This window comes from Lytechinus pictus, chromosome 17, assembly GCF_037042905.1.
Source record: "Lytechinus pictus isolate F3 Inbred chromosome 17, Lp3.0, whole genome shotgun sequence".
Lineage (NCBI taxonomy): Eukaryota > Metazoa > Echinodermata > Echinoidea > Temnopleuroida > Toxopneustidae > Lytechinus > Lytechinus pictus.
Genome location: NC_087261.1, coordinates 9,879,203 through 9,930,474, shown reverse-complemented (window position 1 = coordinate 9,930,474; position 51,272 = coordinate 9,879,203). Strand labels below are relative to the sequence as shown.

Here is a 51,272-nt window from a genome sequence, read left to right as displayed (position 1 = left end):
TATAAACTTTATATAACCTCATTCATGAAATATCAATCAATCAAGGTCATCAAGTATTGATTTTTCTTTTTTCTAGGAAAAATAGTCACCTCTCAGCCATTTGAAAGGAATTAATTCACCTATACAATTCTTGTTTCATAGATTTGTAACTTATTATAATATAAGATCTAGCCTATATATAGACCAAGTAAATGTACGCATGAAAATGCTATCTTTGGGCTGTGGCCTACATTAAAAGATATTACATGCATAAACAGAACAGTCATCTGAAATTTCAGTAATAAAAATCATTAATACACAAAACTCAGACTGTAAAGCTATAAGCATATACACTGCAATAAAACTAATACAGTTCTTCATGAAGTATATACACCATTAAAATCATTCTATACACAGCCAGGGAAGGTGTAAGGGACCGTCTCAAAAAAGCAAGTCAATCCTTGCAAATATATTGTGTACATACAGGTATATGTAAACATAAATTTTGCACTGTCATAATGAAAGTAGATTTATTTACTGATAAAATGTAAATGAAACATCAATTTTGTATTTCCACTCCTGCTTTTTGTTATGAAATCTTTAATTCAGAAACCTTTATTGATTGCTGTAGTCCACAGAGGCCTAATTCAGGATGCTTAACTTCCAAAATGATTTTAATGATCTGTATAATAGTAGCCTAATGTAGAAAATAATTGCATAAGTTATAACCATTTGGTTTTAGTTAACTTTTCATCGCAAATACTACATGCACTCATTGAAATGTGCAAGATTAAAAATGTTGGTATTAGTAAGCCAATCTCTGCACTCGTGATCTGTTAACATGCTGCATGCCCTTTGAATTTACTGTACCAGCAATGTATATAAATGTAATTTATCTAATGACATCAGAAGTGCACCATCGTTAAATTGCTTTAAGACAAAACTTAAGAAAAAACATACGTCCAGTCTTTAGATTGAGTGATTTGCTTAGTTTCAGTGTGGGATGATTTGTTTGACAATTAAAAATTAACTGTTTCATTTGATATAATGCTGATAAAGTTACCGTTTTTTTTTTTTCCCCCCGTTATGTTTTTCCCCTTTGTTATGTACTTTACTTTGTAAGTTTGTATAGAGGTTTTTTAAGTATTTCTTTACTTTCACAAGCTTTGCTTACTGTTGCTTCCTCCATTGTGTTGTATTTGAGCTTTCACATTTGGAAATTAATGTTGAATTGAATAGATGTTTTTTCTGCAAAATTGCACAAGTAGCACTGCAGTACATACATGTATCAGGCCAAAAAAAAAAAAAAATCATTATACACACTACATATGTACTGTATGTTGCTCAACTACGTATGAGGTAGATTAACTCTTTGCACGCTGAATTAATTCTGGGGGAATAATAATGACAATTGATTCAAGATTTCCATATTGCAACATTGATATTTATTATTGTTATAGATGTTATCCAAGAACTATTGCCTTTTATAAGCTTACCTAATTTGAAGGTAGGGGAGAAAACTAATTATTACGATGGTTGAATTCAATTGTACGAATGTGCAAGATTGCAACATCAGCGCAAAAAAGGGTTAAAAGTGATTAATTGGATCTAAAATCCAATGAATATTAAAGTAGCATTTTGAATATACATGTATGCAATATGGGTGTAAAAAAATATTCAATTTAGTAATTGCTGAACAACAGCTATTTCATAATTTCTACTAAAAATTGTAAATGGGGTCGACACTAATTACATAAAATCCTTGAAACTATAGACACCATGCTTTTCAGTTGCATTCACTGTAAAGATAGATTAAATTCATGCATTCATGCATTAACTGTTTTCTATACGATGAACAATGTGAGTGTGCATATAAAGAAAACATTGCAAATGAACGATGTCGTAAGAAGGGACGGGATCGTGTGGTAACCTGTAAGATATGATAGTCTTTATAATAATAATAATAATTAGAAGAAAAAAAAACAAAGAAAGAAGGAGAGGAACGATTTTAAAGGACACGTCGAAGAAAAGAAAGAAAATAATAGTTGGCCTAAAACGAGTTGGCGGTAATAGTCAAATATGACTGGTCGCCATTAATTTCCAACAAACAACGAACAATACCCTACATGTGGCTGGAACAGAATTGAAAGTTTGATAAACACTCAAACCGGTTTTTAAAAAAAAAACCAAAGAGACATAAAAAGTTGTCTGTACAGGTAAAGGGGGCACGGAACAGTTTTGAAAGTGGGGGGGGGGCGGCTTAGCAAAAAGTGGGGGTCTTCCATGCAAAAAATTGTCATATTTAGTTTTTGTACGCAGTTTTGGAAAAAAGTGGTGGGGGATGCTCTCCTTGATCCCCCCAGTTCCGCGGCCCCTGAGGTGGCCCTTGTAAAAAAGTACTGCGATTACCGCGGTACTACTGCGGTACTACCACAGTACTACTGCGGTACAATTGAAGTACTTGTAGTACCGCGGTACTACCGCGGTACTACCGTGGTACTTATGCAGTAGTACCGCAGTACAATTGAAGTACTTGTAGAACCGTGGTACTATCGTGGTACTACCGTTGTACTTATGCAGTAGTACCGCAGTACAATTGAAGTACTTGTAGAACCGTGGTACTATCGTGGTACTACCGTGGTACTTCCGTGGTACTTATGCAGTAGTACCGCAGTACAATTGAAGTACTTGTAGAACCGTGGTACTATCGTGGTACTACCGTGGTACTCTTGCAATAGTACCGCGGTACAATTGAAGTACTTGTAGAACCGTGGTACTATCGTGGTACTACCGTGGTACTACCGTGGTACTCCTAATCACTAAATATGGCTCAGAATATGCTTATTATCTGTATCAACATCCATTTTTACTAAATAAACTGGTTTTTAACATTACAAATTGTGATAGCCAACAAATTCCTCATGTATTTCTTGGTTTTTAATTTCTTATGTATTTGTTTGATATTATATTTTTTTTGTTTTTCTTTTTATGGAAAAAATATTGAACATTATTCAAGAACTTTTAGCCCCAAATCAAATGATTGCAGTGATGAAAAAGAAAAATAATGAGGGTTTTGACTATTCTTTGAAAAAAAAAACAATTCCCACAGGATTTGTACACAAATTTATATAGGCTAATTAATCTTTACATGCAATATGGACATTGAACAGTAAAATCATGCGATGTAATATGTACGCGATTGTTTGACAATCGTGATCACCTGAAGGACGCATGCGCGTATCTCGAAAAATCACGTGACGCGCGTGCACCTTTTTTATTGGATCGTAGAAAGGCGCGCGCGATCGTCTATTTTTCATTCAAGATCTCAGCTTCACTATGCCGCCACCAGCTTCAGACGAGTTCTTCTGTCTTTTTTAATTTGAAAGCGATGACAGCGTCGAAATTGGACCATTTTCTTGGATATTAGACACGGACAAGGATGTGGATCCTGAAAGCTATGTCGATCAAGCTGTTGAAGTTATGTGGGTCAGTGGCAGCAAAACGGAGAAGTATCGAGCAACAGTGTTGGCTGTAAATAGTAAGTCCGTACGGTGTACCCATGCAACTCAGTCCCATGCATCATGCATGCATTACTATACGATAATTGTGGTCATACATATTTACAATGACGTACATGTCAACGAATAATGTCAAAAATACATATTCTCTGCATAAAATCAAATTGAAAATTATATGATCGGCTGCACAATCTCATAATGAACACATCTGATGTCATACAATATTTAAGTCTAAAGAATTTAACGTAGGCCTACATATTTTTCTTCAAGTTCAAATCGACTTTCAAATAGGCCTAGATCTAAACCTTCCAAAAAGAAACTGCGTCTGCGAAGCCGAAGACAAACGTGTGCATGGCCATGGGAATGTAAGTTGTAACATTATTGTTGACATGCTCACTCACTGCCACCATTCCTAATCCTATATATTCTTGTCATATGTGTAAAACACCTTGTGTATGTTAGTAGATCTACTTGTGACTCATTAACCCGTGACAAGGACGAGAGCTATTTAAAGCCTAAAGGCTATAAAGGCCAAATTGATCATTGTTTTCCTCTACAAATTGGCAACTCGTATTTGTCGTAAATTTTGTTGGCCATTATTCGTTAAAATATCACTACCATCCCACAAATATGCGGGGCTTAGCCTTAGGCACTGATGGGTTAACAGTCAATTGACATGGTCCATTTAGCCAGGCGGCTTCAAAGAGAGTGAAAATCATTTACTAACGTAAGGTCACTCTCATATGAAGCCAGGGCTGGCTAGGTATACTTTTGTGTGTACCACCAAAAAACCTGAAACTTTCGCCCCCGAGATTTCTACTTTCTTTCTAATAGATCTAGCCTTAAATCATGTACATGGGATAAAACTTCATTTCCGACATTTCTACGCTCTCGTTGTTATTTTTGAACAAGAATTCATCAAAAAAATGAGAGAAATATTGTGTAAAGACGGAAGAGACTTGCCCGATGTTTACGCCGCCATCTTGTTTCCTATTGTTCTTCGCCAACGTTACAGACGCGTGCGTCGGGTAACGTTGGGGAAGAACAATAGAAAACAAGATGGCGGCGTAAACATCGGGCAAGTCTCTTCCGTCTTTACACAATATTTCTCTCATTTTTTTGATGAATTCTTGTTCAAAAATAACAACGAGAGCGTAGAAATGTCGGAAATGAAGTTTTATCCCATGTACATGATTTAGGGCTAGATCTATTAGAAAGAAAGTAGAAATCTCGGGGGCAAAAGTTTCAGGTTTTTTGGTGGTACACACGAAAGTATACCTAGCCAGCCCTGGCTTCATATGAGAGTGACCTTACGTTAGTAAATGATTTTCACTCTCTTTGAAGCCGCCTGGCTAGGTCCATTGACTTGTACCACTACCAGTATTACAGTCAATGTACTATTAATTAGATCTATATTGATTCAAATTGTTATTTTGGTAAAAAAAGGTCTACAATTGCACACCCCCCTGGCATTTCAACAAATATTTGGCCGATTGAAATTTGCACAAATTGATGCTCTAACTAATAATGATTGATATGTGACAAAAATTTCAAAGAAATTCGAAGGCGGGAACTCACGATATCGCCTTATCGGTGTCAACATGGCAATGGCTGCGATTGCGATGCCGATGGAGAGTAGTTGTGTTGCCTCCGATCGTACAACCAATTGTGATGGATCACAAACAATTATAACGCTGTGAGTGTGAAAACATTAACAAGACTTTTTACATTTTTTTCTGTTATTTTTTCCCTTATAATTTATATTCATAATGGAAAAAAGTTTATCACATGTTATGATCAGCGTTATTATTGTTTGGGATTGATCACAATTGGTTGTACGATCGGAGGCAACAACTACTCTCCATTGCGATCGCATTGGATGTCGATGCCGATATCGTAATGTATTAATCATTATTAGAGCATCAATTTGTGCAAATTTCATCTCAATCGGCCATACACTTTTGAAATGCCAGGGGGGTGTGCAATTGTAGACCTTTAGGCTTTACCGTTATTTTTGTTAACTGAATTTGACTTTGTATTTGAATGTTCTACTAGCTACTCTTCTATATTATAAACATTGTCTGTGATTTATGTTCTGATGTTCGTACATTGCCATGATGTTGGTATATTGCAGTGAGTGCGATGTAAACAGTGGCACTGACCACATGATCACGTAGTACTAGTAAATTTCCAAGACCAAGCCTCACATGCATTATCAACATGTCTGTTATTTAACTCCGGGCATCGCTAGCAGATTTTTTTTTTTTTTTTTTTTTTAATTATTTTAAAGCAGTTTTTCGCTGCGCATTACTCCCATTAGACATTTTTGGCTCCGGATCACTAGCGCTGTCGCGCTAGCGATCCCCGGAGTTACATGTCTGTTAACTCCGAGGATTGCCACGCTGCGCGTGGCGATCCGAATCCACTCAAAAGTGAACAAAAAAAGTTCACATTTGTGCAGCTGAATTCAGCTTTAAAATAATAAAATCATGCAATACTTAATTACCACCAAAATATGACGCAATATGCTAGCTTTGCTGTGCCTCCATAAAAGAATCGGATTTCCCCCTCCATTCGGCACAAATTCAGTCATTTAATGGCTTCCGAGACTTCCCTCCCGTGGCCAACTGCACAAATGTGAACTTTTTTAGTTTTTTGTTCACTTTTGAGTGGATTTGGATCGCCCCAGAGTTATGTCTGTATGTGTGGCGCTGACGAGCTGCATGAATGATGAGGTAGGTACTAGAAATTGACAATCTGACATAAACATGATTATGTGCATGATTATTTTTTAGAAGTGCCCTAGCCTGTTAAAAAAAATTTTCGGGGTCTCCCTGATATGTTAAAGCAATTATCATGATTATGGAGACATTTGAAAAGTGATTTTTGTATTAATTATTTCCATAAACCAAACCAAATGAGGAGTGGGAAAGCTCCAAGTGAGTTTGTTTGAAATTGTATAGTTAATTTTTTAATTTGTTTCAAAATTGTTTAAAGGATCCAAGGATAATCTCATCAGAAAAAGGAACAAGATGTGTGACGGGCAATCAATGGAGACTGATAAGGAAACTGGGAGAGGGAAGAGAAAGAAGAAACCAACACGCACATACATGTATTCATCTTCGGAGTTGGAGACGGATGATGAGGAGCCTCAACCAAAAGAAACAAAGGTGTGTGTACATGTGTCATATGATATCCCAACACTGGAAGTAATTTTTGATGACTGACAGATTAACAAAATCTTTCTATCCAGTTATCATTTACAAACTCATCAACAAACATAGTCAATAAATCCTTTACAGTTTACAGAAATAACATTGTTGGCTTTGTTTCAATATTATGCAGCTCAATCATATTTATAAACAAATGTTCTGGTTAAAATGTATAAGGAGGGATATTTGTTTTCAATTTGTAGAAACAGAATAACATGTTTTTGCTCTTTTTTTAAATTTCTTGGGTGCTTAATACAGATGGTTCTAAGCGTCTACATATTGCTAAATTTTTCTTCATGAAGTAACTGCAATCGCCAATGGTTGTGTAACTTGTGTGCCTAGACAATTCCCAAGATGCTAAACAGTACTATTTAAAAAAAATCATAAAATTGTTTTTACTTCTATCTTTTCCTTTTTCAGAAATCAAAATCAAAAATTTCACAGTGCAATGAGATGGCCAGGGATCTCAGGAAGCAAATGTTTGGTGCCAATGAAACGGTATGTGCAGCTATTTAAACACCTTGGAATTGCAACTTGCAAGCGTGATTAATCTAAGGTACCTGTTGATGCATAGTAAGCTATAAGTTTGTTCACATATGCAAAGTGTCCTAAAATCACTGTTATATGACAATTAACTAAATGCTCAGTCCTGGGCAAGTCCAAGATAACGCGCGTGTTACGTATGGGACATTTCAGAGGCTTTTATTTCCAGAAAAATGGTGTAAAGGAACTTTGATTGCATTGAATTTAACCATGGTGATTGATATCCAGGAGAAGTGTATTCATGTAAAAAATTGTGAGAAATGACCTTGACAATGAGATTTTAGAAGAGAAAATGTGTGCTGTTACGTATGGGACCAGAAGAAAAGAGATTTTTTAAATTTCTTTTTCAAGTTGAAATTGCTCAGAAAGTATTTCATTTAAAACCTTGAAACTCACTGTGATAAAAGTCACAGCACTCAAGTTTACCAAGGATAAATTTCATGTAAAAAGGCAGAAAGCTCTAAGTACAGGCTCTGATTAAAGACAGATATGACGTGTTACGTATGGGACATTTTTTCCCCTATTCGTTTAGTGTGTGGAAAGCGTATATTGGATTTTTGGTCTGGTTACCAAAGTGAAATAAGCTGTAATTAATCAGATTTGTTTGCAAATTGTCAGGAAAATGAAATTCCAATAAAATTTACAACCATAATCATATTTGATTATATTTTTCATTTTTATCTATTTTGTTTCATACGGGCATGCTGCTAATCAACCACTAACTGATTTGAACATGTATTTACTAGTGCTAATTATTATAGAAGTTTTGATGATATTTTTTTGTTTTTTTTATTTGGGGGTGGGGGCAATTTTTATACATTCACTGGGCTTTTAAGTTGTATAATTAAACTGTGTGAAAATGCCTTTTCTATTGTTCAAGAAGAACCACTTGAGTAATACCAGCTATAGATCTACAAACAAGTATGATCATTCTGTGCGAATATAATGAACCACCGTGCACCGTTCTTGGTATATATTAGTGTATTTTCCCTAAATATGAAATGCCATGAAACAGTTGCATGATTTCTAAAATGAAAGCATACACACCCTTGCTTTTATCAAATACATCTTTACTACCTGTAAATTTAATCTTGAACAGGGGGGCCACAATATGAAATAATACACAGTTAAAATTCTTGATGTTGTCACAGTTTCTAACAAAACTTTTCTGAAAGGCTATTTTTTATGGGCATCTTCTGCATCATCACATAATTTTTGTAAAATTTGTTCTTTTTTTTTTTTGTTATCCCTCTTCACTGTATTTATCTTACTCAGTAGCTACACTTTCCTCTGTAAAGATGTGAATTTCTTGATTGGTAGTAACTGGTGGAGGTAAAAAAAAAAAATCTGTCTCTGGTTCATTAGCAAAGCTGAACTTTGTTTTGCAAGACTTGTTTTCTTCCTCATGATTCCGAGGCTGACAGTAATGGCAACTGTCTGATTGTCATATATTTTCACCTTTCTTACAAATTAATAAATAAGAGGGTATTTTTTAATCAAATTATAGCATTCTTTCAATCTGAATCAGGTTCTTCTGGATGGCTTAATGTTGTTGCATTTCTTGAAGAACAAATGTGCTCCTTCATATTCAGATTGTTCTCAAATGAAGTGATGACTTCTGTATGGATTATGCTCTACCTAAATTAATATATTTTACACATTTCATGCTGATTTATTTTACCTACCTCTCCCCATTTAGAATGCAGCAGTCTAGTATTGCCTCAAGACAGTGGCTGCAAGATTGGGATGCATGCTGCAGGCTCATTGACCATTCATGTACTGAGAAACTATTGATGCCTGCTGCATGTACATTCGCATGCAATATATATGGGGATGTCCCATACGTAACACATTGTCACATACGTAACATTATTTCATTTGCTAATTAAAAATGGGTCTAATTGTTATTTCTTTTCTTTCTAACCAGTATCTAACTTCTTAACACAATAAATTAGAACTTCCCAGAATAGCACTGCAATAACTTTTACAAATTCAGAAATAAACTAAAAAAATGTCCTCAATTTGTTACGTATGGGACAATCGCTGATAGGACGCGACCTAATTTGCATAATTAATTGCGTCGTGCATAAATTTTCATACCAAATTAAAATAGATGATGAACCTCTTAGGTCCACATATTAATAAAATTTCAATTGTGTTCCTTTAAAGGTGTAGATCAGTAGTGGTTTAGGAACTCGAAATGTATTTGAAATCAGGTTAATGGGTATTTATATAAAGAAAACATCATTAAAGAACTATCGTGGAATTTTGGACACCTAATTTTACTTCTGTGTGATTTTATGAATGAAAAAAGGTTGATCTTGTATCCATCGAAGAGCGAAAATTCGTTCGTAAAATTCAAATATCAATACACACGGCCGTTATCGACTTTTGTACGTGGGCCACGTACAAAAGTAAATATCTGTTTTCTTTGATATTTCAGCCATTTCTGAACCGATTTTGATCAAATAAACGTGACATTTGTTTAAAATTAATGATCTTACTTCAGTATTTTTAGTTATTTTCATTCCAGCTCCCAAAATAGTTAAATGGTTCCAACGCCCTCTCGCCCACTACTGATCTTCCTCTTTAAATAATAATGATTTTTTATATTTGTCCCATACGTAACACAGCATTTCTAATTTATGCAAATTAAGTCACTGAAATTTGCATAAATTTGCATGATACAATTTATTCCTTCACAGAATTTTAAATTTCAACTATCATGCTTCAAAATGACACCAAACATTTCAATGTTGAGCAAAGATGAAATTTTGTCTTCTCAGGGGACCTTATCTTGGACTTGCCCTCCTATTGATTGCTACAATTTTAACACATTTGAATGAATCCTTTAAAATTTTCATTGAACATATTTAGCAAAGTAATTAAACATTATAAATGTACAAAGTCAATATATTTAGTTAGATAAGTATGCTAATTGCCATGTAAAATCTTACAAATCCTAATTCACAGTGAAACCTTGTTATTGGTCAAAATTAACTAAATCCTGTTATGACGAGGTAATTGCGCTGGTTCACATTCATAAACCATACTTTTTAACTAGTGTCCGATTTGTTATCATTCTGACAGAAAAAATCAAATGGACGTACGGCAACGGGAAGTGGAACAAGTGGTGAGATAATTGACCTGAAAAAGCAGTTGGAGAAATCAAGGAGAGAGACTGAGGATCTGCAGGTGAAGCTGACTAAGGAGAAGGCAGTTAGGGAAAAGATACAGCAACAGCTGTTGTTTTTGCAAGGTACAGTATTTCCTCCCATTATTTAGTATTCAAATGCTTGGACAATACCTCATAGTCATATACCTCACATATTCGTTAAACAAACCTTTAGTTTATGGTGCCCTTTTGAGCCCATTTAAATAATTCATGTTGAATAGTTGGTAAAAAAAAGTTGGAATGAGGGGACTTGTTCCATATGTTAACAACTCTGTATAAGCCTTCTGAACTTTGTGAAATTCATGGAGTGGCTTCTTTTTCTGAGGTATCCCAATCTCTCAAAGAAGTTTTCTACTTTTTTTTATCTGTGTCATGATCTTATGTTTGTATTAAATCTCCAGCTCTCTTCTCCATTCTAGAGTATTCAGCTTCGGTTTGGCAAATTTTTCTTCATATAATACCTTCATAGTTTTAAATAGTTCAATTTTTAGTGGTATGAATAAATATCTATGTTATTTTGTTTTTGTTCAAGGAGTGCCTAAATTCATCGAAACCTTTAAAGGGTTCATAGTGGATATGGAGGAGATGTCGAGACTCAAGGTATGTTGTGAATCTTAAGGGGTGGTCACACTGGACATGACTATACCCACGAATTTGCTGTATGCATGTGGTACGAACTAGTGCTCTATGTCTACTGTTCACATATTTGCCAATGCCATGAGAAAGCAGTAAGAATCCGATAACACTTCCATCAAGAATGGAGAAGAACCAGTACGATGTCTTGCGAACTCAGTATGATTGCAGTAAGAATGGTGGACAATACCTATGACATTCTTACTGCAATTGTACCAAGTGTGTAACCCTCGTACTGGTTCTTCTTTCTTGATGGAAGAGTATCGCATATTTACTGCTGTCTCACTGCATTCTTGTGGCATTCGCAAATATGCATACAGTATGCATTGAGCATATGTAGGTATGGTCGATACATGGCGAACTACGATCGTACAGGTTAATACCGCAGGCAAATGTGTACAGCATTTGTGGGTATAGTCATGACTGTGTGATCACTCCTTTAGGCAAAGCGATTCCAGGCCAGCGTGCATTTGTGTTTATGATGAATTACTCTGGATGGATCGTTATATTGTATAGGTCTATGAAAACTGAATCAGTGGGAATTAGTAACTATTTAGAAGTCATTTTTTAGAGGAGGAAACATGCATGCAAATCTCTTATGCTATTTGCTATTTTCTGTTTGCTTTTGTTTCCTTTGATTGCTTGACCTACTTTGCAGTAAAATCTTGGTAAATATTTGATGGTATGAAATATGGATTTTCGTTTTCATTGGCAGGCTGATCATGAAGAGATGCACTGTCCATCAGGAGGGTCATCTACATCATCCTCGCCCGCTCGTTCCTCGCCCGCTCGTTCCTCCACCCAGTCCTCCACCCAATCCTCGCCATCATCAGCACGACCACAGGTAATTACTTCATGTATAAATATTTTAGTTCGACTAAGTGGCCCAGATTCAAAAAGAAAATTTGTACATAACCATGATTAACATTGATTACTGCTCGTATACAAGATAACAATTTCTAATTATATGATGGTTCGAGCTTGCAAATCGGCAAAATATTTCAGAAACATTTATTTGTTGCATTAAGTGTGTACTGTCAATATTGTTAACAGTATTTAGTCCTCACCAGGCCAGGTTAGTCTATAGCCCGCACCCCCCCCCCCCACAAGAAATCTCGGCCCCTTATAACGAGGTGTTTGGGACCATCGATTTTACCTTGTCATAAGCGGTATCTCGTTATAAACGGCAGATTCAATAACACATATAGAAACACATTTACAATTGGGACCAAAGGATTCTCCTCGTTATAAGCGGTACAGGGAAACCCCGTTATAACGAACTCGCTTATAACGAGGGGAATCCTTTGGTCCCGATCGTAAATCTGTGTTTTATATGTATTATTAAATCTGCCGTTTATAACGAAGTACCGCTTAATATAACGAGGTAAATTTGATGGTCCCGACCACCTTGTTAAAACAGGGTTACCTGTACTTCATTATAAGCGAGCTCGTTATAACAGGGTTTCCCAATATCATGATCACTTCTGACAGATGTACCCGTCCATTATGTAATTTTTACTCAGATTACAAAGCTACCAGCATTTTTTGATTTGATAATATTTTCTTCATTCATTGTTCGTTTATAGTGGAAAATGTGTGCCATCATGGACATTACATATTTGGGCAAATTATGTAATGGATCCTGATGGTACACATTTTATGAAATAGCTGAACATTTGATGAGCCAAATGTTTGTAAACTTGTAGTGTATAAACTTGTTCATAGCTTTGTATTCAAAGTACAAGTTACATCCTTTAAATTGTGCGATAGCGGAAGCAGGATTTTTTATAGTTCGCAATCGAAGATCCATCTAGTTCATATTTGTAATGTCTTTGACTCTGGAATAGCCCGTATCAGCCTACTTATTATAAAAAGATATCACTGCCCAATCTATGCAGGGCTAGTGCTTAGCTTTTTATTTACAGGTGAACATAACACATTAAATATATTTGATCATAGACTTGTGTGTTGTAGAACCTAACAAGTTTGTGGCTAATACAGAGCTTCTTTCTTATTTCTAGTGGCCAAATAAAATTTCAAGTGGCCATTGGCACCCAAGTCGTGCTATGATTCTCATTTACCTACCTTGACTATAATCTTTTTTTTTTTTTTTTTTACGTGTTCCTTTGCAGGTCATGTCAAGTCAAAGTTCCCAGGAGTGTCATCATCGGAAATCCGCATCGTTATGCGGAACAAAGTTGGCAACGAAATTAAGTTGGCCAAACGTAGATCTCAACCGAAAGAGAACCAAGCCAAAGAAAACCAAGCCAAAGAATTAAACCAAGAACCACAAGATGAGACCGAATGAAGCACTTTGTCAAGATGACTAATTAATTAATAATGAGCTAAGTCTTGTTACTTACTAATTATCCCCTGTTCACTGTCCAGAGGAGGCAAATTTGCGCGACCTGCCACATTCTTCGCACCATTCAGTGACGAGGTCAGTAACATGGGCCTGCCGAACACTGCCAGCATCAGAGGACTTAACAAGCACATGCATATTCTGTTCCAAATATAATTTAGTATGATCATCATGATGCGACCTATCCGAGTATGCCATGTTTGGTACGTTTCTGGCACTTCTGAATCGCCCGTCGCTCCTGTGTATTTTTTTGGTTGATTGGAATATGTTTTAGACCACAGGCATTGCTATAATGCTTGCTACAGACCAACATTAAAAAAAATAATAATAATGTTTTAATAGGGGCCAGAATTATCCTTATCTGATATATTAAAGGTGCTCCTGCATCGTTTATCATACACACAGTGCCATCTTGCGCACAAACTAGCCTAGTTCAAAATGGCGATCTGTAGCGTAGCATCCCAACGCTTGATGATCTTTAACATTTCACCTGTTTCTAAAGCTATTTTGATAAAAAGCTCTTCATGGGCCATCACATCAATTCTAGGCATGTATTGTGTTTTCCGTCCAGCTGGTACTAATATATTAAATTTTATGTTTTGGCATGTGGATATCAAATGACAGTGCGCACGCATCAATCAGTGTTCTTTGTTGGCACCCTTCTAAACAAATAAGTGTCAAGAACTTTCTTGTTGAGTAAATTTTGATCTGATAAGGAAACAATTTGAGATTTTTTTGTGCAAAAAATGGCATTTATATATGATCTACGGATAAAAGCCCAAATTCACCTTGAAGAATGGAATCAAATCAGACTAACAAGAAACTACGTCTCTTGGAAGACATCAAAATTTATATGGGGAACCTAAATTGCCTCAAACATGCATTAAAATTTGAGACATTTGGTATTGTTAATCTGGTCTTTAAACAAAAGCGAATGGAATTAAAATTGCTTTTGTTATGATTTTGAATGACGGGAATATACCAAATTATTTCATGTTCCTGATTGTTCCGTACTCTATTTGCCAAAGATATTGCTGAAATGTATTCATTGTGTGCTGAAAAATAACTTTGATAATGTGTATGCGTTTGACGCCATTTATTTAAGTGGCAAATTTCCTCTCGTCCTTTAAAAACTTTGCCTTGTGCCAAATAACAAAGTATGCTCATGTAACATTTTAAAGGCATTGTCTTCTATATGTGTACACAATATATTTACCCTACTTATTTGTTGTGTAAGGTCACATTGATAAAGTGCTGTAACAAATATTGTTATATTATTGATAGATTATCTGTAGTAGTTATAAAAAAGTACTAAAGTAGAGATGTTAGATATCTTCATGTTTTTGTTGCAACTCAGTACAGATGTTTTTAACTACAGTTTTGAGATATTATTGATAGATTATCTGCTACAATTTCTACATATATGATTCATTTATTTATTTATGATTCATTATTTTAAATAATCATATTTTACTTCTATTTACTTACCTTGTCAAAGATTTTCTTTGCTCTTCATTACCTATAATATATATTTATGTTCAGTTTAATTCTCCACTCAATTCAATCTTTATTTGGAAATAAAGATTGAATTGACTGTATTATTCGTGTTAATTATATATTCAAAAAGCTGCATCACTTCGCCGTGATCCCTCGCATAGGCCTATAAAGTTGATTCTATCCTTTGGGTTTATGTCAGGTTTCTATAGCTTCTGACCATACGAGCATTGAAAGTTAAGGGGTTTATGGGACGAATTATCGACTAGGGCCGTCCATAGCTCAGTCGGTAGAGCACCGGGCTAGCAATCCGGAGGTCTCGGGTTCGAATCCCGATGGAACCCCATTTTCTTTGCTCTTTATTACCTATAATATATATTTATGGTCAGTTTAATTCTCCGCTCAATTCAATCTTTATTTGGAAATAAAGATTGAATTGACTGTATTATTCGTGTTACTTGTCAAAGATTGGAAGGAACTTGATTGATGTATGTTTTTGTTCCAACTTGGATACAAGTACGTGTTTTACAACTCAACAGTTCTTGAAAATTTTATAGACTTTATATGAAGCGTAATCTCAACTTGCCTTTACCATAAACATTGTGCTCGAACCTAAAACTCGTTAGTCATAGTAGTTATAAAAAAGTACTAAAGTAGAGATGTTAGATATCTACATGTTTTTGTTGCAACTCAGTAGAGATGTTTTTAACTACAGTTTTGAGATATTATTGATAGATTATCTGCTGCAATTTCTACATATATGATGCATGTGTTTAGTTTTAATGGATTTAAATAATCATGTTTTACTTCTATTTACTTACCTTGTCAAAGATTGGAAGATTTATGTTTTTGTTGCAACTTTGATACAAGTACGTGGACAGTGTTTTACAACTCAACAGTTCTTGGAAATTGTATAGACTTTTTATATGAAGCGTAATCTCAACTTGCCTTCACCACAAACATTGTGCGTGAACCTAAAACTCGTTAGTCATAGTTGTTATAAAAGTACTAAAGTAGAGATGTTAGATATCTTTGTTTTTGTTGCAACTCGAGTACAGATGATTTTCACTACAGTTTTTATCATGTAAAATATTAAGCATATAACTTTAACTTGCCTTTACTTCAACCAACCATTCAGCCATTGTGTGTGCTAAAACTTCAGGAATCCCGTTACCTCAACCAACCATTTAGCCATTGTGTGTGCCAAAACTTAGTCATGTTAGTAAGAAAGTACATGATTACAGATGTTAAAACATATATATATATATATATATATATATATATACATATCTCAAAATAAACTTTTTATAATATTAATACTTTTGTAATTTTCTTATTACTGTGATTAAGCTAAATGAAATTGTGATCGTTTTCATAAAGGTGTGCAAGTACCGCAGTAGCACCAGGGTAGTACCATGGTACAGGTACCACGGTACTATCGCAGTACAGGTTTACAGGTACAGTGCGGTATAGGTACCGCGGTACTACCGCAGTACAGGTACCGCGGTACTACCGCAGTACCTGTACTGCGGTACTACGCGGTACTACCGCAGTATAGGTACCGCGGTACTACCGCAGTACAGGTACTGCGGTACTACGGCAGTACTACTGCGGTACTACCGCAGTATAGGTACCGCGGTACTACCGCAGTACAGGTACTGCGGTACTACCGCAGTATAGGTACCGCGGTACTACTGCAGTACTACTGCGGTACTACCGCAGTATAGGTACCGCGGTACTACCGCAGTACAGGTACTGCGGTACTACCGCAGTACCTGTACTGCGGTACTACTGCAGTACTACCGCAGTACAGGTACTGCGGTACTACCGCGGTACTACCGCAGTAGTACCGACCAATTTACCACGAGTACTACCGCAGTACTTGTACTGCGGTAGTACTGCGGTACTTGTACCGCAGTACTACCGCAGTACTTTTTTACAAGGGGGTCTTAATGGGCTGGTAGTGTATAGGGCCTGCATGCATCGAAACCATTTGGAGACTGCATGCACAAGAAAGTGGTTTTTATGAACATGTTCCAGTTTCCCATAACCAACCTGTGGCCGTAACAGACAGGTGGCGTGCATGCCTGAAGCAAGTTTGAATATAGTGTTTGCAAATGCTATACTCGTGCAATTAATGCACACCTGGCCTAACAGAAGAACATCATGAAGGAATCAAAATGTTGAAAGACAGGCATACATGTAGGTATATGCATGTATTCTCTTGATGCAATACTGTACATCTGTACTACATATAAAGGCAACATAAATACAGGAAATGCCTTGGTAACGTACCTATACTATAGTATGTTTCTGCAAAGACATAGCTCGGTCTGCATATGAAAACTTGTACTCGAAGACCTACATGTACATGTACCGGCAGATGTAATTGACTAAATGTACAGAATTCAAAATTATCTTTTTCCAGATAACACATTATAATGGCTTCACTGAACACTTGATGTATGGCCTATAACACTAAATCAAGGTATTAAATTGGTTTTAGAAGCCATTGACAATAGTTTTTGTGGTTTGTTATGTTTAGATCAAAACAAACAATTTGTCGAGATCAAAATTTGTATCAGGCACCCTATATCAAAACCTATCTCTATCAAAATAAATTTTCATGCGAAATCATGAAATTAAATGAATAAAACATGTTTTTAATTCATATCCTTCACACCCTAAATGACCCTTGACCTTGATCATGTGACTTGAAACTCAGGCAAGATGATCTATGATACTTTATTACCCATCCTCTCTAGGTTACTATGACCTTTGAAAAATTTAACCTTGGTAAAGATTTACCCAAACATGGTCAAAGTTCAGTGACCCTAAGTCATGACCTTGGTCACGTACTAACCTGAAACACATGATAAATGATTAGAAAAAGCAAAGATGTATGACACACTGGTATCTCCCTTATTGAAAGGTATTCAGGTTGCTTAATTTGGAATACTTAATTTGGACTTTAATATGAGTTCGAGTCTGGAAATACTTAGAAAAAGAGAGAAAATTATTTTATTTCTTGAATAAAGTTGATTATTTTTATAACAATATATTCCTAGACCTCAGAAATGGTGGTTTAGGTGTCAAAATCATGATTCTAGGTTACTTAGAAGCTGAGATTTTGTCGAAAACCTTGTTTTTAGGCGGCCATTTTGAAAAATCCAAGATGGCGGCCATATAGCTAGGTCACAGTGCAAATGGAAACATTGTTATTCTGAATCCTCATACAATAACCTCTCCAAATATGTATAGTTTTCAATTTCTCCTAAAAAATCCAGCGAAAGCCCAAATATGAACATAGTAAGTGAACCTGACAATTCATACAATAATTACAAATAGGGACTATGAAAATCCTGAAATTTCAGCCAATTCCATGCTTACGTGGTTCAAAACGAAAAAAAAAAAAACTATACCCATATATTCTATTTTGATAAGACACCGTATCAAAATAAATTTTCATGCGAAATCAGGAAACAAATTGAATAAAACATATTTTTAATTCATCCTGTGTTAGGGGATACATACATGTATAGGCTGGAAGAGTGACATTCACTTTGGGGAAATCTATACATCCATTAAAAAAAAGTTTTAAGAAAGAGTGTTAAAATAAAAGAATAAATCTGTTTTGGACAATTGACCTATTAAATCTGAATAAAAGTGGCTCTCTAACACCTTTTGTACATGTACATACCATTAGCCTTCGATCAATCTGATTCAAAACCCAATCTATAATATCATAATTTTTCTTTCAATAGTAGATTATTTTTGCAACTCTATTAAAACCAATGATCCATTATCTTCTTACACATAATGTTAACAATCACAAACACTTAGGATCTCTGTATTGATCTAAATGGAATCTGAACTCAACTACAGTATTGACTTTGATTTGGTTATAATAAAGATGCTTCAATACCAGACATAGGTGTAATGCATTGTAAATGTCATGTAGCTACAGTACACCTGATATCACTGTACACAAAACATCCATCTGCAGTTCATGTACAGGTATAGGATTCATCGTGAATGTAGAAACACACCGCAACCTTCCAATTTCATACCAAGCCAGGAATTATTCCTTCTTTATACAAAGATAACATCCTATTTCATTGTGCATGCATGCTACATATGGACAAGTTAAACTGTTAACCTTTAGTATCTACTAGGAATTGATTGCACTTTGAATTGAATTGATTATCTTTTTATTTTGGTTCTTGAGTAACATGAAAATTTGCTTAAGCTTGGAATTTTGAATTTTCTATTGAAACATTATAAATGATCTTGGTATAAAAAACCACTGACACTGAATTAAATTGAATTGATTCTTTTTATTGGAATTTTTGATTTTCTATCGAAAGCTTATAAATCAGCTTAGTTACCGTAGTGCTTATAAAAAAAACTGACAAGAATATAATATCTATAGCCTAATTTCAATATAACATCATATATTTCTGGGAAAACCGTCAATGAAAAATAAAGTCAATAATACCATTGTGCCAGATGTTGTGCCTACTGCAAATAAAATATAAAAATAAAAAATAAAAGGTTATATCTATAAAGATCAGAAAGTTTTGATGATCACATCAGAATGAGACAAATGAATGCAGGTTCTTGTACCTGAAGAAATCAGGCAATACTATAGGATACTGTGAATTTTTCACCTCATCTGATTAAATAATTAATAATACAACGAGGTGAAACTATTGCTGAACCATTTGAATGTGTAAAAAATAAATTTCTAGTTTGCTATTCATGTCTATGTAGGCATGTGGGAATGTATGTATAGAGAACTCTGTATCTCTTAACATGTATAACACTTCATTGACTTTAACATGCCAGCAAGCCTGGCATCAAAAGCACTACTACCTCTCTAGTGACATTTAAAAATGGCAGTGAGAGCAAATTAAAGATTGAATTCTGCAGAATTCAAAGCAGAAATATCAGAAGACAATAGCATATGATTGGAAACTCTATTCAGTCATCCAATTTCAGATAAATGATATGTTAATGTCAATATTTTACATCTAGGCTTTAACAAATATTAGGAAGGGTTAGAAGTAAAGAAAAATCTATTCGCATATTAAAAACAGAGGGGCCGGCCTATAAAAAGCAAGTGAAAGCATTTAAACCAATGAATGAGTGGGGAGGGGGAGAAAACAAAAATTCTATCAAGGAGAACAATGAGAAATGAGAAATGCAAAAAAAAAATAATAAAAAGTGAGAAAAAAAGACAAAGGGAAGAAAAGTAATCAAAGTTGAAGAAAGAATAAATATAAAGATGAAAATAAAAATGAAATAATACTGAAAGTGGTTAACCCTATGTCGATAGCTAGAAGAAGTAGGAGGAGACAGAGAAAAAGGAGGAGGAGACAGAGAAAAAGAAGAAGAAGAAGAAGAAGAGAAGAAGAAGAAGGAGGAGGAGGAGACAGAGAAGAAGAAGGGATAAATTAAAGGAGTAGGAGAAAAAAGAAGGAGGAGGAGGAGGAGGGGAGGAGACAGAGAAGAAGGAGGAGAGAATATGAAGAAGGAGATGAAGAAGAAAAGGAATAAGAAGAAGAAGGAGGAGAAGAAGAAGAAGAAGAACAGAAGAAGAAGGAAACAAAGAAGAAAAAGAAGAAGAAGAAAAAGAAGAAGAAGAAAAAGACAGGAAAAAAAAGAAGAAGAGGAGGACGAGAATTAGAAGAGGAAGAAGAAGGAGGAGGAGATGGAGAAGAAGGAGGAAAATAAGGAGGAGGAGAGAATAAGAAGAAGGAGAAGAAGACACAGAAGGAGGATGAGAAGAAGAAGAAGGAGAAGGAGAAGAAGAAGAAGAAAAAGGAGGAGGGGAGGAGACAAAGAAGGAGGAGAGAAAAAGAAAAAGAAAAAAAAAGAAGAAGAGGAGAATAAGAAGGAGGAGGAGACCGAGAAGAAGGAGGAAAATAAGGAGGAGGAGGAGAGAATATGAAGAAGGAGAAGAAGAAGAAAAGGAATAAGAAGAAGAAGGAGGAGAAGAAGAAGAACAGAAGAAGAAGGAAAAGAAGAAGAAAAAGAAGAAGAAGAAAAAGACAGGAAAAAAAAGAAGAAGAGGACGAGAATTAGAAGAGGAAGAAGAAGGAGGAGGAGATGGAGAAGAAGGAGGAAAATAAGGAGGAGGAGAGAATAAGAAGAAGGAGAAGAAGACAAAGAAGGAGGATGAGAAGAAGAAGAAGGAGAAGAAGAAGAAGAAGGAGGAGGAGGGGAGGAGACAAAGAAGGAGGAGGAGAGAATAAGAAGAAGAAGAAAAGAAGGAGAAGAAGGAGAAGAAGAAGTCAAAGAAGAAGGAGGAGACAGAGAAGAAAAAGGAGGAGAAATTAAAGGAGTAGGAGAAAAAGAAGACAGCGGAGGAGGAGGAGAAGAAGGAGGCGGAGGAGGAGAAGGAGGAGGAGGGGAGGAGACGGAGAAGAAGGAGGAGAGAATAAGAAGAAGAAAAGAAGAAGGAGAAGAAGAAAAACAAGACGAAGAAGGAGGAGACAGAGAAGAAGAAGGGATAAATTAAAGGAGTAGGAGAAAAAGAAGACAGCGGAGGAGGAGGAGAAGAAGGAGGCGGAGGAGGAGAAGGAGGAGGAGGGGAGGAGACGGAGAAGAAGGAGGAGAGAATAAGAAGAAGAAAAGAAGAAGGAGAAGAAGAAAAACAAGACGAAGAAGGAGGAGACAGAGAAGAAGAAGGGATAAATTAAAGGAGTAGGAGAAAAAAGAAGGAGGAGGAGGAGGAGGGGAGGAGACAGAGAAGAAGGAGGAGAGAAGAAGAAGAAAAGAAGAAGAAGAAGAAAAGAAGAAGGAGAAGAAAAACAAGAAGGAGACAGAGAAGAAGAAGGGATAAATTAAAGGAGTAGGAGAAAAAGAAGGAGGAGGAGAAGGAGAAGAAGAAGAAGAAGAAGAAGGAGGAGGAGGAGGAGGGGAGGAGACAGAGAAGGAGGAGGAGAGAAGGAGGAGGAGAGAAGAAGAAGAAGAAGAAAAGAAGAAGAAGGAGAAGAAAAAGAAAAAGAAAAAGAAGAAAGGAAAAAAAGAAGAAGAAAAAGAGGAGGAGAAGAAGAAGAAGGAGACGGAGAAGAAGGAGGAAAATAATGCAAATAATGAAATGAATTGTAAATGTCATGTACAGTACTACAACAAGTAAACCTGATATCACTGTACACAAAACATCAATCTGCAGTTCATGTACAGATATAGGAATCATCGTGAATGTAGAAACACACCGCGACCTTCCAAATCATACCAAGCCAGGAATTATTCCTTCTTTATACAAAGATAACATCCTATTTCATTGTGCATGCATGCTACATGGACAAGTTAAACTGTTAAAGGACAAGTCCACCTAAAAAAAAGTAAATTTAAAAAAAAGGAGAAAAATCCAACAAGCAAAACACTGAAAATTTCATCAAAATCAGATGTAAAATAAGAAAGTTATGGCATTTTAAAGTTTCGCTTAATTTCACAAAACAGTTATATATGCACATCCTGGTCGGTATGCAAATTGGCAGACTGATGCCGTCACCCACTCACTATTTCTTTTGTATTTTATTATATGAAATATGAAATATTCTAATTTTCTCCTCCTTGTCAAGTGAAACTAAATTTTATTTCCCCCTGAACATGTGCAATTACCATTATTTTAACAGTTTATGCTCAAGTTAAGTTGGTCCTTATTGTCAAATCTGTAAAAATTGAAATATTGTATTATTCAAACAATAAAAAACAAAAGAAATAGTGAGTGACTTAAAAATGTCATAACTTTCTTATTTTACATCCGATTTCGATGAAATTTTCAGCGTTATGTTTGTTTGATTTTCTATATCCATTCAAATCAACAATTTTCTGGGGTGGATTTGACCTTTAACCTTTAGTATCTAATAGGAATTGATTGCACTTTGAATTGAATTAAATTAAATTGAAGTAGTAGAAGAAGAAGAGGAGGAGGATAAAAAAATATATAAATTTATAAAAATATATAATGGTTTAAATGTACCGGTACTCATTTTAGGAAAAACAAATTGCCTGCCCCCCAAAACAGATGAATAGACACCAAAAAGCAGAGAATAAGACCATAACGTACAGTACAAGATAGACCTGGAAATTTGACTGCAGACACAACTGTATTTTTCCAGTAGATGCGGTATAAAGGTATAAATAAAGAATTTGTGGCCAAAACTGTGATTTTGGGAAGTTTTGGCGGCCATTACGGCCCGGCACACTTTTTTATCGGACCCGAGACAAAAAATATTGTCATTTCATGTTGAGATAAGGTAGAAGGAACAAAAAAAAACTGTTGCCACAGCAAAACCAAAATTCACCCATTTATAGCCCACTCCTACTTGAAAAACAAAAATTTGAAGATGAAAAAGGAAAGACAAAAGACAGAAGACAAAATAAAAAAAGATAACAGAAAGAGGAAAGATGAAATAAGGATCGAAGGATGAAAGAGGTCAAGTCCAAGCAAAGGTCACCCTAGAAGACAAAATTTCATCTATAAAATTACTTTATAAAGTAATCTTTGGTGGGATAAGAAAGCCCAAATGTTGAATTTCAAAAAGTTCATTAAGAAAATTTTGATATTAGTCCTGTACAAAGTTATGCCAATTTGGGGCACCTAATTTGTATAATTGGTAAACTTAGCGTTATATATGGACAATTATAAAATGTCATAGAAAATAAAAACAAAACTTGAGATTTTAATCAAAGATGGAACATGAACCCACCAACATACTACTTTTGGGGAAAAATTGGTGGGTCATATAAGTTATATGCAAATTAGGTCACTGGTGGATCTGGGGGGGGGGGGCAGGGGGGGCACAGCCGGCCCGTGCCCCCCCCCCCCCCCCCCCACCTTTGAGAATCAAAATTAAAATTTTTAATGTGAAAATGCCGTTGAAATAGAAGTGTGCCCCCCCCCCCCTTTGAAAGTGAAAACCCTTCTTTTTTGGGGGGGTTTTCAAATTTGTCCTTGTATAAATGTGCCCCTCTGGCCCCTTTGGAAAATCCTGGATCCGCCCCTGAATTAGGTCTTGTCAAAGGATGAAATGTCCCACGCGTAACATTCTAAGCCTGAGGATGTTTCGTGAAGTTCTTTTTAAGAATACAATACTTGAGATTTTAATCAAAGATGGAACATGAACCCACCAACATAACTTCCAAGAGATGTTACATCTCTTGGAAGTTATACATTATTGAGTATGAAAATGTAACACAACAAAAATTTTCAAAAACAGGCCTATATTTTGATTTTTAATACAAATAGTTAATTATAGAAATGTTTGGTATATGGGACAATAATTCTGCTATGTATACATCCATGGGACAATTGTACATAATATTTAAATGGGGAAATGAATATCAAATTTGTGAACAAAGTGACTGGAGAAAAAACAATTTTCAATAGTGCTCCATAAAGTAAAGTGATTATTTCACCTTTTCTGGAATTTCTACAGACTGCTTTGTTATAAATGTAATGATAAATGAAAATAATTCGAAGTAAAAAAATTTGAAAATGAAAAAAAAATATGAAAAAAATGAAAATACAGAAGTCATGAGAGATTCATGAAACCATGGAATAATAGGAAAATCTTACAATAATTAAGACAACTCTACATACATTGAATTACAGCAATTAATGACCTGTGTCAAGCAGAAATTGGAACTGGGGAGCAATCAAACTTGATAACAATAATTTCACTTCATGAGGAAAATATAATTCATCATCAATCTCATAACACAATCACTTTTTTTTTTCAATTTGCTTTGGGCTGCTACATTGATGAACATTGAGGTCACATCACTGATTTATGTAAACTGAAAATTCTGATGTCGACAGATGACAGTTCATTAATTCATGCAGGCATGGTCATTTTAGAAAAAAAAAATATATATATAACTTCAGTTAGTTATCAAAAAGCATGCAAGGGATTGATTGTTAGTCATGGGATGAAGGGTCCTCTATTTACCCACTGATCTGGCACTTTTCAGGTTTGTTCAGCACATAAAGTTGTCTTGCTCTTTAGCCTAAGCCAGGTAGTTACTGCATGCAAGGAATGGGTGAATGAACATAATTTTACCTGACTAGTACTCAGTGCATGCACGCGCACATGTGTATGCATGGACGTACGTCCAGCTCGGTCGAACAGCTGATTATTGTTTACGAACCGCAGGTTTGCCATAAGATGGCGCTGTTCAATTAAAAAATTGGATAAAAAATGAGATTTAGATTTAGATTTATTTATTTCCATTCAACAAAATATAATCAAAGTAACAATACATATTCAATATAATACAAACAGATCAATGACATTTCGTAACAAATATTGAATATGAATTAAAGTGTGTTGCAATAATTTTATCTATGAAAAGAATGTAGACTTGCCAAGAAAAGCAAAGCTTAGTTTCAATACTAATTATAAACAAACCATATATACAATTATATACAAAAATGGAGACGGACAGACGAGCTTAAAACAAATAATCCACAAATATAAAAATAAAGCGAATAAGCGACAACAAACATTAGAGAAAATAGTTCAAATAATAATAATTACAGTGATAAAAAAATAATAACAAAAAAATAAATATAAAAATACTTACAAAATTATAGTAGGGAGGGAAAAGTGGCAAAGGAAAAAAAGGGGGAGATAAGGGAAGTGCAACTAAAAACTGAAAATGAAAAGAGGAACATGGCAGGTGCACAGATCATATTGTATTGTGTCATGTGGTAGTGTCGGTTTTTTTTTAGAATAAGTAATGTTTTACAAATTTATTGGTAATTAAAGGTTAATTTATTTCATAGTTTTTAGTTTAGGTTATGTGCTAGCTTGACTTGTTGGTGTGGAGTATTGAGAAATTAGCATCTTCTTAAGTTTGCTTTTAAAATATTAAGGCTGGGAGATTCTTTAAAGTCGTTGGGCAGGGAATTCCAATACACTGGTCCAAAAAAAAGATAAAAGAGTTTTTTGCTAATATAGTACGGGTTGGGGGTAGGTGATAACAGTTACGTTGTCTCGTTGGGTAATCGTGTATAGAGAAGTTTTTACAGAACAAATTTATTTTAAAAAATACACTGATACAGCGGTACTTTTCAAGGGCAAGGAAAAACAAACCTCGCTTAACAACAAATATAGATGTGTAAAAATCTAAAATTCAAAAGCTTAAAATAATAACATTTTAAGGCAAGAATCGATTGTATCGACAAATAACATGCCTACCTAACGGTACACTGATTTACAAAAGACTAGTTTATAAAAAAATGGAATGAAAAAAAAAATTCTTGAACTTCGACATCATGACTTTACAAAATTTTGAAAGATTCTTTAGGTGCTAAGTTTAATATTAACTTAGCTAATTAAAACTGAATGACATTATTTAGGCCTAAGGTCTACATACTTCTTATGCTCATGAAAGAAAAATAGAACATAGGGCTTACTAAAACACCATAAAATTCATCACCCTGAACTTGTATAGGTTGCACAATGAACAATGTTTTTTAAGAGGTTGATCAGATGAATAATGATATTTAGAGATTGGAAGTTGTGATGACCACATTGAAATTTACACAAAGATATCTATCTCCTATACCTCCATGAACTTCAACAATATTTTTTTTCTAAAACTGTTTCTTGTTTAGTAACTTTAAATTCAAAACAAAAATAATGTATATTAACTTCCTCAGATTATTTATGTTTTATTTTATTGATTTACCGTTTCACAGTTATACAGTTTCACGTTTCAGAGTTATCACAAATCTAGGGGTGGGGATTCCTAATTGTTCCACTCCTATTTTCTATTGGCGAAAAAAAAGCATGCATACAAGTAGAGAACATGAGATAATATTTTGTACGTCTTTGCTCGATCGCGACACAAAATAATTTGGCCGAGGGGGCACTGAACTTTTTGATGAATATTCATTATCATGAGCTCCCACAATCCAATATTTTGTTTTGGATGACGTCATTTCAGACGACCCCTGGAAGTACGGTATGTCGCGATAACTTCTGCTGTCTACTGCAAAATCCTTCATATTTTTCCGAATACTGCTCTGCCGCCGGTGATATCCATACCTGGAAAAGTAAGAATAATAGTTTTTCCAACGTTCTACGTTCATTTATTAGGGTTGCATTAAGTTTTAATGTGATAAATTATTGTCTGCCCAGATGTAAACAACTGGATGTCGCATCCCCATCCTTGCACTGCACTTCCCAACAATTGCATAGCCATTGCGATTGCACTGTGTGGAGCTTGTTGAAGAAGCTGATTGAGCTGCATAGCATAGTGCACACATATCACACACTGCACTGGATACTGCAAACAATCAGCTGATCCGGGACAGTGGGATGGTATTCTGAAAAATAGGCCTACAATCATTTAATCAAAAAAAATAAAAATCAGGTGTAATTCCATAGTAAAAATGTTGAATATTAATCATTAATGATAATGGAATGCCATAAAAAATTGAATTTAAAAAGATATGGTACCGGTACTATCGTATCAGACAATAACTGAATAAGCATAATAATAATTAGATCAAAACTAAATCCAATCATTGAATCATTGAGGCAGCGTAGCTCAGTCGGTTAGAGTGCATGTTTCGGATAAGATCGTAGATCTCAACGTGAGGGGTTCGAGCCCCACTATGTAGTCACTCGTGCCGAAACGCGCCTAACAAAAAAGTCTGATGCTATAGCATTGTGTGTTAGCGTGCCTCACCACTTTATTTCAGTGCAGGTGTGAATGCAGTTGGAAAACACGCCGTCCATCGGAAAGGACCCAAATGTTGGTCCTGTGTATAGGAGAGGTACAACCTATGCACGTTAAAACCAATACACTATTCGTCAAAGAGTAGGGTGTTCACCCGGTGTATTGCACCCGCCGGTCCCGGCAAAATCCAGGTCAAGTACTAGACCAAAAGCTTCAGTCTCTGTATTTTGGTTGTTCCGCTGAACTACGTTGGCTCCACTCACCATACATAGACTGAAGGGGATGGGGCCCCGTACCTACAGCCAACGTATAGTGAACTAGCGTTTTATAGATCGCGATTTAAAACTGTTTTTTAAGCAAAATTGAAAGTTTCATGGTTTCCATTATCAGGGAAATATATATAACTTAAGTAATTGCATACCTTGGGCCGGAGTTATTGAAAAAAATCCTCTGGATGATTGAGAAATCTGTCATCTAAGACATTTTCACCTGACCTGACGGTTTTTCTTGCAAGTTGCCATCTTGAATGACGTCATTGTCGTTATTAACTTAATGTCTCGAATCGATATATCGCGATTATAACTAGTACTCGTACTAGTATAACTAGTACTAGTATAACTAGTATCGTTTATCTTCGGTTTCGTTCGCATATGGAGCAGATCGTATAATATCGAAAGCAATATCGATATCACATTCGTGATTGTTGACGTTCGTTTGTAAATATTTTATAGTTTGGCTGCCATTTTGACCATTTTTATCGTGTTCAACCCAATTAAACATCGGTAAAGTATATTTTTCATGCCTTTTTCATCTATATCGTTTAAAGTATTTAAATGTTGGAATATCATCAATTAAAAGTTTGTTGTTTATACATCCTTAGATTGTAAATTCGATGTGTAAAATTACATCAAACTTTGGACTGTGAATTGACAAAAGGGAGGGAATGAGAACACATGCGAGCCCACACGTACACCCTACCGTCGGTAAATGGGGATATCAGTAAAATGTCAGAAATTGTTGAATAAATCCCCAGAAACGACGGTTATTCCTGTCTAGTCAAGTACCTGATGCGTTTATGCCCAGGAGGGCCCTGCATCGTATATATCCAGATCCAGGTCAAGTAAAAATCATGTTTATTTCTGTAGAACAAATGTTGAAAAATGTCATAAAGAATAGAATTGAAAAAATTATGGTAAACGGAAATTATTTACTTACTACCAGAAGCTTTTTTTGGTCAAAAATCGGATGCAGTTTCCAAAATCGGACGCGTAGGGTTATCGGTGCGCCGCAATCAATTTTGGCGATTTAAGTCATGCTCTGGATCCCAAAATTATTGCTTTATTGTTAATGAAATAATCTATTTTAGCTGCGCAAATGCCGATTTTAATTATTACTATCAATAATTTTGATATAGAAATTGGTAAATAATGATAATTTACTTACTAAACGGACCTCTTTCGGCTCTGAACATTGGACGTCTTCGCTCAGCTGCGCGCGACTTCGTTCTGAAAACGAGCGCGCGCGCGTCAACAGCACGCATTACCAATTCAATCGGCGTATATGTCCGATGTTTGGGATCGTGCCATATTTGGAAGGGTGTCAAATTTCCCGCCGTAGGGAACCCCCACAGCGGCCATTGCAGATTTTCTTTGCGATACATGTAGATCGAACATTTGTGATCTCAGCGTCGATATGTCTGGCGGAAGTCACTTCCCCCTTACAAGATTTTTTTGGTCATCGATCTTTTGGAGTCCATAATTAGCGAGGGTCATAAGAATCTCTGGAAGTCAAAATCATGGATTTTACCCCCGGGAATATTTTTTTTGAGCAGCAACTTGGATCTACTGTGTGTGCAGTTCAAAAGCAGGTACATGTATGTTCATGTATCTCATATGCATGCAAGTCCCCTGTCAGTGCAGGTCCCTGTAGTTGTGGGGAGGGAGTTGAAGTCAATTACATCCGATATTTGGAACCGTCCGATATTTGGGGAGTTTACTCTACTTACAATAAAAAGGTCTGCATTTCTGTAAATTGGAAATCCATTTCCGGCAGGCAGATATTCTACGTAAAGTAAAATTAAACTTGTAAATAGATATGATGATAACCATTCTGCATGTGACCAAATGATTTTCGAAATCTGACTTTTCTTCTTTGTATTTTGTGTGTTTATATGACAGGATGGGTGGAGCAGTTAGTGCAGGGGTCAACAATGACCACTTGGTGGACAACCTCAGAGATGCAGATTACATCAAATCAAACCTTGTCGAAGATGTCTTCAGAGCTGTCGACAGAGGCGATTACTACATTGCAGGTTAGTGTTTGATAGTGTAGCAACTAAATTCAATTTTTAAATCATTTTATTGGCAAAGTCTAAAGCATAAAGCAATTAATGGTTAGAGAAATACATGTACATGTACAGTATATACAACGGTTGTTTTCCTGAACCACGAGAAATAGATTGTTTTTTTTTTGTTGGGGGGGGGGCTTTCTTGCCCCACCAATTTCCTGGGGTTAAACTTAGCCCACCTCGGTTTTAGACTACATATCGGCCTACATATTACCACAGTACATGTAGATGCACTGTAAGTACAGTCGAGTAATATCTGACCCTGCCAAAGAACAGGGGGGGAAGAGTTCCTTTTGCGACAGCCACCCTAATTCTAACCCTACTCCTAACCCTATTAAACCCTAATATTTGGGGTTTTTTTCACTTTGGGTGGCTGTCACAAAAGGAAGTATTCCAAACAGGGTTAGTTTATTGGCTTATTATGGTGCTAAGTGCTGTTAGTGAAACTTTAGTCTGAAACCAAATTTGGTTAATGAAAAATCGAGGATAAGAATAGTTCAATTATAGACAATGTGGCAGCGACAAAATTGTTCAATATTCATGAGCTGTGTGAATGTAGTGTTGGGTCAAGACAGTCTGAAATTAAAAAAGAAAAGATAATACAGGATTAAGAGAGACCAGGGGTTAGGATGTTCTTACAGGGTTAAAAAAAATTGTCTGAAAATCCTTTTAGTTTATTCAATGGGGAGATGAATACAGATCCCAGAATCATGGAAATTTTTTGAAGTAACTGGAATGGGATTCAGTTTAACCAACTTTGTCCCAGAAGATGCGCAAGGGTTGTTAGTAAATAGTCACTGAACGGCGAGGTTAAACATTTATTGCAGTCACGTAGTGATGAAATTCGGGGGGGGGGGGGGGGGGTTGAAATTGACCTCCTCCCAAATATAGTAAAGGTTAAATTTAAAGTACAAAGACAGCATTTATACATCTTTTTATTAAAAATGAAATCCTTGTCCAAAATGACATAGAAATTGACATAAAAATCATTAAAATAACTTATGCAAAAGCTGAGATATATAATTTTTACAAAAAATGGATGGGGTCAGCAATCTTTTTTGCCCCCAATTTTTTTTTGGGCGACATCCCCTCAATGTTTGACCGATTTTTTTCTGAAAAAGGTGTCAAAATGCTCAGGAGCACAAACTGCGTCTATGGAGCTGGTCGTCTCTGCGATTTGAAACATTGACATTTTGTTTCACCCTGTATAGCCCACCACTGCATGTATTTCTAGTCTTTTATTCAACAACTTCACTAAAATTTTGATAGTATGATGAAGATTAATGTACTCTTTCAATTATTAGGTATTTTTTAATAATTTGTACTTTTTCGAAGACCAATGAAGACCAGTCTTATTTTGGCTATTCACAGAGACCCTTCCCTGGTGGCTTGCTGTTGGTTTATGGCGGGTCACATTTTTTCTTCTACCATTTATAACCTTTTCTTACAGTTTGATTTATACATGTACATACGTACACCTGTGCAATATGTAAAACATCAATCAATATACAGAACTTGTCTTGTACATGCATGTACAGTAATTGTGTGTGACATCTGTTTTGCTTGAACAGCCTTTAAACGTGTAAAGAGGAAATAATGTTTAAAGATACATGTACATGTAGTTGTTTTTGAAGTGTCACTTTCCATCTTGTGTTTGTGAATTGGCTCTTTTTTTATAGGAAGCCCAAATATAGATACATGTACACTGTACAGTGTACATATTTCACATGGCCAATAATGGACTTTTTTTTTTTATGCCTGTCTTCATACAGCTTTATAATATTATGCTGTAGGCCTATTTAAAAATAATATTTTGTTCAATTATGTGAAATTATCAGCAAATACAGTTCTGGGATTTACTAGGGGGTCTGTTATATTTTTATTCTATTTTTTTAAAGCAGCTTTCCACAAAAGTTATCACCACTATATGTCAGGGGGGGGGTGATAAGCCCCCCTCCCCTATTAGTACAGTTAATTATTTTGAGTTTTGGTATAGTAAAATGGTGTTACATTTCAAAATGGATTCAACACTTGTGACAGATTTCTTGTTGGCTGTGGATATAGATCAGGTGGGTTTACTCTGAATGAGATGAAGCTCGAGGTGACGGGTTAGGGCTGAGTGAGCTTGAAAGGCTAGAATGTCAATGATTAACATATCTTTTATTAAAGGGTCAGAGTACATCCATACTGAGACCAGTAGATTTCAAGTACATATATTATAATCTTACTGCTTGCTTTAAGATTTGTTGTCTGCTCGAAATTATAAATTAATTCTTGCTTATTTTCCCGGGGGGGGGGGGGGGGGGCCACTTACATTGACGAGTGGATACCATGCGCGACCAAAAAAACACGTAAAAAGGATGTCTTTTTCAAGATAGGGCACGTTAAATGTATGTACGTAACGTGATAAGGGTGTCAAAAACACAAAAATATTGAAAAAAGGGTATCTATTTCGCTCTGAAAAATATACGTGTTTATGGTCAAATATGCGGGGATGATAAAACAAAATAAAAATGTTTTATAAAGGATGTCCTTTTTGCCCCAACACTACGTGTTTAGAGTCCGATTTGCCATGTTTGCGCGAGGTGTGGAAGGTGGGGCCGTACTAAACCAAAATAATGGTGTGTAAAGGTAAAACCGACGACCGACGGACCCGTGACATAACAATGAAATATCGCTGTACTTGTTTAGGGGTTCATTTCAGGGAATACTTGCCAATCTTGAGTATCGTTTTGTTCCAATACTTGTTAAGGGGTGCATTTTCAGAATATGGAAAATACATCGCTGTACTTGTTTAGGGGCTCAGTTCTGGGAATAGTATTTGTTTCCAATACTTGTTAAGGGTAGGGTTTCACACGCCAATACTTGTTAAGGGGTGCATTTTCAGAATATGGAAAATATGTGTTTAGGGTGCTTTTCAAGGCCCTGTGGTCGCGCATGGTATCCACTCATCAATGGAATTGGCCCCTCCGGGTCATTTTCAAACATAAAATGAAAAAATATGATTTGGCTTATAAAAGTAAATAAGATACTAAAATCTCTCTACAGAAACATGCATACATGTATATGTTTACAAAGCCAGAAATTCCCAACACAATTAATCAATTTTAAACGTAATACAAGTATTGCAAAACTAATATAAGGATACATGTACATGTAGATGATTACTGATTCAATGTTAGGGACACACCATTAGATATCCAGGGAGGGGGGAAGTTTGGATTGATGAGAAAAAAGAAAATCCTTCTTTGAGTAATTTTTTTTTCCTTAGTCCATTCAGACAAGTTTTTTTTTGCCCCTTTCAGATGATTTGTCAGTGGACAAGTTTTTTTTTGTTGGAAAAACTTCCAGCCCCCCTGGATATCTAATGGTGCGTCCCTTACAAAGGTGGGATCAAATGTGTGTCAATCAACAGAATGAAATCATACTAAACCAGCAGAATGTTGGCAGAATAATTGGAGGGTGACCTTCTTCCTTTGTTAGGGTACAATGGGGTGCATTTGTATACGTACACAAACATTCACATTTAATGACATTGATTGGTATGGTGGGGCATATGTATGTACACAAACCCTTAATACTATTTAACAACACCAGGAGGCATGATAGTTCAGTTGGTAGAGCGGGAGCTTCGGATTCTGGTGACCCGGGTTCGATTCCCATCAGTGCACTAGTGCCCTTTGGTATTTAAGGCATTAATCATTACCAGGTCCCTTGTAGAGGACCTTACGATGTCGGTCCTCTGGTTGCTTGCTTACAAGCATTCATGCTTTCTTATATAGCAATCCAGGTAAAAAAATCATCATCACTAACTTTTGCACATATGATTGCCATGTTGCAATTAGTCACTCAATTTGATATTGTCATTTGCTATGTAACACATTAATAATTCAGAGATTACAAAAAAATAGGGCCTAAAATAAATTTCATCATGATCATATAGATCTGAATATTCCAAATCCATTTATTGGAAAATAGAAATAAAATTAAAAATAACACCCGGCTTCACCTTGGGCTTACAAACACAAAGCAGATCGACTGATTGTGAAAATAGTGTCACTTATTACCTCAAGCTTCTGTATGTACAAGCTCTGTTTGTGTTGGGAAAGGTCAAGAAAATCATGAATGCATTCATTATATTCCACCCCACACTTTAATCTACTCCATGGCTAGAGAATGCTCATGAAAATACATTTTTGGGGGTCTTCATCTGTCCTAGTATAAACTCCTAAAGATATTAGGAAGCATATACAATGGATTCTGATCTATTGCGGCGGGGGGGGGGGGGGATGCAGAAAGAGATGGATCCATTTCTTGAGGAAAATTTTATTTTGACAAGCAAAAATGATAAAGAAAAACTAGTGTTCTCGCTTTGCTGCCAAAAAGACTGGATTGTTGCCTACTCCCGAAGAGGAAATGGTCTTCACTCCAGAAAAGTACCAAGTTCATGATAAAAAAAAAAAGATCCACAGCCAAGAAAAAAGGGAAAGAAAGGAATAGACTTTAATACAAATGTGAAATCATTTTCTGGGCTTTGTTGTGTTAACTTTGTCACAAAATTAGATTTTCATGTGAAAAAGATCATTAACTATACTTTTACCGTTCATGACTGTTGAGGAAATTATTTCCAGTACTCCATATTCTGCCTCCTCAATTTGTTTTTAATAAATTCCTAGCACCACTCTTCATAAATTCAAAATGATTGACACACATACACCTCTATGTGTTAAGTGTATTTGCTTACAAGTCCAGTCATGCATTAGGATGGGCAACTTTTACTAGAAGCTTTAAAAAAACGCCTCAAGAAAAGATGATGGGGGTGCCGGGGGGGGGGGGGAGGGGGGGGGGCTTGTCTGCAATTTTGTTTAAATCTATACTTCTATATGTAGGTTATTACCGATGAAATACATTTTTTTCATTTATTGTTCTTTCTTTTAAAGTGCTTCAATTTTGGTGTCAGTGTTGATAGTGGTATTGCGAGAGAGTGAATGATAATAGCATGTGGTAATGAAGTGAATTCTTAATTATAAAGCACTCTCCTCATATTAAATTGGTATGGTTGATGTTTCTCCCAAAACCTGGTCCCTGTTGAATAAAATTTACTTTTATAGTAACTTTGCCATCCAATGGTATCTTTCACACAATGCTTGATCTTGATTGGCTGTTCAGCATTGTTGTCATGGTATTTACCATTGAATGGCAAAGATACCTTGATTGTAATTGTTGCATAAAACAAAAACTCTGGCAAATTTTTAGCCAGAGTTTTTTATGTGTAAGTTTCAATGGCATAATTTTGTTTGCCAGAGTTTTTTTTTTTTTTTGCCAGGGTTATTGTTTAATGCAAAGGTTTCACGCAACAGTTCCCAGGGGATCAAGCATTTCATGAAAGGACTAATTGGTTGTTTTATCCGAAAGTTACCTTAGCAACAGTGCATCTCAGCCAATCAAAATCAACAGTTGTCAGATCTGACAACCTCTCGGACAGACAAAAATGTTGATGAAACGCTCCCCCCGCTGTCCAAAACGAACTCGAATCATCAACACCAACTTGAAATCACACCCATTTTTGTTTCTATGTTAAGGGCACAAGGACAGTGCTTACAAGGATCTAGCCTGGAAGCATGGCAACATCCACCTGTCGGCTCCTTGTATCTACTCAGAGGTGATGGAGGCTCTCAAGCTGGAGCCGGGACTCTCCTTCTTAAACCTCGGCAGCGGGACAGGCTACCTGAGCACCATGGTGGGCCTGGTCATAGGTGAGTTCTGTTATAAGCTACTGAAATCCTTGCATCCGATTGGATGAGAGCAAATTTGTTGGTGATTGACCATTGCCAAGATGTTTTACAAAATGCTCTCCTCATGCACTGAACAATTTGATGGACCTGCATGTAGTTGTTCATAAAACCGATCTCGGGAGTGTCTCGAAAGTCAATTTTTATTTGACTGGATGATTTGTACAAGCTTCTGAAATCTTGAATTACATGTACCGTATGGGCACTAGTATTCAACCCGGCATAATTCAAAGATTTGGACAAATTCCGCCAAATATTTAGAAAAAGGGAATTTATCTTAATTTCATACCTTTGTTATTTCCAGTGTAATCTGTTGTCGGTATTTTTTTTATCAGTCTGTCGACTGTATGCGCGGAGGATCAAATTATGCGGCGATGACCTTTTGCACTGAAATGCACTAGTATTCAACCTAGTGAAGATAGATGGCTAATTTCAAAATGGTTTAGATTGCTAAATTAGATCTAGATTTATGTAAGTCTCTGGCTTTGATTAATTCCCTGTTTGGTCTCATCTCAATTGGTCTAGTCCATTGTCAGATGGGACAAGGACAGATTGAAAGACAGGGCCATCTTTCATCGCTAGGTTGAATACTAGTGCCGACGGATTGAATACTAGTGCCAAAAACCATCGCCGTATAATTCGATCGCCCGCGCACACAGTCGACGGGTTGAAGAAAAAAATAACGGAAAAAGAATAACCAGCATTTGCTCTTGGAAATAAGATGGGTCTGAAATTCAGGTTTATTCTATATTTCTATATATTTGAGGAAACTCTCCAAACGGGTTGAATACTAGTGCCCTTACGGTACATGCAAGCGTAATCAGAGCATGACATCTGCTTAAACAGTTGCTTCAACTACAGTCCCTGTAGGTCTTGTTCAACCATGGATTTAAAACTGACATTTTGTGAAGTATTGACATACATTTATTGTCATTGGGATGATCTTCAATTTTAGTATGAATTTGATTTATTTTTCCACTTCTTGTAAGATGACCATCAAGGGACTCTCATAAAGAATGTAAATATATTGTGGTGAGTTGTCATGGTGACTACCGTTGAAACCTTGATCTTGATTGGCTGCTAAACCATGTTACCTGTAGCTACCATGATTGAGTTACCATCAATATGAAATGGACCATGGATCTCTAACCAATATTGCCTACATTTCCTTCATAAATCTTCATATATTTTCAACATTTTAGGACTACAGTCATATTTTCCTTTGTTTTTCATTCTTCTAGGTTCAAATGGTGTAAACCATGGTATAGAGATCCACCAGGATGTGATAGACTATGCCAACGAACGTCTGCAACTCTTCCTCAGTAGATCTCCATCCGTTGATCAGTATGAGTTCTGTCAACCACTCTATATAAAAGGTGAGTTCTAGATACCTCCACTCCTTTAATACATGGGGCAAGTAATGAATTGATGTAGAGGTTCAGGCCCTTTGTCAAGTCTTTTGGATGGTGACTTAAAGGTCGGTCTGAGATGTTAATAATCATATCTAATTGATTCACGTCTGTAAAAACTAAATTACTCACAGACACTCCGTCCCCATGGGTCAGGTCCTTTAAGGGAGTTACAGCAATTTTCTTCAAAAACCACTTTTTCTGTATCAAAAAGGAAGATGATTGTGATTGAAAACAAACCTGGTGGGTGTTTCATAAAGCTGTTCGTAAGTTAAGAGCGACTTTAAGAACGACTGGTGATCCTTTCTTGTGGTAAATGGTATATTCATTGGCGATGGTTTAGCGCATAAGAAATGATCACCAGTCGTTCTTAAAGTCGCTCTTAACTTACGAACAGCTTTATGAAACGGCCCCCTGATGTGTTTATTCAGGCATCGTTAAGTCTGAGCCACTTTGATAAATTAATTGGTGATTAAGATGATGATGATGATGGTGATGATGGTGATGGTGACGACGATGATGATGATGATGATGATGGTGAGAATGATGATGGTGATGATGATGATGGTGATAATGGCAATGGTGACGGCGATGATGGTGGTGATGATGATGATGATGATGGTGATGATGGTGATAATGATGATGGTGATGCTGATGGTGATGGTGATGATGATGATGGTGATGATGATGATGATGATGATGATGATGGTGATGATGATGATGATGATGATGATGATGGTGTTGATGATGATGATGATGATGGTGATGATGATGATGATGATGATGATGATGATGATGATGATGATGATGATGATGGTGATGATGATGATGATGATGGTGGTGATGATGATGATGATGATGATGATGATGATGATGATGATGATGATGATGATGATGATGGCGATGATGATGGTAATAATGGGGATGATGATGAAGATGATGATGACGATCATCATGTTGATGGTGATTATAATGATGGTTATGATGGTGGTAATGAGGATGATGGTGATGATGATGATAATGATGATGATGAATGTGGTGGCGATGATGAAGATCAATATACAAATAGTGAATAGGCATGAGTGCGATGGTGCGAGATTTTGCATGAGGTGAAAGAAGGATCTCTAGAGCATCTCTTTCTTTCACCAAATTTTTACTGAGCGCAATGAATTAAATCATATAGTGACGTCACCTCCTAAAGCCGTGCAACGGTACATTTTGGATGGTACATTTTGGATGTACGTCTTGCGTGCAACGGTACCAATGTTTGACATTCAGCCTCCCATTTGCTCGCGTACAACAAGCTAAGTAGGCGTTGTACAATATACAAATAGCGAAAAGGCATGAGTGCGATGGTGCGAGATTTTGCATGAGGTGAAAGAAAGTGGCTCTATTAATGCCTCGTTGAATAAAGCATCTCTTTCTTTTACCAAATGCAAAATCTCGCACCATTGCACAAATAAGAATATTCGCTATTTGTGTTGTACAACGCCTCGGAATTTAGCGAAAATATGAAAAACAAGAGTTTTTCCCTGCAGTAATTTATGAAAAGGGAGTAAAAAATTGAAAGCGAAAAGCAAAATCCCACAAGCGCACATGACCTTGGGCAGCATTGCGCATTTAGCCAGCAGGCTTATACGCGTATTGCACCTTCATTTCACTGAGCGCAATAAATTAAATCATGTTGTGACGTCACCTCCTAAAGCTGTGCAACGGTACAGTTTGGACGGTACATTTTGGATGGTACATATTGGGTGCAACGGTACGAATGTTTGACATTCAGCCTCCCATTTGCTCGCGTACAACAAGCTAAGTAGGCGTTGTACAATGATAATGATTACATGATGATGATAGCATTGATGATGATGATAACCCCAACGGCGACGATGATAATGATGATGGTACATTGATGATGATTATGATGGTGATGATGATCCTGATGGTGATGATGATGATGATGATGATGATGATGATGATGATTGAGATGATGGTGATGGTTACAATGATGATAATGGAGATGATGATGATGATGACAACGCCGATGATTACCGTACTTCAATCCCTTTAAGATAATATGATCTGTATTCTTCATCTTCTTCAGGAAACTGTCTTTTGCTGAGCTCTGCTTGCCGGAGCTATGACAGGGTGTACTGTGGTGCAGCGTGTCCTCCTGAGCATGAGAATTACATGAAGAATCTACTCAAAGAAGGCGGAGTCCTTGTAATGCCTTTAGAAGATCAGGTAGGTCCTATCACTTTCCTTGATTCTTGGTCCACCTATCCTATCCCTCTAAATATTATATTTGAGCTCTCATTTCATCTCTCTCCTCTTTATTACCCCCTCTTTATAGACACCGTTCTCACTACCTTCCTAAAACTAGTTTACTAGAAACTAGTTTTATAGTGGAAACTAGTTACACGTGTAGTGAGAACGGTCGAAACGATCTTGGAAGCGATCTTCCAAACCGGTTCAGAAAACCACCTCGCGATGTAGTTTTCAAGATCGCTTTGCCTCGCTAAACTGGTTTTAGCGTAAGTGAGGACACAACAGTTCTTCGGGAAGCGATCTTCACACATTTTGAGCGACAGGTGTAGAATGCCTATGCTGCAGTTTCGAATTTCGCGCGAAATGTGTCACCCAACTGAGAGCGTTTCCATAGCAACAAGATTGCTTTACCTGAAGTGATTTTGAAAACCACTTTCGTGTGATCAAGTGGGAACGCTAGCAAAGCGATCTTCCAAACTGGTTTCCTGAATCGGTTTCCAGTAACTTAGTTTTAGAAAGTGTAATGAGAACAGCCTTTTTCTCTCTTCTTTTTCTTTCCCAGTCTCTCTCCATCCTTCTCCCTTTCTATTTACATGTATCTTTTGCTTTTATCCCTTTTCTTCCCACTCTATCGCTCTTTCTGTCTTACCCTTTTTTTGTTGAAATCTAAAATATCTTGTTGTATTTGCAAAGCTGAAAAGTGAGCAATCCATTTGAAGATCTATATAGTTCAGCTAATTGACACATGTACTCTAAATTATTACATTTAATATCACAGTAATTGAAATGACAGAATAGATAATATCTTTCTGTTTCATATCTTGATATACTGTACCTCGTAATGGACTATTCGCAACTCATTGTAGTTCACTGCAAGATTTTTCCTCGGTGTAGTAATCTGACCAATGTATATTAGACTTTTAATTTGAGAAATTACTTTTTCGAGCTTTCACTTTCATTGTGAAACATTTTATAGCTCTTAATGGTAACAATAATAATTTCATAATAATCATTTTTTCCAGCACCCTATGATCTGTATGATAAACAATATTAATTACATGTTTTTATGCTACAGGGCTATTGGATATCAGCAATGCATGTACAAATAGACTGTACATATAGGCCTACAGTTGAGGCCAAAAGTTTACATACACCCATGGAATTCAGTGAAATTTGTTCGCTTGCCAAACATCATAAAATTTACTATATCTTCAGAAATATAAATACTACCAAGATGAATTTGGTATCAAATGAAAGAGCGTAAATATTACGCCCTTTCACATGATTGGAATGCCGTTGGGATGATATATTTCAGGTGGAATTTTCTTTGAAGAAAAAAATAATATTCATGCCAAATGTATTCTATTGTTTATTATATTTTCAAACATTGCTTCATAGAAATATGTAAAAGTAAAATCTATGATTTATATAACATTTTCTATCATGATATGTCACCACTGAACAAAAAAGTGTAATCTGAAATGTTTGTGTTGAGAAGTAACTAGCACAAATATGAAATGCTTTTTGTCAAGTTTTTATTTTTAATTTGTCTAAAATATGAAGATTTTTTTGGGGAAAAACTTACACCTGAATATTTTTCAGTTCCTGATGACAAAGCAATGTGATGAAGGGGCATGACATACTCATTTGTTTGATATCAAATTTGTCATGATAGCACAAATATTTTATAAAATACAGTAAATTTTAAGGTGTTTGGCAAGTGTCAACTTTTCTTTGAATTTCCTGGGTGTATGTAAACTTCTGGCCCCAATTGTATATTGATAACAATGGAGGGTTTCTTTCTCAGGCAGGAATTAAAAATGCGAACATTTGAATTTGAATGTCATTTTTTATTCCTGCTTTTCCCCGACAGTGTTTCCCAAAGCTCTTCATAAGTTGCGCACAACTTTATGAATGACTGGTGTTCTTCCGTGGGTGCTAGAGCACATTCCCAATCATTTTGGTTCCCATCGGCTACAATTGAAATCCGATATTTGCAGATAAAAGTTCCGGGCCCTGGTGCATAAAAGTTACTATTATAGTAACTTTGCCATCCAATGGTAACTTTCATGGAATCCTTGATTTTCATTGGCTGATGATCAGTTTTACCATGGTAGTTACCATTGAAAGGCAAAGTTACCATTATAGCAACTTTTATGCAACATGTCCAGATAACAAGAGTCTGGACAGAAAATTCAATATATTCAAAAGTTGAGTAGGGTTTCTTCCGAAGTTCACTCATTATGGTAGAACATAAATTTTGATTATGATGAAAATAATATTACATAAATATATATATATAGCACACTTCCATCTAATAGAAGGTGAAAGCGCTTCAGAGCAAATTAACAATGACAATTGTCAATAACAACAAGAAATAGGCATTACATAACAGGTTTTAAAGCAGTGTAAAAACTTGATGTCTGTCAGAAAGCTCTCTCATACAGGTACGTCATTAGGTTGCACAATAAAGGTTCACTAGTTGTGCTTGAAGTCATGCTTAAAGTGGTGCGTAACTTTGAACAGTTTTATGAAATGGCCCCAGTCACATGACCATTATTTTTAAATTAAATGGTAATACATGTACATGTAGAGTGTGTTCAATGTTGCTTACCAATTTGAACGGCAATATGAAACGTGATTACAAAACGTGGATATAATGAGAAACAAAGGATGTGTTCAATGTCCTCCATTCCTGGTGGGTGTTTCATAAAGCTGTTCGTAAAGTTAAGAGTGACTTTAAGAACAACTGGTGATCCTTTCTTGTGGTAAATGGTATTGAATTGGTGATGTTTAAGTGCTTAAGAAGGGTTCACCAGTCGTTCTTAAAGTTGCTCTTATCTTAAGAACAGCTTTATGAAACGGCCCCCTGGTCATAAAAGTAAACGTCTTTCAAATCAGGATTCCGAGGAACATTTGAAAGTGGAAAAAGATGCGTTTGTCAACGCGATCAGCTCAAATTTTACGGCCTTGAGCATTGCGAATGCGACATTGAACACAATTGAGTTTTGAAACATCTTTAAATTTGCTCTCGCAGTGTAAGCCTACACAAACAGGTGCCAGAACTGACCTTTTTTGTGATGGGTCAAACTGCGCATTAAAGCTGTGCTAACGAAAGCGGGAAATTTAAGGACGATCAACATGTAAACGGCTTTATATTTTCAACAATGAACACCGCTGATCGTGTTTGCGTTCAGTATTTTGTAATTGAGTTTTCAATCATGATTCACGTTGCTGTTTAAGTGTGAAAATTGACATTAAACACGACCTAAGAGGGGAAATCAAAGTTGGTCTCATCTGTATATGGCTGGATAAGAGAAGAAGACAGAAGATCATAACATGTATAACCTTGTTAACTGGACTTGATAATAGTTTTATTGTGACAGTCCTCTCCATAACGCTTCATCAGGCTGAATGGGGGCAATTTGTTGGTCACCCATTTTCAGAAGCACTGAGGAATCTCCTGAATAGCTGAATTGTAAGCTCCGGCTTGGTTGCGAGGTAGGCCCTTCCTCGGTTGAGTGATGGCTGCTCCCTTTTGGAAGATTCCTCAACACTTTCCGAAATTCCCAGACCCCAACGAGGATGAACAACAAATTGCTGTCATAAGTCATTTTGCCTGTACATTTTACCTTGGATATAGGCGTGGAATGTTGCATTAAAACTATAAATAAGCCCAGTTAACGAGTTTTATACTGAGTTCATGATCTGATCTACCTGGATGATTGAGAACATTTACAGAGAAGGAAACAGGAGATTAACCACCCGATTATCTTATCTTTCTGGAATCCGTTTTAATCTACCCACCCATTCTCTAGTTGGTGCAATTCACGCGCACTGGCCAACACACATGGGAAAGCAAAAACCTCCTTTCGGTCTCATTCGCCACTTTGCAAGAACCGGCGCAGATCGAGTACGCAAAATTGGCAGCCGTTGAGCTCCGTAAGTCAAGTGTAGTAATTTTTTATGTGTATCTCATATGTGGTGTACTAGTCATCTTGGCTGATTTTGTCTATGTTGCTTTGATCGTGTTCACCAGCTCACCTAAGTTTATATCACCTGATTACTTTAGATTTTGTGCCAAATAAAGCAAGTGAAATTGATTATGGTTTTTATTCTGCCATTTCAGCGCATAAATGTACATTCATATAAATGTACTCTTTATTGCAATGTTTGCAGTAATTATTACGTTTTCCACAATCTCGGTTTCTGAAAATATCCAAAAGGCAAGTTATGTATTTTCCAAAGCAACAATTTTCTATTCTGTCATTCCAAAAATAAAGATACTGATTTCAAAGTAGCCGAAGTCTTGCGTTCGAAATCAAAATGTTCCTTTATAAAGAGATAAATGGTGTATTAATAATGTGATCATTGTCATCAAATCTTCCTTAAAAAATCAGCCTTGATGCTATACACATTCATTGCTTCATCAGTGGAAAAGGGGAATAACCCTCATCACCATTTTTTGGGCTCTTACATCATTCCCCTTTTCCTCTGATGTGGCAAATGCATCTATATCCTTCTTTTGTAGCCACGGCCAAATTCTCTTTGTTCTTGTTTTCTCCGTCCCTCTTCTCTCTCTCTCTCTCTCCGATGTGATAATCTCGACCCAATCCGGTGTCTCGACACACTCTCCCCCTTGATCAAATGCCCCCAAACACTTTATTAACAGTTGATTCAAATAAGGCGCACGGGGCAGTCTAGCTGGCATACAAAGAATCTGAAAGCTGTTTCCTTTGCTCCCCTTATACTGCCCTCATTGGCAGAAGGGGAGACATTACAAGCCTTCCAACCACGTAAGTTGAGATTGAACCAAAATAGTTGAGTTTAAATTAAAAAAAAAGAAGGAAAATTTTATTTTTACTTTGTTATATTAAAAATATTCCTTGTACCTGATTTACTGTTTTCCACCTTTTTTCATAGGTTAGGAAAAAATATCAGGTACATAAAATATCAATGAAACTTTCAGTGATTTCCAACAATAATAACAATAGTATAATTTTTTTTCAAATTGATTTTTGTTTTAGATTAGTATTTTTAATATAGATCTATCAAAAGTTACAATATATTTTTTTCTAGCAAATATTCATCGAATTATTATTCATTGAATTATAACTTTTCTGTTAATTTTGTGAACTTCCTTCTTCTTTTTTCTGTGAGGAAACAATTTTTTATTTTTTATTCCTGAAAATGTCCTTTATGAAATGTCCTGATATGACCTTTTCAGCATTCTTTTTCTTTTTGTTTTTCACACCACTTGTTTCATTAGAGTTTCCATCTCAAAGATAAGAATTTTCTCTTAAAAAATGTAGTATATGACCTAAATATAGAAATGTACATGTATCTCACTTGTCACGTGTGAAAAGTGTAGTTGAAAATGAACTTGTAGTTGAGGATTCTTGAGGATTTAGTTATATACTGTCCTTGTTTAGAGTAAATTTGTTTCATGTCATTTCACTTATTTCAACTTATTTTGTGTTGTTTTTATTGGAATGCCAGAGAATTTTCTCATTTTGTTGAAATCATTTGTGTCCTGAAAAAGTTGTGTATTGATTTATGTTAGTTAAAATAAACGAATGAGAGAGTGTAGCAAATGTTGTAGTCATCAGGAATACTACAGAGTGGATGTGAAGTTAACCTGTCTTTTCTGTATTTGTCAACAGCCGATGTCCAACCTCGTGTCCTCCAAGATGTCTGCCGTGTTCACATACGTCGCCACTTGAGGGGCATCGTGGAGAAGGAGAACCCTCGCAAACCCCGTCCTGCTAAGGCCCAGCGCAAACCAAGGCCCAACCACTCCCCACCCAGACTCATGCACAATTGCATCATGATACGCAGTGTCAACAACATGCTTGAGCTGGCTGGAGAACTCATGGTGGATGGAGACGAGGATGAGGAGGAGAGGGGAGAGGAGGCCATGGATGAAGGGGCAGATGCCGGGCCCTGGAGTCGACGCAGAGATGCTGGACGACCGCGGGAGGAAGATGGGTTGAACACGCGGAGAGGTCGTAACCGTGCAAGGTTTGAGCGCTTCATGACCAACGCTGCGTTCTTCACCCGACACATGGGCAGCCGTCGGGAGGAGGATGGGGACGAAGAAGTCTGGCATGATGCAGATGATGAGAGAGAAAGATCAGATGATAATGGACATGGTGCTAGACCTAGAGATGACAGAGATAGGTCTGGTGAAGGATCGGGTAAAGATGGGGGTTCACAGAAGTCAGATCCACCCAAAGACATTGATGATAGCGACGATGAAGATGATGACAACCAAAGTCCAAGCAGTGGCCAGAAAGGCAACGGAGCATCAGGTTTTAGCATCAAAAGAGCTTTTAGAAATTCCTTCCCCAAAGAGCGCAAACGGCAACACAATCGGCGGAGCGAGAGCGAACCTAACGAAAAACAACCAGGAAAGTCAACAGACGTCATTGATGAAGTAGAAGAGGACAACGAGCGTCCTGATGAGGCGGTTGGGAGGAAGAATGGAAAGAGCGGTAATGGACTCGGTCACTCACAACCAGCAACTCCTGGCCCCAATGGCTCCAAGATAGAGGACAAGAGCGAAGCACAGAATGCCATGGAGGACAACTCCAATACAGAAGAGCCATCATCAAGGAATCCCACAAATCAACAGATACCAATAGTTGATGACTTAGAAATGGATGACCTTCAAGACGAGGATGAGGAAGACGATCTTCTCAGCGACGCATCATCAAGTAGCGGTATTTCTGATGAAAGCATCTTTCAACGTCTCAAAAGAGAAAAGGAAGAGGAAGAGGAGGCAGCCATGAAGGATAAACCCTTGGAGCCTAGCCACTTATCACTTAAAATCCAGATGCTGCCATTACCCAAGGCACTTGTCAACTATCTTCTTTACCATCGGGAAATCTCAGAATAACTCTTATCATGAGCAGTTTCCTCATGACCCTTTTGGGATGTATACATAATCTCTCATTATAGACACTGCAATTTCTATCCTTCTGAGATAGATGCTATATGCTGTAATGGAGAACAGTGCAGTGCTTGAGGCACTTCTGCACCTCTGGATTTGGACCGTTCTGAGTAAAGTTTTCAAGAGTGAACATTTTTCTGTCCTCTCTTTAAACCTTCATTAATTGATAATCTGGGATTCATTCTTCCCAGCCATGGATGGAGGCATCACAATCAAAGAGCGTGGAAACAATTTTGCCACTGAAAAGATGTGAAACTATCCTGAGTATAGCTGCATTGCTGAGAGATTGACTGTACCTTCTGGCATTATTTGCCACCTAATGAATCAAACACTCTCGTTCTGTAATAAAGGAACTTTATATTGGTCAGAATCTTTTACCAACATGTGGAATAGGTCAGTGGTAGAGTGGTTTTGTCATATTGATAAGATCATTAAATGAAAGAAATGAGTTTGCACGGCACTCTGGTACATCTCTCTGTATTTTTACACGAAGACTTACTGTTGTCGCCAAAATAAGTTAGCTCTTTGCAATGATTTATTCAATTATCGGCTCATACATCTTATTTCATAGCGTGATTTTACATCACAAGAAGGATAGAACCAGCCTAATAACAGACATTGTCAATTGCGAACATGTTCAAGTATTTGTTTGAATGCTTCGCAGTGTGCGGATATATCCTTTTCTGTTTTGAGAATATCACAAACGTTTAAAAGTCAATACTACAAAGATCCAGTAACATTCACAATTCTTTAACACGCTATTACACCATTACATTGTATATGGAGAGAACAATAGGTTCAGTGAACCAAGTGTGTTCTGTGCTTTTATACTGTAATAGTGAGTTAAAGAATTGTCAAGGGTAACATAGATTCGTGGCTGTAATTATTCCTTTCTTTTTCCTATATGCATTTTTATAGAATCATGGGTTGTATCATCGAAGCCCATTGCACACTTTATGATCCGATACAATGCAATTTTTTAATAAATTGCAATTTATATTAAATGTGAAAGTGCTAAGAAGTAAAATTATTTCATTTGAAGTTTGGCAGAATGTAACGATCAACCTAGTCATCATTTTGCTTTGCGGCAAGCCCTGTGGTTGGAGCATAGGCAATTTGTCAAATTTTTTTCCGGCGTCCCCCCTAAAAAATTTTGTTGATAACCTTTTTTTTTTTTTTTTTTTTATTTATTTATTTTTTTTTTTTTTTTTTTGCTTGTCAATTTTTTTTCCGGCGTCCTCCCTAAAATTGTTTGTTGATAACCTTTTTTGGGGTTGTCTTTTTTTTTTTTGTGGCCCCCCCCTAAAATTTTTGGCTTCCGCCGCCAATGGGTTGGAGTAAAGTCTGAATTGGCTTCAAGTCGCAGCCGATGATGACGTCATTACAATTGGGGAGTGAATTTGCTTTCATTTGTATAGGGAGGCTCGAACTAGACTGAATTTCGATTTCAGTAGTCCTACCATCACTATATTTATCTCTGATCACTACAATTTTATTGGTTGGAATGTTCATATCATTAATGTTTTTGCAATTTCCTTGAAATTCGGATTGCAATGAATTATATAGTGTGCGCCGGGCTTAAGAGTTACAATGTTGCATGATGCATTTTGAAAATCAGCCGTTATAAATTTGAACAGGGCTTAAATTGACCCAAAGTCTTTGAAGTTCATGGCTTGTTGTTGCCCTTGGTGTTTCTCTCATGGCCTTGGAGATTTGTTGTGTGCCCTTTGTTATTTTTCCCCAATTGTGCTGTAATATACCGCGTGAGTAAAAAAATATGACACCTCACAAATCGCAAATTTAAGGATAAAATATTTCATGAATGCATATAATTATACTTGGATAATTTGATACCATATTTTTGTGGTATGTGTTAACGCTTGGATTGCCAGGAGGTATTCTTTGCAGTGATGTAAATTTTGATTTGAGCCAAAAGGCATGACTGCAATGAATGAATCCAGATGTCAATGATGTCAAAATCCTTCATGAGTTTATTAGTGAACACATTTGCTAATCCATTTTCAATGAAATTAACTTGAGAATTGATACTAAAATGTGTTTTTTAAACAATTAAAATGTAAATTACTGAAAAGTTGTTTTGAAATGGATTTCAACGCAACTTTTGTAGGATTATGACATCTGGATTCATTCATTGCAGTCATGCCTTAATTTGGCGCAAATCAAAATTGACATCACTGCTAAGAATAACACCTGATCATCCAAGCGTTAACACATGCCACATAAATATGGTATCAAATTATTTGGGAGAACATACTCTTCCCATCCATATATGATAACAATTATAATAATAATTATGGCAATAGAATTATTTAAGATATTCAGCTTGAAATAATAATAATATTCCGCATTTATATAGCGCTTAATACATCGGAACGACGTCTCTAAGCGCTTTACAGACATATTATTACCCCGGTCATCAGATCCTTGCATGCCCGCATACAATGTATGCACATTCTCCACTCCCTGGGGAGCATTCCAACAAGAGTTCATATTTGACACATAAAATGAAGAAACCTGATTTGATTGTGCTTGACTTGTTGCAAAAAAAAATCAATCACCTGAAAATTCCTACTTCTTCGGTATACAGAAAATTGAAAGGGCATTTTAGGGATACTACTGTAAACTAAGAATACACTTTGTGTCTGGGCAATTAATCCTTATTTTTATAGTATGAAAACTTATTTCAAAAGCTCATTTCTAACTTCCAATATGGGGGCATGTAATAAATAACCCTACTAAAACAGAAATTGAATAAAAATTAATTGTGATAGAAATCTTTCTTTAAGATTGTTATATTTTTTAGTGTTTCATACTCATTTCTGCCCAATTTGCAGAGTTTAGGGTGTATGATATTATGGTTTCGAAACAGTTTGTAATTATTGATATTATGTTTTATGTACATATTGTACAGTTATTGCCATGTATAGAGAGTTGAAAATTATGAATGAAAATGTGATTGATATATATTTATTTATGATTTAATTGAAAAAACATTTAAATATATCTACCCATCTAACCTGCAATAAGTTGCTACATATCAATATTTCAAAAGATCTAGCATTCATAAACATACTGACCCATTATCGTGAACTGGATTGTTTTCTAACTTTCATACCAAAATTACAAAAGCCTTGTGTAGATAACTTTGAAACTATTATATTTAAGAATTGCTTGTGAAAATATTTAAGATAATACACATACTTGTATATGGCATGATGATATAGGTACGTTGTCATTTTCTTTGATGTAATATGCTTGACTATCTGTCTAAGTATCAACTTTCATTCTGTACTTTTCTACCATTCCGTCTGTTTATTTTATTATGTGTGTGTGCTATCTCTGTAATGCCATCTCTTTGGTTCTCCCCATTCTTTTTCCCCTCATCTTCAAATTGTTCATTTCTCATCCACTTTTCCCTGTAAATTTTTTTTCTTTTCTGCTCACTTTTATGTAAACTTTTTTTCTCTTCCATATTCGATCATGATTATGATCAGCATTTGTATAGCACCATTTATCTGTGAAGAATATTCAAAGGTGCTGACTCCCATGATTCACAGAGTTGCTGAAAATAGAGGTCTTTGTTTCAGATTTGAAGGTCCCAAGTTTGAGACAACTATTAAAGTTGGCTTGATAGATTAAAGAATCACTCTAGCAGAACAAACTCCATGGCCGCAGCTGGCACATGTGTACATTTACACCGGTTATTATTCCAGTTACGTAATTCTATTCCTGTCAAATTCTTCTATTTTTGTTCTGTGTGTCCCATTCCCATTTTCATTATTTCTTCTTTTTCTTGTATTTATTTTTCGTCTTTTCCTCCATTTCATCCAACTATCCTTTCCACATTTTAATGTTAATCCTTCCCATTGCATGTTTTCAAACTCACTTTCCCATTCTGAAATCATTTTTATTTTTTTTTCTATTATCAAACATGTGATCTTTGCCTTTGTGAATGCACATGTAATGTTTGGTTAATAAGGGAATGGTTTGGGGGTTGGATGATATTTCAAGGATAATCTAAACATGTATCCATGTTTCACTATGATATATTCCTACCTGTAATGTTTTCTGCTATTGCTGCTGTTGATTGAAAGTACTATTATATTTTTGTTTTCTTGTATGTGATCATCATTTTTTCTCTTCCACGATGGATTATCTGTTTTTGCTTTGTTTTTCTTTTCTTTATGATGGTTTGCCCAAGACAATATGCTAGATAATGAAAGTGTGTAAAGCATTTCAATCAAAGCGTGTATATACTTGTGTGAATTTTATGAGAAAAATTTGACCAGGGCCCCGGAAGAGTTGCGATTGATCCGATAAATCACAACTATGGACGGCCAGCAAGGTCAACATGTATTATGCATGTTCAAAATATTTTCAAGCTATGATTCATGCATTGCTTCTTTTTTATTACAAAGGACATTGTGCAAATTTCCTGTAGAAAAATTTATGACACTGATGGATTTCCATTGAGTTATTATTGATTGGATTAATCGTAACTCTTTGTAAGACTGGCCCCAGGTGGGTGTTTCATATAGCTGTTCTCAAGTTAAGAGCGACTTTAAGAACGACTGGCAATCCTTTCTTGTGGTAAATGGTATACACTAAAATGTTCATTGGCTATGGGTTATCGTGCAAGAAAGGATCACCAGTCTTTCATGAAGTCGCTCTTAACTTAGGAACAGCTCTATGAAAGGGACCCGAGGTCCCTGTGACATAAAGCGTAGCAATCAATCGTGAGCTGATTTCTCTGATTAATTGCATTCATTGATTATTATGTAAGATCAATCATTGAAATCCCACGATCAATCGCAAGGTTTTATGTGACAGGATCTTGAGGTCAATAGCTGGAAAACAATTACAAA

At 36.2% G+C, this 51,272-nt stretch overlaps 2 protein-coding genes and 1 non-coding gene across 4 annotated transcripts; all 3 read left to right on the top strand.

The window, feature by feature from the left end:
• Positions 1-3,023: 3,023 nt before the first annotated feature.
• Positions 3,024-16,233, top strand: LOC129263988 (uncharacterized). Its single transcript, XM_064111998.1, has 7 exons — positions 3,024-3,517; positions 6,495-6,667; positions 7,130-7,207; positions 10,343-10,511; positions 10,960-11,027; positions 11,776-11,904; positions 13,193-16,233. Exons 1-7 carry the CDS (start codon positions 3,460-3,462, stop codon positions 13,337-13,339), a joined length of 822 nt encoding a protein of 273 aa, XP_063968068.1. The 5' UTR covers positions 3,024-3,459; the 3' UTR covers positions 13,340-16,233.
• On the top strand, positions 15,190-15,260 carry TRNAA-AGC (transfer RNA alanine (anticodon AGC)). Its single transcript has one exon. It is a non-coding gene; the product is annotated as a tRNA-Ala (tRNA).
• Positions 16,234-26,879: 10,646 nt separating the features above from the next.
• LOC129280962 (uncharacterized) lies at positions 26,880-47,420 on the top strand. Of its 2 annotated transcripts, none has more exons than XM_054916952.2 (7): positions 26,880-26,992; positions 29,799-29,932; positions 35,551-35,724; positions 37,002-37,136; positions 39,271-39,410; positions 43,253-43,376; positions 45,098-46,623. In XM_054916952.2, the coding sequence occupies exons 2-7, from the start codon at positions 29,800-29,802 to the stop codon at positions 46,330-46,332; spliced, it is 1,941 nt and encodes a 646-aa protein (XP_054772927.2). In that variant the 5' UTR covers positions 26,880-26,992; position 29,799; the 3' UTR covers positions 46,333-46,623. The 2 variants fall into 2 exon arrangements, with proteins under 2 accessions (XP_054772927.2, XP_054772926.2); XM_054916951.2 differs by lacking the exon at positions 43,253-43,376 and adding an exon at positions 44,107-44,230 and having other exon boundaries at positions 26,882-26,992; positions 45,098-47,420.
• The last annotated feature ends 3,852 nt before the right edge of the window (positions 47,421-51,272 follow it).

Coding starts and splice junctions, on each gene's coding strand:
- LOC129263988 (XM_064111998.1), top strand. CDS start 3,460: ATGTGGGTCAGTGGCAGCAAAACGGAGAAGTATCGAGCAACAGTGTTG. Junction 6,668..7,129: donor CTCAACCAAAAGAAACAAAG/GTGTGTGTACAT, acceptor TTCCTTTTTCAG/AAATCAAAATCAAAAATTTC. Junction 11,905..13,192: donor CATCATCAGCACGACCACAG/GTAATTACTTCA, acceptor GTTCCTTTGCAG/GTCATGTCAAGTCAAAGTTC.
- LOC129280962 (XM_054916951.2), top strand. CDS start 29,800: ATGGGTGGAGCAGTTAGTGCAGGGGTCAACAATGACCACTTGGTGGAC. Junction 29,933..35,550: donor AGGCGATTACTACATTGCAG/GTTAGTGTTTGA, acceptor TTCTATGTTAAG/GGCACAAGGACAGTGCTTAC. Junction 44,231..45,097: donor ATTACAAGCCTTCCAACCAC/GTAAGTTGAGAT, acceptor ATTTGTCAACAG/CCGATGTCCAACCTCGTGTC.